The following is a 72,089-nucleotide window of genomic DNA, read 5'->3' as shown; positions in this document are numbered from 1 at the left end:
ATTAAATCTATTTCAAATTTTTTTCTTTAATCTTAAATACAACTCAATTCATTTCATTAGGATTATATTAATAATATATATTATTATATATAATATTATGAAAATTAATCTAAATTTTATAGAATATATATTCCTTTTTACATTATATATTCCTTTTTACATTTATTATATTATTTTATTTTATTTTATGTTATTAGTATATAGTATCTTAAGTACATGTTATTATATAATTAAATTTTATAATTTAGATAATATAAATTTTAAATAATAGTATATTATACAATTAAGAATTTATGAATTTATATTTCTAATTTATTTTAACTTATTTAAGTACAAAATGTTTACTTTATGGCTCAGTTGTTTGGTTGGAATTGATGTCAACCTAGTAGCATTGGTGTTAAAGGATGCATTGGTGTTGGTTGGCATTGATGTCAACTTGGTAGTATGTGATTGTTTATGCACATGGTTGATTGGTTTATGGTCTCTAGTGTGTGTATCTGCGTATGGATGAGCTATTACATGGTTCATTGGTACATAATTGGACTTGTGCTAGTGAGATGGTACTTTGCTTGAACATTGGTTGCATACCTTAGCTTGATGGTTGCAGATGTTAGTGCAAGTTGTTGGTTGGTGTATGGATGCCTTGGAAGGTTGTGGAGCTACTACACCTAGTTGACAGTATTGGAGACTGTCAAATCACGCTTATGGTACTTGGTGTATGTATGGATGGTTTTCAGTTTGTATGATCAGTTGCAAGGTTTGTCATTGATGGTTGCAGATGTTGGAGTAGTTGCGGTGAAGTTCGATGGCTTGAGCGTTGGAGTAGCTGATGGATGGCATTTGAGTCAACCTAGTTTGACTAGTGATGATGATGGAGTTGCTACGGTGGATTGTTGGAGTGTTGAAGAGGATACAGTGGCTACCTAGGTCTTATTGAATATGATGAACTAGTGGAGCATGTTTGGGCGAAATCTGAGAAAAGGAAAATTGTTTTTTAGTATCCTTTGCCACAGTGACATGGAGCCAAGCCTGTGGGAGCAACTAAAAAGTGTTAGGATATTCCAACACATAGGAAATAGTTAAGTATAACTTGGTCTAGTGTAGAGTTAGGTAAAGTGTGTTTCTTTACTATGTACTTTTGTAACTTACAATCTGACGGTCACGATATGTTCTAGACATGAAGTGATCTGACGGTTCAGTCTCTCCTCGGTATTACCGACACTTGATCCGTGGCTTAACACCCGATTGGTCCATGATCTGTAGGAATTTACAGATTAAGTTTCTCAGATACAACACCAAAGGACACCGCTCACAAACAGATCACAAATCAATACACCAGTATTCTTGACGTTGTTAAAACCCTCAAAGAGGGAAACAGTGCATGGCCTGAGCCAACGCGGCCACTTCAGGCAGTTTATTAATAAAAGAATGAAAATTTACATAAGCTTCTCTCATGAACGGTTACCCTACAGATGACCCTCCATGCTCTTTAAATAGATATCATGGACCAATCGGGTGTTAAGCCACAAATCAAGTGTCGGTAATACTGAGGAGAGACTGAACCGTTGGATCACTTCATGTCTAGAACATATCGTGACCATCGGATTGTAAGTTACAAAAGTACATAGTAAAGAAACACACTTTACCTAACTCTACACTAGACCAAGTTATACTATTTCCTATGTGTCAGAATATCCTAACATCCCCCCTTAAGAACAACTTGGGATAGGATTGAAGGATGTACAAATATGACACAATAGGAGAAGGAATGAGGCGTTAGAGCCTATTAAAAGCTCCATTTGCTCGCTAGCATGCCTATGGGAGTGATTGAGGAGTTCCAGTCGCATGGAGCCTGTGTTATGGGAGCAACTAAGGCTTTTCACGAAAATTCCTCCGCATTCCTCGCACTCATCGGGTGTTTATTTGGTTTTTCGACTTGTCTTGTTTAAGACTCATCATGTAAAGGTCAGAAAAAGGTAATTATTCTTCTATATGATGGTTAAAATATAATATTCGTTAGTAAATTAAGTTAGTGGCTTGATTGACTCAAGAAGCAATGAACCAAACCACTTCTAGCATATGAACAGATCTCCACTACAGAAATGGAATTAATTGTTTTAACCATTTCAGAAGATTACAAATAAACAGAGATCATGAGTCTATTTGGTTGGTTCACTTAAGAAGAAAAATGTGATGGTTGTGTGAGCTTGAAAAGTGTGAATATGAGAAGAGTGGTGTGTGCAAGTTATACAGGGATTTATGCAGAATATCTTCCGCAGATTACAGTGGTAGAAGATGGTAGCAGTAGTATGGTAACGAGTAGGAAATATTGTAGATCATTTCCCTCATGCTTTCTTATCATGTTTTCATCATATTATCTTATATGTTCGTTGCATGTATTGTTGATTAGATCGTTGCGGTGATTGAGTGAGTTGTGCATATTGGTTTTCAATGAGTTTTCTATATTGATTTGTGCCTATATTGCTAGAGGTTGTTGTGTTGTTCTGGTTGAGAGATTCAGATTGACTCCATTCTAAAATATTTTCAAACAAGGATCACATAGAAGAGTGGGGTGGGTGCTCCGGAAAAATCAGATAGAGAACAAATTTCTTCTTAAGTCCAATGGGTTTTGGGCAAGGCTTTGTTGATCAAATGGGTGTTTGTATAGTCGTGAGATAAGGCTCATAGTTCTCATTGATAGTAACCATTTATATATATTTTATGTAATTGAATTGCTTCACGATTAATATAATTATTTGAGTAGCACAGTAGCAACAAGGTGTTTTTTTTCCCGGAGAAGAGTTTTCCACTGGAAAATTCTTGTGTTCTCTTGTCACATGTTTCCTTATGGTTCTCATATGTTTTGAATATGATTTAATCTTATAATGGGTCAATGAAGATTATGTTGCAGTAATTGAAAAGGATTTCAAAAAGTAAATATACATTGTCACTACTGATTCACGCCCCCCCCCCCCGCCCCCGCCCCTCCCTTAATTATTTGAGTAGCACAGTAGCAACAAGGTGTTTTTTTTCCCGGAGAAGAGTTTTCCACTGGAAAATTCTTGTGTTCTCTTGTCACATGTTTCCTTATGGTTCTCATATGTTTTGAATATGATTTAATCTTATAATGGGTCAATGAAGATTATGTTGCAGTAATTGAAAAGGATTTCAAGAAGTAAATATACATTGTCACTACTGATTCACGCCCCCCCCCCCCCCCCCCCCCGCCCCTCCCCTCCTCTCAGTAGTGAATACATTTCCAACAATTGGTATTAGAGCGGGGTTCTCTCGGTGAAGCTTGATCGCTTGAGAGAAGATCATGGGATTATGGTGAAGAATAAGAAGAAGCAAACTCAGAAAAAGAAGAGTTGCAAACAATATAAGAGTGTTGCAAAACCCCGAGAACCTATTCTGCTGATAAAAGGTATGGCCAACGATATTTTCAGTCATGGACATTTTCCTTGCCAATCTAGTGATGATGATTTTGGGTTTATTGAAGAAGTTGATGATCAAAGTTTTGAAGTTGATTCCTCAAGAAGTGAGGAAGGTGTATTTCCACTGCAGGAATCTGAAGGTGAAGAGATTAAGAGAATAGTGACCCTTGAAGCTAGAAACAAATCTCAAGCAAGGTTGATTGAAAATCTTAATATGGAGAACAAAGGTTTGAAGAAACTTTTCCAGATCCTTGAAGAGAGAGAGCATGCTTTCAAAGAAGAGATTTTTGAATTGAAAAACCAGTTGGAGAAAGTAAAGAAAATTGAAGAGATTGGTAGTCAGCGCAAAAATCAAATCAGTCACTTTGAAAATCTTCAATCTGAATTAGAAAATAGCATCAAGAAAACAAATGAGGCAGCAGTTGAATATCCCAATGAATAAAGTTTGAGAAGCAATGAAGGAAACCACCATCAAAATCAAGTGCCAAGTCAAGAACCCAAAACTGTGCTAAGAAAAGATTTGGAAAATGTCAAGTGTTTTAGCTATCAAAAATCTGGGCACGTTTTAGAAAATTGCAAGGAAAAAAAGATAAATCATTTCAAGCAAAATAAGCAGCCAAAGAAGGAGGTTCCTCAAAGATTAGTCCCATCAGTTTCCAGGTATAAAAAATTATTTTATGGGTATTGTTTCTTATGTAATGATTTTGGTCATAAAGGTGTTGATTGTAGGACCTATGGAGCAAGGAGTAGAAATCAGATCAACAAAAGATTTGAACATTTTCCTACATTTCTTAGGCACATTAGATGTTATGTTTGTGATAATGTGGGCCATAAGGCCAAATATTGTAAGCTTCCCATGTGTTTCAGGAAATCAAATCAAATGAATAAATTCATGCAAAGTCAATCAATCAAGAAGCCAAATAAGAATATGCATGCCAAAGATCAACCTCACAAAATTTGGAGAAGAAAGGAGAAGCAAAGCACTCCCACTGAAAACTAAGGCCTACATGGTTTCAGGGGGAGTATATGGTTGCATTATGGATTGCATGTCGATCATTAAAAGTGTTTCCATATTGAATGTTTGAATGAGAATTAAGTTGCATGGATTTGTAGCACTGGCACGTGTTTGTTGTAGGAGATTATTTAGAGATGGCACATGTGCAAGGGGAGAATTTCACATGCTTTCATTTTCTATTGGTTTATTGATGGAATTTTAGTCCATGAGAGTGTTTGGAGGAGGTTGCTATGTTTCTAATGATGATATATTTTTATAACATTGGCCATTATAGGCGCTATTAGAGGTTGAGGGGAACTGCCTTGAGTTTATATGCCTTATATGAGTTGCATGCAGTTGATTACTTTCAAATTAATGGTTATATTGAACATTCATGCATTAGTTCAAATGATTGGAAGCCAGAGTACATTTACAGATGAGATAATTGTGATTCGGCTATGTTGGTGGTGTTTATGCTCCATATGCATGCCTATGTATTTTCTATTGATGTTATCATATAGATGTGTTGGTTGATGCATTTTGGATGATGTGAGATGATGGTCATATGTTGTTGCTGCAAGTTCATGAGGTATATTATGTTATTGCTACATATTGGAGTTTTATGCTGCTCAGTTGATGTCATGATTATATGTTATTATTTCTCTCATATCTCATGGTGATCAATTACTATTGTTATCACTTTATTTTCTACTAGATGATGGATCTATCTTATGCACTTGGATGGTTGTATGCATGATGAGATTTATATATTGTTAATCAACTCATCATCTTATTGATTGGCCTAATATTTGTAGTGTTGGTCAAGGAGCTTATTTGAGTATGTCTTGGGGAGAGGCATGAGTTTTTGTTCATGTAACAACCACATGCTTCATTTTGTACTTCATCAGTTACCAATCATGTATTTTGCGTATGAAGCCATGTAATCAAGTGTTTATGTCATTGAGTTTATGTTTTCATGAGTTGGTGATAGGAAGGTTATGAGTCATGACACGTTGGTGTCGTTATGGTTTGTTATAGCCATCTTTGGGGTATTGTACATCATGTCAAAGTCATTTTATAGCCTTGTATCTCATTATACATCTATGTACTACATTGTATTGTATATCATTGGTCATGGTCATGTTGGAGAGAGAGTCTTGATGTCTAGTATTCATTGATGAGGGAAACCATTCATATGGGTTTATGGGTGTTGTTTCAGTCATATTGTATAGTCAATCCCTTGGTCCTTGAGGTGTAGTCTTCAACTAGAAGGAATTGGTTACAGGATTATGATGCTCAGGGGGAGCATACCCAATATTTTTTTGTTGATCAGATATGGTTTGTTGTTACTACCATTACACTATGTTGATACTGGTTGGATGAGAGTGAGGTTGATGTAGTTTGGTGTTGGTGAGCTAAGTGATGTTGTTGTTATTGCTACTTATGATGTGTTGTTGCTCACATTATAATGATGTTGTTGATGGTTATGATCATGTTGTTGTTGAGTTGGGTGTTGTTGTTGCTAGTTGAGAGTGGTGTTCTTGGAGAATTTGTTGTTGTTGCTTCAGGAGAAAGAGAGCCACTGCTACTATTTGTTATCATGCTGCCATGAGAATTGTTGTTGTTCGTTGATGCATTATCATTATGGTCCACACTGTGTTGATGGACATAGTTGTTGCTTCTTGTTGAGACACAGCTAGTGTCCAGGGGTTTAGTGTCCTTTCAGCTATGCATACTTAGATGAGCTCGTCCCTTTTCCATTGATGTCAAAGGGGGATTGAATGAGGATTTTTTCAAAGGAAAATTGGTTGGTTTAGATGGGATTTCCATCAATTCCAAAGGGGAAGATTGTTGGCATTATGGCGCAATTGTTCGGTTGGCATTGATGTCAACCTAGTAGCATTGGTGTTGAAGGATGCATCGGTTTTGGTTGCATTGATGTCACCCTGGAGTATGTGATTGTTTATGTGCATGGTTGATTGGTTTATGGTTTCTGGTGTGTGTGTGTGTGTGTATGGATGAGCTACTACATGGTTGATTGGTACAGGACTGGAATTATTCTAGTGAGATGGTAGTTGGCTTGTACATTGGTTGCAAACCTTAGCTTGATGGTTGCAGATGTTAGTGCAGGTTGTTGGTTGGTGTGTGGATGCCTTGGCAGGTTGTGGAGCTACTACACCTAGTTGACAGTATTGGAGATTGTCAAGTCATGTTTATGGTACTTGGTGTATGTATGGATGGTTTTCAATTTGTATGATCAGTTGCAGGGTCTGTCATTGATGGTTGCAAATGTTGGAGTAGTTGTGGTGAAGTTTGATGGCTTGAGTGTTGGAATAGTTGATGGATGGAATTCAAGTCAACATAGTGATGGAATTGCTATAATGGATTGTTGGAGTATTGAAGAAGCTACAGTGCCTTCCTAAGGACTTACTGATGATGATCAACCAGTGGATAAAGTTTGGGCAGACTCTGAGCAAAGGAATGTTGTTTTTGAGCATCCTCTGCCACAATCGGATGGAACCAAGTCTGTGGGAGCGGCTGAAAAGCTCCAATCACCAACTTGCAGGCCTATGGGAGCCACTGAGGAGCTCCAATCACATGGAACCTATGTTGTGGAAGTGACTAAGGCTTTTCACGAAAATTCCTCTGCATTGCGCTAATTAGGTGTTTACTTGGTTTTTTTGCTTGTCTTGTTCAGGACTGTTGACACCTAATCATCAGGATTGGGTGAACATTATGTAAATAAATAAATAAGTAATGTGAACAGTCATCGGGAGATGAAGTGAACAGTCTCTCCCTCATGTATATAATGAAGACCAACCTGAAGGAATAAACATACGAATCAATTTTGCCTTGAGGAGTTACTGCCTGGCCTAACATGGTATCAGAGCCAGTGCTAATTTTAGTACTCCTGCCCTTGTAACTCCATTTCCTGCCTATGTTCTGCCTATTTTTGCAGAATTCAAGTGTTATATACGTTTTTGAACTGTCCGCCCTCCATTCAGTGTCATATGTGTTTTTATATTCCCCTGAACAGTCCCCTGCTTCAATCGCAGTGACAGCTGTGGGATATGAACGCACACCTTTCACCCTATGCGACTAACACTTCCAATTTTTACATTGAGGGAACAATGCAGTAGCAAGGAATGGATAGTGTGAGGCTCTGCAATGTTGAACGCTACCATATGTGTGGTCAATACGCTGCCTCTAGTTAATACGCTGCCTGGTTAATATGTGTGGTTAATACGTTGTTCATTAACATGTAATACCGCACCTGTCCCCGTTATCCGTGTTGTGGTGGCTCTGAGTCACACTTGGGGGAAGTCTCTACGCCCTCCTCACTGGTCTGTAAGTTATATTTAGTCATATGCTTTGCGGCCATGACTGCTAGTTTATTCTACAGCGTCCTATATATTTAATTAATAAAAACCCCCCTTTTTAAACCTCATAAGTAATAAGATATTTAACTAATAACATAGTTAATTTTAATAAAAAATTTAGTGAATAAATATTGATTATTTAATGAATATAAATTACTAAATTAATTTTAAGAGGTGATCTAGTTTTACCAAATGACCCTTAGGTTTAAATGATAAACAAGAAATTATTAGAAATATATGATATACCAATAACATTGAGTTAGTTTGAGTTAGTTAGTTTTCATATACTATTATTAATAAACATGTACTTTAATTATGGTATTTACTTAATGTAACTATATTCTAAGAATAATAATGCTTTAACTAGAATACTATTTATTTGTTTTTTAATAATATTGGAATTATGAATCATAAATTATTAGGTAAATATAGATTATTTAATAAACATAAATTATTATATAGAACTTAGTATTTTAATTTCGAATGGGCCATTACATTTAAATAATTAATAAAATTGATTTATTTTAAAGAACAAATAGAGAAGATCTAGTTTACCAATGGACCCTTAGATTTAAACAATTATACACAGTTACCTATTGTAACTAAATTCTAAGAATAATAGTAATTTAATACTATTTATTTGTATTTAAATAATTTGGGAATAATAATAAATATAGGTTATTTAATAAATATGAAGATATAATTTATTAATGACCATTATATTTAAACAATAAATCTATTATATTATTCAATTAACTAATAATAATGAATTATATGTTTCTATTAATAATAAAATTAGTGGTTTGACTATGATCATCAAGTCAAAATTAACAGTTGGCATTATAGCCGTTGGAGTCTCTGCACACTCTATTTAATCAAGCTAAGCCAGATTGGTTCTTCAACTTGTCCTGACGATGAACCACACTGGTTGGTTCGAAACGCGTCGACAAAAGATTGATTATGTGATTTTGCCGAAGATTATCTAAACAGCATCTATTTAGTTCATGATTCATTGCCAGTTGATTCATACGATGTTCATCTTAATACCGCGCTGCCTATGTTGTTCTATCCATTGTGGTAATACATAAGCTCAGTCCATATTCCATGCCATATGCTGCCATAAGCTCCATACACTTTGATAATTAGATTCCATACGCTATCCCCCATCCACGCAGTACAACCTACAGAATGTAATAATATCCCGGTGGTTGGGCATCATTGGAGCCTCCCAAAGGTTCAGGTTTCAAGAAATGATTCGTGTGGCATCTGTGTAAGGCAGACAGAGAGAATTGGCAGATTATGAAGCAATATTTTCCATACTTTGGCGCTGATTACTATCTGTTATAACTTGCAAAAAAAAAGGAAAAAATTGATGAGGAAGAGATTTGAAATTTTTTGAGAGTGTATCACTGATCTAAATTTTTTTTGGGAAATGTTTTATAATAATCAATTTTCATTTATTATTGTTGGGTTTCATCCCTAACATTAAAGACAAAGATAGTACAAAGCCCTATATGGAGAGAATGCCCCTTTGAATTGTAATTTGAAAAAAAAAAAAAAAAAATTACCACCCGAAGTACAATTTTACTGTATATTGGTAGAAGTATTTTTCTATCAACAGAAGTATTTTTTACAGTATGCATTCAATCATATCTATTGTGGGAATAATTCTCACTGGCAAGGAGAACTACCCTGAGTGGTCCTGGATGATAAAACACACCCTCATTTTCAATGAGTTGTGGAAAGGAGTGTGTGTCAAAGACGGAGACAAAGAGCCAGAACAGCCTACATCAGACAAAGAGCTCGTCATTTGGGAAAACAAGAACAGCAAAGCTTATGCATTAATCGCAGCATCTGTAAATGAAGAGGTGAGTCGCCATATTTCGCCATCTTCAATTGCTTTTGAAGCCTTACAAAAGCTGAAAGAACTCTATGACTCACATTTTGCACTTGAAGTTGTTCAACTCATGATTAAACTCTTCACTCTTGAACTGCAAAATAATGATCCTCTTACTCTTGCATCTGAAGTAAAGTCTATAATGTATGATATCAAATCCACTAAGGTTGAATTGGATATTCCTCTTATCGCTTTTCTCAAGGCACTTTACCCTGCTTACTCCAATTATCTTGAGTCATTGCAAGCAAATGGAAATCTCAAAGATATCACCTTTGACTCTCTTGTGAAAAAGTTTGCTAAAAGAGAGAAAGCTTTTGGAAAGAAAATAGCCCCTGAATCTTCTGAAGAGCTTGTGTGCCTTGCTCATAAAGAAAAGCATCCTGCTAAAGATTCTTCAAGAAGAAGAGGTGGTCGAAGAGGAAGAGGAAGATATTTCAGAGGCAAGGGGGGCAGACACTCTCAAGGAAAAAAGGCAGATTTTCACTGCATATGCTGCAAGAGAAATGGATCACATGATGCCTCTACATGCAAGTTACCATGGGACAAAATTGAGCAACAAAGAAACCAACAGAAAGGTAAAACTGATGATATAGACAAAGGTAAAGCACCTGAATCCGCTCACTATGTTGTGGAACAATGTAATATTGGAGTAAATGAAGATTTATTTAATGCTTCACTTGCTTCTTGGAAAAATGATTGATTGCTTGATTCGGGGGCAACCTGCCACATGACTCATAGAAAAGATTTTTTTGAAGAATTTAATGACAATGTTGATGGAGCAATATACTTTGCAGACCAATCAAAAATCAAGCCATCAGGGCTTGGCACAATCAGGCTTAAACTGTCTGGTCTTCCAGACTTTCTTCTGCATCATGTTCTATATCTCCCACAGCTCAAGAGAAACTTGTTATCCTTGGTCCACATCCACCAGCAAGGTCACTCCATTCATATGTTTGATGGCAAGCTTGAGGTAAGAAAAGCATCTGACCACTCACTTGTCATGAGGGGAATAGAAGAAGAAAGACTTCTCAAGCTGCAAGAAACCTCTGCTCGTGCACGACATTTCTCATACAATTCTCATTATGAAGAAGGTACACTTCCATCAAGTTTATTATGGCATGCTAGATTTGGACATTTGAACTATGACAACCTCCGCTTGTTGAAGAAAAATGTTGTCGCTGGTTTGCCTACAATTCCTAGAAAACTTAAGCAATGTGATGCTTGCATTCTAGGAAAGCATAGAAAACAGTCTTTTCATGATTCACATTCAAGAGCACATAGAAAACTTGAACTCATCCATTCAGATTTATGTGGTCCAATGCCTATTCCTTCTGCAAATGGAAATAAATATATGATGACATTTATTGATGACTACACCAGAATGTGTTGGGTTTATTTATTGAAAAACAAATCTGATGCTTTTCAAACATTCAAGAACTTTCATAAATGGATTGAAAATGATGCACAATCTCATATTGGGTCTATTCGCACTGGTAATGGAAAGGAATACACATCAAATGAATTTGAAAACTATCTTTGCCAACATGGGATCAAACATCAAACAACTGTACCTTATAATCCCCAACGGAATGGTGTAGCTGAAAGAATGAATAGGACAATCTTAAATATGGTACGATCCATGCTCTTCTTCAAAAATGTAAAGATAATGTTTTGGGTTGATGCTGTTCTATGTGTTGCATATCTAAAGAATAGATGTCCATATAATGTTATTAGAAACAAGACTCCATATGAAATGTGGTATGGACATGTTCCTTCGGTAAAGCATCTCAAGATCTTTGGTTCCACTTGTTTTGCCTTGATACCAAAGGTACATAGAAACAAACTTGGTGCTAGAAGTCGTAAGTGTATCTTCCTAGGGTATTCAAACACCTCCAAAGCATATTGTCTCTATGATGAAGTAAATAAAAAGTTTGTTGTATCTAAAGATGTAATTTTTCTTGAATCATCCAAAACTGACAATGTTGTTGAGCGGCAACTTGATCGCTTGGATAGATTCGCAAAAGCAAAATCATTTCAAGAATTTGATAATCAGATTCCACATCCTGAAGGGGGGATTCCTATACTAGATCAACATGTGGAATGTTCTTCTGAAGAACACTCTCCCCCGCATGAAACTCCAACAACAGATGATGCTTTAAGTGATATGATTGAGAGAATTGGAGACTCAATCTTGATTCAGTCCCAACTCAATCAACGGAGCAGCCTGGACCATCTGAGAAAGGTCCCCCAAAGTGGCTGACAAAGACACTTGAAAGCGTTCATCCTGATGATATTGGAAAGACAGGGACTAGAAATTCAAACCGGCAAAATGAAGGTGATGTAGATGACTCTAATTCACCTGTTGATATGGATGTTTCTTATGATTGTGAATTAAACTTGTCTACAGATTTTGAACCAACTTCCTTCAAAGAAGTTGCTTCTCATGATGAATGGAAAGAAGCAATGCAAAAGGAGTATGATGCCCTCATAAAGAACGACACTTGGAAGCTGGTTGATCCTCCATTAGGAACCAAACCAATTGGATGCAAATAGGTCTACAAGAACAAGTATAACGTTGATAGCTCACTTGACAAGCACAAAGCTAGGCTTGTGGAAAAAGGTTTTGCACAGAAGGAAGGGTTCGATTATGTGGAGACTTTTTCCCCCACAGTAAAATGGGCTACCATCCAGACACTCTTTTCCCTAGCAGCTCAGAACGGTTGGAAAGTCCATCAAATGGATGTAAACACTGCTTTCTTGAATGGAGATCTAAAAGAGAATGTTTTTATGTCCCAGCCTGAAGGATTTGCTGTGAAAGGACATGAACATAAAGTATGCAAATTGTTGAAGTCCTTGTATGGCCTCAAACAAGCACCGCGAACCTGGTATGAAAAACTAACTGGGCATCTTCTGAAACTCAATTTCAAACATTATGATCTTGATGATGCAACTTTATTTGTCAAGAAAGTTGGCAAAATAATTGTATATCTTTTGGTATATGTAGATGATCTTTTAATGACAAGGAACAATGAAAGCTACATTGCATCCATAAAGAAGGAATTAGGGAAAAGTTTTGAAATGACTGATTTGGGCTATGTTCATTACTATCTTGGTATTGAAGTAACCCAACATCTGAATTCCATATTTCTTTCTCAAAAGAAATACATTAGAGATCTGTTGAACAGGTTTGGCATGATAGAATGCAATCATCTTACTACTCCAACGGAACAAAACTTAAAGCTCACATCTATTGAAAGAAAAGAATTTGAGGATGCAACAAAGTATAGACAGCTTGTAGGAAGTCTCAACTACCTAACTACTACCAAACCAGACATTTCGTTTGTTGTTGGAATCCTCTCCAAGTTTATGCAAAAGCCTTGTGAGGGACATTGGTCTGCTGCAAAAAGAGTTCTAAGGTACTTGAAGGGAACTCAAGACTTTGGAATCAAGTATACATAGGTGGACGACTTCAGCTTGATTGGATACTCTGATTCAGACTTCGATGGAGACAAAAAAACTGGGGTATCTACTTCAAGATATGCTATGAGTCTTAGATCAGGAGTTGTCTCCTGGAGATCACGCAAACAATCAGTGCCAGCAAATTCCACAACAGAAGCAGAATACGTGGCAGCATCTGAAGCAACAAAAGAAATTGTGGCTCAGGGAAATTCTTGAAGATTTGCAGGTAAAACAAGTACAATCAACTCCACTCATGATTGACAATACATCTGCAATAAAGTTGGCCAAGAACCCAAAGTTCCATGATCGAACGAAGCACATCAATACTAAATATCATCTGATTTGACATCATGTTGAGGCCAAAACAATCCATCTCCGTCATTGTTCCACTAATGAGCAAATTGCAAACATCTTCACCAAAGCGCTTGGAAGGGAAAAACTTGAACGATTCAGAATGATGCTTGGACTCACCAACATCCCTTCAAATTAAGGGGGGAATGTTGACACCTAATCATCAGAATTGGGTGAACATTATGTAAATAAATAAATAAGTAATGTGAACAGTCATCGGGAGATGAAGTGAACAATTTGTCCCTCATGTATATAATGAAGACCAACCAGAAGGAATAAACATACAAATCAATTTTGCCTTGAGGAGTTACTACCTGGCCTGACAAGGACTCATCATGTAAAGGTCGGAAAAAAAGGTAATTGTGATTCTACATGATGATTAAAAGAGAATATTCATTAGTAAATTAATTTAGTGGCTTGATTGAGTCAAGAAGCAATGAACCAAACCACCTCCAATATATGAACAGAGCTCCACTACATAATTGGAATTAATTGATTTAACCATTTCAGAAGATTACAAATAGACAGAGATCATGAGTCTATTTGGTTGATTCACTTTAGAAGAAAAGTGTGATTGTTGTGTGAGCTTGAAAAGTGTGAATAAGCAAAGAGTGGTGTGTGAAAGTTGTGCAGGGATTTATGCATAATATCTTCAGCAGATTACAGTGGTAGAAGATGGCAGAAGAACTTTGTTTCATCCTAGATCTTATGCAGTAGTATGGTAACGGAGTAGGAAGGATTGTAGATCATTCCCTTCATGCTTGCTTATCATTCTTTCATCAAATTATCTTTTATGTTTTTTGCATGTATTATTGATTTGATTATTGTAGTGATTAATTGAGTTGTGCATATTGGTTTTCAATGAGTTTGCTATATTGATTTGTGCCTATATGCTAGAGGTTGTTGTGTTATTCTGTTTGAGCGATTCAGATTGACTCCAATCTTAAATGTTGTGAAACGAAGGTCACATAGAAGAATTGGGTGGGTGCTCCGGAAAAATCAGATAGAGAACAAATTTCTTCATAAGTTAGGTGTTGGGGAAGGCTTGTTGATAATATGGGTGTCTGTAGAGTCGTGATATGAGGGTCATAGTTCTCACTGATAGTAGTCATTTATATATATTCTATGTAATTGAATTGCTTGACGATTAATATAATTATTTGAGCAGTGTAGCAACAGCAGGGTGGTTTTTTTCCCGGAAAAGGGTTTTCCACTAGAAAATTCGTGTGTTCTCTTGTCATATGTTTCTTTATGGTTCTCATATGTTTTGATATATAATTTAATCTTCTAATGGGTTAATAAAGATTGTGTTGCAATAATTGAAAAGTATTTTAAAAAGTAAATATACACTGTCACTATTGATTCACAACCGCATGACAATGCAATTGAAAGTCTTTATGTATCATGTATGGTCCATAAAGTTTTGGATCTAGTTTATGATTCGTTTTTGCTTTGGCGTAGATTTGTTATAAGATTGTAGTCTCAAAATTACCCAATCACCCTCAAATTGTCTTTCACTTGCATGTTGATATGCTTGTTGCTTCATCTTATTTTTCCATTTGAATGTTTTCTTTAAGAACGATCAAAGTTTCTTTAGTCTTCGCAATATGTGACTCTATTGCCTGTAATTTGGACATGTCTTGCAAAATGTATGAGATGCTAAGATACTAGGAGTTGGATATCAATAAAGGGCCTCAAATGCGGGCATTTTAGTGGATGTGTAATTGGTAGTATTATACCACCATATTTCCAAATGAAGATACTACATCCATTAAGATAGCATGTTTGAATATTACTATTGTGGATAACCCTCTAAACATTTATTAACTATTTCTCTTTAACCATATACTTATGAATGATATGATGAACTCATAGCTAGTATTGTTCCAATCATCTTTCATAATTCTTTCCAAAAAAAATGTACAAAATTTGTATCTCTATCACTTACTAGTACTTTAGGAAAACCATGAAGTCTATGAATTCCCTTCATGAACACTCCTACCACTTGGCTTGTTGTATATGTACTTTGAATTCCACAAAAATGTGCATATGTTATGAGTCTATCAATGACCACATAAATGGCATCCTTACCTTTATATTTTGGTCTTGTATACCCATCCACACTTCACCAAGTCCCATGGTTGATTCCTCGTCAATGAATAGTACTCATCAATAACAAAATTATCTCGTTCAACCAATGTCATCTCATATGTATCAAGATCACATGCCTCTAGCAAATATCCCATTATAGCAACATTACCACACTATTTCTGAGTTCTTGTTTTCCTCAAAGTTATTTACATCTCTTGCATTGGTTATAGCAACTTCCATCATTGTCTTAATCACCCATCCAAGAAGAAAAAACTCTCTTGTTGAAGGAGTTCCTATGAACTGAATAGGGGTCCTAAAGCTTGTGTTCAACTATGTTGTGGAAGGTTCATTGGAAGTTGATTCTAGTAAAGGAGTCAATTATCTAGTTGGCAATCTTATGTAGTTAATGGATCCAAAATTCTACAAAATTTACATTGTGTCACTACTTTGCATGCCAAAAAAGGAATTTAACAAAGTATTACCTAATTTCTTCTCATCAAAGACAACGTCTCTCCTACAAATAATTTCATGTTTGATTGAAACAATATAGGTGCTCCATCAAACAATATCTATTCTACAAGCCATGCAACTATCACTGAAAAATCCTAGAAAAGATGATTGCACTGAGAGGTGCTCTCCAACCCAATATGGAAGAGGTGTTATAATGTCCTATCATGTCTTGTCTTGTCCTGTCTTGTAAACAAAAATAATAAAATAATAAAAATAACCTTACATTAAAATATAAATTAGTTCCAACTAATTAATTTGACTTGGTCAAGTTACCAATGGTTTTTGAACTCAATGTTTATGAGAACCCATGGTATTCATGTTGAATATAACCTATTTAAAGAGGGAAATTAAATCAACAATTCAATAATTATAACCTATGGTATTCATGTGGAATATAGCCTATTTAAAGGGGTAAATTAAATCAACAAATTAATAGTTATAATTATAATTAAACTAGTAAATTAACAATTATACTTATAATTATGCTAATGGAACGTAGAATAGACGGTAATGTGGTGTATTGTTAAAGCGCTCCATGATGTGAAAGTCACCGGTTCAAAACCCATGGACAAAAAATCCAACCATATTAAGTGATCTGAAAATCACCCTATGAGTGATCTCAATTAAAGATTTATTAAATGAAGATATTACAGACTCATGTGCTGGTGTGTATCTATGTTATTTAGGCAACGGATAGATGAGATTGCAAATACACAGACACTTGAAATGGAAAACAACAGAGAAATACAGTAAGCAAATACAAGAACACAAGAATTTAATAAGGAGTTCACCCTATCCTCCAGGGCTACATCTCCGGTCCAGCTCTCAGTGGTGGCCTTCTTTTATTGTGTCTTAAAGCAGAGAATTACAATGAAGGAGCTCAATATGAGTCTCCTGAAACAAAATTTGCTTGGCAAGGTGGTTCTTGGATTCCCAAGCCACTAGAGTGCACAGGCTCTTTTCCTCACCAGCTCTTTGACCTCTCTGGTCTTTAGTGAAAGGAGCTTAATGTGGTGCTCAGTCCTGACAGATCCTCTCAGGGATGGCTTGAATCTCTCAAGCTCTCTGGTGCTCGACACTGCCTTTGGTCAGCTCGGCCCTCTGTCTTCTTTTTGCTTTTTTTTGCTTCACTGTCTTTTCTTCGTTTTCTCTGTCTTCTTTCCTTTCTTCTCTTTCTCCGTCTTCTGTCTTCGGGTGTCTTCTGCTTTGTCTGTTCATGGCTTTAAAGCCATTCGAGCTCATGGCTATTCGATTCCCCTTCCAACTCTGTCGGATCGCCTACTACAGCTTCACTTGGAGTTCCCTGTCTCGGCGTCATCATCAGGCTCACAGGGAGTGGCCACTTGTCCTCCTGTAAACTACGCCAGCTTTTTCCTCGTCGGTTCAATTCTTCGGTTACGTCGTGGAATGCGTCCTCTGCCACCTTGGCGGTCAAATCGGACCTCAGCTTCTTATAGATCGCAGTTTATTCCCCTATCAATTCTGGTTTCCCCATTGGGCGCGAACTCAGTCGTTAGATCTGGGGCCTCCAAATCTGACGCCATTCGCACATTTCGCACAGTTGACTTGCTCAATTGTTAACACACGATGAGCAACGGTTTTCTCTCTCCTCTGCTTGCCACGAGTCGGGCGCTGAGTGGAATCGCTCCGTTTTCTCCAAATCTGCTTACCGCCCAAGGGTGCCCCCGATAAATACTGTCGGGTTTTGGAACGCGGGTCACGCCTTAGCCTTTAGCCTTTTCCCCACGGTTTTCTCGGCTCCCATGCGACCGAGCACTCTAGGCCTCTCCTTCTCGAGGGGTTTTGCCCAGCAATCGCGCATCAAAAACTGCCTCTTGTTCCTAATCCGGGCTTCCCAGGGGCTAGTTTCGCCTCCTGTGCAGTCTCCATGGGCCTCAGTGAACGCACTTTGACCGAGGTTCTCGTCGTTCCACGCTGGCTGCCAACTGCCATTGTTCAAAGGTGCTTCTGATCGCTGCTCTTAATTCTTTGAAGTCTATCCAGATCTGATACAATCACGGTTCTCTGATAACTCTTCAAGTGATTTTGATGGCTCAAATGCCCCTAGGTCTTGGTTTCTCAAGCCAAAGGTTAAGCATGCAGTAATCTCATGACTCACACAACTTAGCAAACAAAAAAAATCATAATTATAATTATAATAATATATTTCTTAATTATAATTAATAATTAAACCAACCTATATCTATCTTAACTCAAGATCTACCAAGCGTTGAGAGGGATCAAATTACTTGAGGTGCAAATCTAAGTGTCATGGTCCTCATTTTCCCTTGAAAATTTTGCAAAAGTAGACCCAAAAAATAAAAATAAAAACCCTTTGGGCCCCAAAAGAGCTCTAACACCATTTGATATGATTATCAACCATTGAATCACAAACAAGATATCAAAAATGTTCAAAACTTCATTTAAATAAATATCCTTAAAGTAAGACAACACCATACAATTAATCCATTTATTCAAAAAAACCCTGTTCAAATTCACTCACCTTTCAAAATAGAGCAATATCTTAATGCGAAACTCAGCAGAACAAAGTTGATAATGATAACCAATTTGACAGGAATAGAGAAGTTTAGGTACCTTCCTTTCCTCAGCAAACTCAAAATGGAATGTAGAATCACCCATGGCAACTTCCTTCCTACAAAGCCTCCACTATCCAAAAGAAGAATGACAAGTGTGCTAGAAAGCACAAAGACTTGAATTACATTCGCCTAGAGAGTCGTTGACAAAACAAAAGAAAACAATATCCAAATCAAGCAACAAAGTGATTCACCGCCTAAATTACCTAGGAGAAACACCAAAAATGAGGGCCAGAGAGTGTAGAACCAAGCACAGTTCAAGGCACAAAGCAAGAAACCCACACCATTTCTGAAATTATCCAAACATCCAAAAATATAGAACACAATAAGCGACATTCAGTTAGTGATCTATAATTATAAACTGAAGATTTTAACAATTTGCGAGTGAAAATTATGTGTTTTGGGTAGAGGACCAATTTACTAAACACATAAAACAAGAGAATTTAACCAAATTTTACAGCCAAACAGAGACAAATAACCATATGTGAAACACATAACATAAATCATGATAAAGGAGTTCACCCCTCTCCTATGCTACATCTCCTAGTCTAGCTTCCAATGCTATGTCTCTTTCTTTAAGTGTTCAAAAGTGTGTTTACATGGCTTTACAATGCTCAAATAGCAGAACTGATGTCTCCAATGGATCCAGAACTGTCAAAAACCCCCATCTGGGTTCTTTTTGCACCTCATTTGGCCAAAAATTGAGTAAGTTATGCCTGTTACAAGTTTTTCCCAAATTCTATGGCTAGTCATCCTATAATTCAACCCAAATCTGGCTTGAGCGCCCCAAACCTAGAACCAGCGCACAAATCTGGCCTACAATCCCGCCCGACGAGTAAAATTATAAGACAGTTAATTCGGCCATTAAGCCCAAGTTCCAAAAAACTTGGTCACGTTGGTGCATGTGACTGCATTGGGGGGCAAGATTCAAGGGCCTATAATGTCAAACCCTATAATTAAAATTAAAAATTAAAAAGTTATATCAAGTAACAAGAAGATTATATGTATATGAACGATTATATATATATATATGAACACTCATTTAATGATCATTAAAATAAACATGGTTGTGCAATTTCTTTTAGAAAATTTGTGTTTGTGTAATTTTTTTGTATTTCAAGATTTGTCTTTTAATGATTGAGACGAGGTTCGAGAGTTTCTAATGTTTGGCGTGTAAGGTCTTCGACAGATTAGTCTTGGAGTCTATTGTCGTTTTTACATTTAAAGTTGTAGTTTTGGATTAAATTGGAGAAAAGTCCACAATTAAGGTTGAACAGTGGAATGTCATTATATAAATCATAATAATCATGAGAAGGCATTTCCTCCCTGCCTCGAAATGATGACAATGCAATTGAAAGGGGGTTGTGGCTTCCACTTTAAAAATGATGACAATGCAATTGAAAAGGTGTTGTGGCTTCCACTTTGTCTGGCGCAATGCATGCACTCTGGTCATGTTAATGGTGGTGGCAAGAAGTTTGTATCGAGGGAGATGCCATTTGAACCTTGTGGAAAGCAAAGGAGAGCACAATAGGTATCAATTGGCAATCAAAGTGACTTATCTCCACACTTAACCATAATTGGAATTGAATTTGGCTCTAAATTCACGACATCATTGTGCAAGCAAGCAGCCCACCATGGAAACTTCCACTAGACAATTAAATCCCTCTCAAGGCTCACGTTGAAATTGAACATCATTGTGCAAGCAAGAAGCCCACCATGGAAACTTCCACTAGACAATTGTATCACTCTCAAGGCTCACGCAAAGTTCAACTCCTCTGGCATTTCAAGCTCCAATCATTTTTTCAATGCCAATCTACCAAGTATAATTACAACTTTTGGTCTCTGAATTATTGACTTGTCGGTGCTCAATTTCTTGGCATTGGCAATAATCAGCATCCCAAATTATGCATTGCTTTAAAAGTTGTTGTGCTTATATATACAAGCTTCTCCTCGTCAACTTCCATCATAGCACTCAAGCTCAGCGTCTTCGTGGAAATCTCTCTGCATTGGTAAGAATACTCTCTATTTGTCCTTGTTTCATCTCTATTTCTTTTTGCAGAGGTCTATTCAGTTGTGGGCTCATTAGATTTTGGGTTCATATCTTTTTCCGGGGCATTACAACGATGCTCCATCTTTTTGTGGCCAACACTCGTTTTTTTTTGTTAAATCGCACCTTCTCTCAGTCCATTATTTACACTCATGTCCTCTTTTCTTTATTTTGTATTTTCTGCCTTTCCCTCCACCTCAAATTTCCTCTTTCGTGGGCTTATCTAGACCTTCATCTAGGGGCCTTCCCTGGACAAGCCTCCAACCATTCTCCCCTATTAGGCTCTCCACATCACTGACCTTAGTCTTTTCAATTGCTCCTTCTAGGTTGTACCCATCTCACTTAGTTCTTCTTCCACCTGGTCATACCCCCACACCTTCCCAAATTCCTATGTTTTGTTCCCTTATCCTTTTGTCCTTACCTTGTTCTTTCATGCAACAATGCCCCACAACAGATCAACAATTAGATGCAAAGGGGGTAGGGAAGGGCACATCTCTGTCTAGATGGACCACCATGTTGCCTCCACCTCCCATCTCCATGCTCAAGCCCAAGCTCATGACTCCGCTACTCGATATCAAAAAATTATTCCAGAATTGGTTCAACAAGATATTGCTTGATTGGAAACCAAAGTGTGCCATGACCGACACTTTATTCTAGACCCCCATGTTGATACTGCCACTCATGACTAGATCCCTAATACAGACACCTCCATTTAGTCTTGATTTTCTTGGTACATGCAAGTGGTCAATGTTCACTGGCATACCAAAATTCTCATGGGGCAAGTACTCATTGATCGAGCAAACACTTAACAAGAAAATTCTATCAGAATGGCAGGGCTGGAAGACAAAATCAACCGTATTGATCACAAAATGACTATTCTGGCTAGGAGATTAGCTAACATCTCCTTTTTCTCAGAGGAGGATGGTGACCACCAGTCACAGATGCCTAGAGGTTGTCACCCATTGTTTTCAAGATGCTCTAGTTAGACAAGGTCTTAGTAACCTCAAAACTCTGGAACCTACGCTACTGGTCTGGTTTCCCTTCAGCCAGACCAGTAGCAAACAATATTGGTTATCTCATATATAATATAGTTATAATTATTCATAAATTATAGTAACTGATCCAGCTATTGCAGTAATTACAAATTTTTAAACCATGGCAGTTGGTCATTGTAGTAAAGAACTTTATACTTTGATTTGTCAATATACTAGCAATTGTCCCAAAAGGTACAAAGAGAGGCCGATAGAATTGTTGAATTTTTCTAGAAGAGATGTTACGCTGGCTAAAAGGTTTCTAATTGTTTTTTATTATGGTAAAATTATATTGATAATTTATTGGTTTTACTTTCAAAAACTTGAAGGAATTTGAAGAGCAGGTATAGAATTGCTTTGTGGGATTTGATCCCAAAATTATTGATTTGTAAATACATACTCGATGAAATGTTAATTGGTTGAAACCCTGCACAAATGTTTGATATAAGCAGATAAGCCGAAAAGTTGAAAGGCTCAATTGGTTTGTGGAAAACCTTGTTTTGTTGGACTGGATCACTGTGCAATTACTTTTTTTAGATATTTTGTTTATATCTATATTACAAGGAACACATTAAATGTCTTATTTCATTTTAGAGTAAGTTAATAAAAAATATATATTATTATTACTAACTCTCATATAAACGCAAATAATTTATAAATTCAAGAATATTTTAACATTTCAAAACATTACCATTAAATTCAAATTAAACATAGGAAAATATTATCTTAAATTATTTATTTTTCACTATTAATTAATCAACTCTATTAAGTTGTCACATTATATGGTATTCTGTATCCATCCCATTGCTCAACTGTATTACGATTAGCTACTTTGATATTATGCTGCACCAAACAATATTGTACTCTCATGAAATCAATCCTTTCAATACGAAGACATCATTCAATTGCTACAGTGATCCTAAAACACTTTATAATTCCATGGAAAGAAATGCAGTAGAAAATGAAACCAGAGAATTTATTAACCATGAGAAAATCCTTATGCATCAATTTTAATACAATTTTAAAATTGTATTATTATCATAATATTATTCTATCGATTAAGCTTACTAATTTATAAGCTGCGCGCGAATTTATCATAAAAGACTTCATCAGAGAACATATGTTTGAATCCTTCAATGCAGTAAAGCTTACGGTGCAGAAATTATATGCCAATTAGAATTTTATCACGATCTAGGCATCATGTATATTGAAATTTCATAGATATAAATCAATGGCATCGATATAAAAGTATTCAAATACTAGAAATTCAATCATACTGAAATGAAAATTACTACAAAACGCCCCAATTCATAAACTCTCTTCATATGAATAAACAATTCTGTCAAATTACTTATTATTAATTAAAAAACCCTTATATCAACCTTCGTCACTTGGAAATCTGCCATCCATTTGTAAAAACTGTTACTAACTTATCGTCTTACTAACTTACTCCAAAACAGTTGATATATGGAAGGAATATGTAATGACATTGGTGTTTACATTTCCCTTCACTCATTGATTTCATCGGAGAATTTTGGTATTGGAGGATGACCATTATGGCCTGGAGAGGGCGCAGAAGGAGCTACAACAGCCTTTAGCAGGCGTACTGAATATCCTACTTCATCAACTACCTCTGTTACAGCAGATGTGGTCCCTGGAACTTCAACTATCACCATTAACATTAAAATCCAAGCTGCTACCATTACTGTTTTATTACCCATCGCTCCTCTCCTCTCCTCAACGTTGCTGCTGCTGCTTGATATGATTAAGCCTGCTTGATGCAATTCGAATACGCTTTACTTGGTGCAGATCATACATCCATCTATCTAATTAAAACGTTTCTCTTTTCCTTACTAGTTTACAACTGAAAAGAAAGAGAGGCCTTAAAAATTAGAGAGCCAGCAGATCACTGATATGTTTAGAATGTTTCTTTCTTCCTTACGCACTAATTTTAAATTGGGTAAAAAAGCCTGCAAAAAGCGAGTGAAATCATATATTCAAAAAGACAGGAAAGCCTTTTGCGAAAAAAAGAAAAAGAAAAAAGTGAAAGCGGGTCATTGCAAAAAACAGGAAAGTCTGCTTAAAAAACCAGTGAAAGCAGATCATCACAGAAAAACAGTCAAATCGAGAGAGTTATTCCAGGATATATTTTTGGGAAGGTGTATTACCTGTTAATAGAATTTAGTGAGTAAATAATTTGTATCGGCAGCATAAACCACATTTCAAATCAACGGTTGAAAGTGTCTCACCTGATCGAACGGAGCAGGGTAAATTGGTTGACGATTGTTAATGCATAGGAAGGCCTATCGGCCTAATTATAATACCTAGTATAACAAGTTGGTCATTGTTGGTCATCGCAGAAAAGACGCTCTGCTTTGTAACGTGACTTGGTAATGGATAAAATGACATTATAGTACCTACGGATCTTTCAAACAATATTGGACATATAGTATCTAAATTCCAACGCCAGCTGATCTAAGACAATTGACTGTGGATGCAGGACTTTAAACTACGTTTTAGCCCTTAGAAATGCATATTCAGTAGAAGACTGCTTGTTGATAGCTTGTGTTTCTCCGCCGATGTAATCAAGCTTCAAGCTGTAACAATAATTTGCATTCAGGTTTTAAACCTTTTGCCACTTTGTTACCCTTCCTAAAAATGGTAGATGACATCGCTGACTTCAAACAGCCATGGACAATTACTCAATATACCGAATACAAACCATCAATAGAGTGAATGGGAAGGATCCCACTTTATCAACAAGCTGTTCTATCATTTTGAAGAACAAATATATATGGGCAGAGAACATTGACATTCCAAAGAACAAGGGTCACACTAGAGGGTTCCTTGGAATTACTTTTCATTTAGAAGGTTCAAAGCAACGCTTCACTTTCAGACACTGTTCGTTCTAATCAAACAAGCTACAAAATCAAAACCAAATTATGCCCATTGCTTTTTCATGTCAAGTGAAAAACTGTAGAGGCCATTCTCTAAGTATATGCCCATTCAAGGACATCTCGTGAAATTAAACCACTATGTATTACTGTTTAACATGCTACATGGAAACGATAATTAACATAGTCGATTAGGACCAGCGCTCTGTTATGCGCTCTGCTAGGTCTGCGTTCAGCTGCCGCCGCCATGGCTGCTCCAGGGGGTGCGGAGCCCTCTCCCACCCCTCCGCTTTCTCCAGCAGAAGCCTTCAGGAACATACTATCGCAGAGAGGAAAAAAACGAATGCAGCCTGAAGTCCCGAAGTTTGTCAAAAAACTAGAAGAAATCCCAGAAATTGCTCTGCCAGAAGACCAAACAATCAAAATCGCCCTTGCCTTGGCTGACAGAGGTTTAGTAGGGCAGTTTATGGGTCGGTGGCCAACAACAAAATCGACTGATGAATGGGTGCAACGAAACTGGAGACCCCTGCTTCCAAACAATGTGATCAGCTACGCGGTTGGAAGGGGCTTTTTCATCTTCGAATTCACTACCAAGGAAGACCGAGATCTGGTGTTCAGAAATGGCCCATACTTCATGGGAAACCAAGGTCTATTTCTGAATAAATGGACACCCGACTTTGACCCCTCAGTCGATGTCCCAAAGGAGGTCCCTGTTTGGGTTCGGCTCCCCAATCTGCCAATACACTGCTGGAGCTATCAAGCACTGCAAAAGATAGGAAATGGACTGGGCAGATTCATCGACAAAGCTGATAACAAGGGCCAATACACCTGCGCCAGAATATGCGTGGAAGTTGATCTAGAAGCTGGACTACCGGAAGCCATCAAGCTGTCAGTGGGAGATTGGCACCACTTCCAGAAGCTGGACTACGAGCAACTTCCATTTAAATGCAGAATCTGCCATGAACACGGCCATTTTCAACGAAACTGCCCCAAAGCACCATCAGGGGACAAAGAGGAAGAAGAAGGATGGAAGGAAATAAAAAAGGGAAAGGTAGTCTCAAAGCCAAACGAGAAGAAGCAGACAGGACCAAAGGGGAATCCCCAGCCCAATGACAAGACCAAACCAGTCTCAAATGAAGGCCCATCCACAGCTGAAAAGGGGGAGGCCTCAGAGAAAAATGAAGAAACTGAAGGTCAGCCGAAGAAAAGGAAAGATTCCGAAGAAGAAGCAAATGCTCAACTAGCCAAGGCAGATCAAGGGGAAAAAGCAGGCAACGACGAGCACATTAGCCTTGCCTCTGACTCAGGAGAAGAATCAGAAGAAAGAGAATCCGAATCAGACAGCTCACAAATCTCCCCTATCAAATCGACCAGGGGCCGAAAATCCAAGAAGAAACAGAGAGAGGAGAAAACCTACATGGATGTTCTCCAAGGTTCCCAGAAAACTCTCAAGGGAATGATGAATACCAGATCCGGGCGCAAGAATAACAAGGCTCCAAAAGGAGCCACTCCCCCCCACTCCAGTAAATAATGAAATACGTCTCCTGGAATTGCAGAGGATTAGGTAGCAGGCTGAAAGAAGAGGCCCTGAAAGACATTGTAAGGTTGCATATGCCTGAAATCTTTCTCATCCAGGAGACAAAGATGGAGGACACTCTTCTCCTCCAAACCAGCAAAACATTCTGGCGCAAAGGCCCTGGTAGAGCTGTCAGTGCTAGAGGTGCCTCTGGTGGGATCGCCTCCTTCTGGGACAGCTCCAAATACGACTTGATTCAAGAAGAAAGTTGCCAGCACTGGATTTTCACTCAGCTCCTTCACAAAGACTCTGGTCAACAAGTAAGTATATTTAACCTGTATGCTCCGGTCTTACCATCGGAGAAAAAAATTTGCTGGGACTCGCTCCAGTCCTTTCTTGTTTTGCACAATCCAGAAAATATCATTATTGCAGGGGATCTGAACGTAACTCTAGCTGCTGAAGAGAAAAAAGGTGGATCACCTGTAAGGGACCCTGCCAGAGAATGGGTAGAAGACATCATGATCGGCTGGGATTTGGAGGACATCAAACCTTCAGCTGGGAAATACACTTGGTCTAATAAAAGATTAGGCCCCAGCCATATAGCTGCTCGCTTGGACAGATTCCTTGTCCAAACCTCCTTCCTTACTAGCGGGCTAATGGCATCATCCAAAATTCTGCCCAACTGCACCTCCGATCATAAACCCATAAGTCTCGAGCTCTCCATGGATGGTTTTCTTGGGCCCATTCCATTTAGATTTAGTCCATTATGGATTCAGCAAGAGGGGTTCAATGAGGTGGTTGCTGAAGTCTGGAACCGGAAAATTCAGGGATCCCCTTTCTTCGTGTGGGAAGAAAAGTTGCGGGCTCTTAAGAGAAGGCTCAAGGAGTGGGCTAAAGCTTTGAAAACACCTGCTGCCAAGAGAAAAGAGTCTATAGAAAACCTTGCTGCCCTCCAATCTTCAATGGAGAATTCAGTTATTACCCAAAGTCTGCTCCAAGAAGTTGAGTTGCAAAAAGCCCTTCATAAAGCTAGTAGGGACGAAGAGGAGTATTGGAGACAAAAATCTAGAAATTTATGGTTACAGGCCGGCGACAAAAATACTAGTTTTTTCCACAAGCATGCCGAAGCTCGAAAGCAATTCAAAAATGTTTCAGAAATCCGATTCCAAGATACAGTGGTTAATGATTTTGAAGGCATCAAGAGAGCAGCATTCTCCTTTTTTAAAGATCTCTATTCAGCACCTGATGACCAGCCTATAGATCCTCAAGCATATCCGTATAATCTAATCCCCTCCTGTGTGCATGACCCTGTCAATAATATGCTGACTGCCCCGATCAGCATGGACGAGCTCAAGAAAGCCTTGGATTGCATGGAACCGGATAAAGCGCCAGGGCCTGATGGGTTCACTGCTAGGTTCTTTCAGTCTTGCTGGTCAATTATCAACAAAGACCTTCTGAGAATGGTAAGGAAGTCCCAATTATGCGCAAAGATAGGAGGCAGCACCAATTCAGCCTTCCTGGCATTGCTTCCGAAAGAAAAAGGAGCTTCAGATTTCAGTAGATTTCGTCCCATTTCGTTGTGCAATACTAGCTATAAACTGATTACCAAAATAATATCCATTCGCCTCAAGAATATTTTGCCGGACATCATACCGGAGAACCAAGGAGGCTTCATCAAAGGGAGAAAGATACTGGATAATATTGTGCTGGTTCAAGAGGCAGTTCATTCAAGTGGCCAGAGAAAAGAGAAAGGAATGGTAATAAAACTCGATTTGGCTAATGCCTTTGATAGGGTGAGGCATGACTTCCTGTTTGCTGTTATGACAAAAATGGGCTTCTCAACAAACTTCACAAATTGGGTGAAAGCCTGCATTGCCTCTCCTTGGATTGCACCGTTGGTAAATGGAAGATCGACTGAATTTTTTACAGCCTCCAGGGGATTAAGACAAGGCTGTCCGCTGTCCCCGCTTCTCTATGCTATACAAGCCTCTGTGCTTAGTTTCCAGCTCGACTTCTGTCAGCAAATCCAAATTCTACCAGGCCTTAGAATGGTGCAAAATGTCAAAGAAATAAACCATGCCCAATTTGCCGACGACACACTGCTTCTAGGTGGAGCGAGCATTAATTCGGCCAGTTCTTTCAAAAAGGAACTGGACATCTATAAGGAAGCATCCGGCAGCAAGATTAACTATTCAAAAAGTACAATCTATGGCTGGAATTGCTCAGCTAAAAATCTTGCTGACATAGCTAGGCTACTTGAAATGAAAATCTGTCAAGACTGGGAATCATTCAAATATCTTGGGATCCCAATTTTCAGATCCATCCCTAAAGTTTCCCATTGGATGCCCCTTTTGGACAAGCTTAAGCTCAGAATACATGCCTGGGGAGCCTCCTGGCTGAACACTGCTGGGAAAATTATCCTTATAAAATCTGTCTTAACAAGCATGCCTCTTTTTCAGCACTCCATTCTCCTTGCCCCCAAAACCTTTCTCAGTAAAATGGATGGTATGCTGAGGAGATTCCTGTGGGAAGGGGGGAAAAACAATGAAAGAAGGCTTCATTTAGTAAATTGGGATACCATTAAGAGACCATTCATAGAAGGAGGTCTGCAAATGAGAGACTTGGCTGCCCAAAATCTCGCTCTAGGCTCAAAAATTTTGTGGAATATTGTGGCAGGGAAAATAAGCTGGAGCAAGAAAGTACTGTGGAAGAAATACTTTCAAGGTCAACGTTTGAGATGTCTGGACCTTCCTCCAAAAAACTCCAAAGGTTCCCCAATATCCAAGCTTTGTATTGCGGCTCTGGACAACTTCAGCCCCAACCTCTACTGGATCCCAGGTAATGGGAAAAAAATAAGAATTTGGAAAGATCAGATTCTTGGAGACCAGCCACTACATCATATAAAAGACCTGGCAAATATTAAACTATGGCTGCATTCCAACAATAAGGAAACACTTTGGGACATATCCAACTGGACGGAGGATGCTGACAGAAGATGGGACAGCTGGAATCTTGGAGAGGTACCACACCATTTGCAATCTGAAGCTTCTTTACTTTTAGACAAACTGCAAGGAAAATCCCCATTGTCAGCAACAGCCAAGGACAAAAGAGGGTGGGGCTCCCATACTGGTTCCTTCTCGGTTGCTGAAGGATACAAAAGTTTAATTGCTGTCCCGAATGTTCCTCCAGACCCAACGCAATGGAAATTCATATGGAGCTTTCCTTCTCTCCCAAAAATAGACTTCTTCTGCTGGACGCTCGCTCATAACAGTATTCTCACAGGAGACAACCTGAGAAAACGGGGAATGGAAGGGCCTTCCAGATGCCCATTATGTATATCAGAGGAAGAAACAGCTGATCACCTGTTGTTGCTGTGCCCCTTTGCCAAGGCAGTCTGGAAGGGGGTTCTGAGTTCAAGGGCGGACAAGATTGAGCTACCAAGAAATGTGCCAACCCTGCTTCACGAGTGGGCCAAGCTATCATCATTCTGCCTCAATAAAAAAAACCTTCTTAAGACTGCTTGGATGTGGACCCCTAAATACATCTGCTGGAAGTTATGGCTGGAAAGGAATAACAGAATTTTCAGAGGAGAAATCTGCACTTCAAACAACGTTATATCCAAAATTAAAGCTATCTTGGGAGAGACATTGGAAGCTAAGCCAGCCTTAAGGAATGAAGCAAAGCTGGACAATGAGGAGGAGCTGTGGCTGAAAGATATTGTTCCGAATAATCAATCCATCCCTTCTACTCCAGCCTCTTGCCATGCTATGTGGGAAATTCGCCTGGAAGAACAGGAATTTCTAAAGTGGAGATCGGCACTAGATGACCATTGTCTATTCTTCGACGGGGCCTCTAAAGGCAATCCAGGAGCTGCGGGTGGAGGTGGAGTTCTGCTGAATCCCGATGGTTCTACTTTACTCAGGTATCATTGGGGTCTGGGAATCGAATCAAACAATAGAGCTGAGGCTCTAGCTTTGTGGCAGGGGCTGACTCTGGCTCTTAAACGGAATATTCAATCACTGACGGTCTTCGGAGACTCTAGGCTCATCATTCAAGCAATGAACTCTTCCTCGAATCCGTTGCAGATCCACTTAGGCCGAATTCTCAAGAAAATTAGACCCATGCTGGCTAAGTTTCGGAAAATCTCCTTTTTCCATATAATGAGGCAGCTAAATTCTCAAGCTGATTCGGAAGCCAATCTTGGCTCAGCTAGAAGCCAAAGAACCCTCTCAGTCAACTTTGAGGAATCCCTCTGCATCATCCCTTAATAGGCTTAACCAGGAAATCTGTTATTTAAGATGTATTGGGGATCAGCTACTGAACCAGCTATCTCGGATACCCTTCAGGCTTTAGCTGTTCTTCCAGGAATCAGTTACACCAAGCTCCAAGGGCAGGCAACCAAGAAAAGTTAGATGCATTGGATTCTCTGTTTCTGGCTGGCCCTATACACTCTGTTCCAAACAGGATCTGACTTGAGCATTGTGGGTTTGATTGGATGATTGCACTGTACAGGTGTGCTCCAGGTAGAAATAAAAGAGTTTTCACTGGTTCCCCAATCACATTTCTGAAGAAAACCAAGAAGGGCAGCAATAAGTCTGGACCTTTTTCCGTCTTTTAACTCTTAAGCTTGTTGAGACTGGTAGCAGCATAACCCTTTCTAGGCTTTTCGATTAACTGCAGAAAGATGATCTTGTGTCAGGCTACTCCTTTTCCATCGGTTCCATCGACTCGCCTCCTACAAAGGGAAATATGAAATTAGCATTAGCGCAAAACAGGGTATCAATTTACAGACTTACAGTCCATCAGCCGCGCAGACAAGCAAGTCAGTTGCTTGTAGTAATTCTCTCTGTCATTTAAAAAATGAATGCTCCAACTTAGTGATCAATGCCCATACAGCGTTCAATATCTCTCTGCATTTACATCCACTGCAGGAACTTTAGTGGAGGATAGGTTGAGATTGAAGATCAGAGATGGAAGACGCCATTTCAAAGCTCAGATCCGGAATGTCCCTCTGGCAACAGAGATAGAGGACGGCATTTCATTTTCCAGGTTGAAGCAAGTCAAACTCAGAACTCTTCCAGAGGCAACAGGTAACAACCAAGGATTGTATGGACAAAAGATCCGTTAATGAAGTTCAGATCCTTTAGGCAGAGACTCTGCGAACCTTCTCCACAAAAGGCGACTCTGTGACAAAGAATGCCCATGGACTCACTGTGTAACAAGAACTCAGAGAGAAAAGAAAAATGAGGAATTTATTCCATTGTAAAAAGCATGCGGTAGCTGTTTTGCCGCCCTTCAAAAAACTAACCGTTAAAGTCAAAAAAAAAAAACATGCTGCATGGAAACAAATCAGGAGACAATTTCCAGAATGGCCCTGTAACCATGAAGATGCAGGATTTCCCCTTGGGTTCCATGGACACCCATTTGTCCAGTTCTTGTGATTGAGCTCATCGCATCCATGCAGAATGAAGTTGTAGTTTCTGTAGTGCTTAAGAAGAGCTAAAAGACCATGTCAGTGAACATGGTGTCACCGTCCATCCACCAGATGATTCCACCTCCAGATGGGTTAGCACAATCTACTGTGGTGATGAAAGATTTGAAAAGGCACCATTAATTTGACCAGCAGTTGATGTGTCTGCAAACAACCAAGCTGGGTAAATGGACAATGACAAATTGCAGGTTTCAACGGACGGTAGACAAAAATAATTTTCCGAACCTAGGGCACCACAGAGCTTCGTCAAAGCATCCTACAAGTAATCCAGTGGGCGAATCCTGCAAGCAGATACAATTTACTGACAGTTATCATGCAAGTGTGGTAAACCACGGGTGGCACCCACTAATTAAAAGCCAATAAATTAATTACTGATGGGGTTTGGTTGACTGCCATTCTACAAAAGCTTTCCCCAACATATGCCTTTGGCATAAAGATATATTGTTATTAAATTTTTCAATATTTTAAATATTTCTAGGTCAATAAATTTTGTTTTTGGAATTTTTACCATTTCCAAACTAGTTTCAGTTCCAATTTTTCAGATCAACCAATTCAATTACCAGTCCAATCCCGATAACACTGGAAAGATATCATTGGAAAAGAGTGATGTGATCAGAAATTTCAAATGTGAAAAACACTCGTTATTAGATGATCACGGAACATTATGATTGGGGTAGAAGTAATGTAAAATACTCTCATTATTAAAGAATTATGAGGCATTGTCATTGGGGCAGAAGTAATTTCTAGTGAAGCAGATAGAGGATACATTAGTGAAGGATAATAAAGCATTGGCCATAACTAGCATTTCAATTGCTAATGAAGTTATATCTCGTCTTATTGATGTATGACGCTAATGACACTAGGGTTTTGCGTTTGAGAAGCTAGCTGTACTGTTTGAGGCTATCTGAAGGTAGCTAAGATTGGTGAGTGCATGACAGTGATTGAAAAAACAAAAAGGAATATTTGAATGTTGTAGGAGAGACGATAAGAAAAAGAAATCACAGTAACCATCTTATTATACAGCGTGCCAAGACAATTCAAGATTTTTCATAACAAACTTGAGCTTATCTGCAAGGAAACAAAATTCAACATTAGAAGATTTATGAGGCATTGTCATTGGGGCAGAAGTAATTTCTAGTGAAGCAGATAGAGGATACATTAGTTAAGGATAATAAAGCATTGGCCATAACTAGCATTTCAATTGCTAATAAAGTTATATCTCGTCTTATTGATGTATGACGCTAATGACACTAGGGTTTTGCGTTTGAGAATCTAGCTGTACTATTTGAGGCTATCTGAAGGTAGCTAAGATTGGTGAGTGCATGACAGTGATTGAAAAAACAAAAAGGAATATTTGAATGTTGTAGGAGAGACAATAAGAAAAAGAAATCACAGTAACCATCTTATTATACAGCGTGCCAAGACAATTCAAGATTTTTCATAACAAACTTGAGCTTATCTGCAAGGAAACAAAATTCAACGTTAGAAGATTTAAATAACCTTTAGTTTATAAGAACAAAGAGAGAAAATGCATGAAGATGAAAGCTCCATAGAACACATGAAAGATTAAGTCAAAGCACAAAGAAACAACCTTGTAGAAAAGAGGACAATGTCAAAAAGCCCATGGACAAGCAATAACAAAATATGAATCGGTAATTCTGGTACTAAATTAATTTTTTAACAAACATGGTCAGATAAAAAAAGGATGTCTTAAATTGCAAAATATGAATACAGAATTGAATTTAATAATGTTGTGTAAGGAACAAAGAAAACGTTTTGAATTTAATAATGTTGTGTAAGCAATAAAGAAAACAATTTTTTATTGCTATAGGAGTTCAAGAAAATGGCATCCACCATAGTTGCAGGTCTTTAAGCAATTAGCACAACTGACAACCAAAAAAGACATTGTCTAACTATTCTATGTTTCAGAGCTTTTGGCCAAAATCCAGCCATACAATTCTGGGTAAAATTGTGATCTTTGGCTGTTTAAGATGTGTTTTTGATTGCATAAATGGATTCAACACCCTCAAAAACCACTGGAGCACCTGGATTGTGCAAATTACACCTGGATATTTGTCTGGCCTAAAACAAATCCAAATTAAGGGATGAAAGATTTGACATTGAAGAGATCAAAACCTCATGTTGATAAGTTAAATATAGTATATGATCTACCATTCATAAGTAATTTTGTTGTGGCTCGCATGAAAGCACCATAAAATCCTATTTGAGACTAACACTGCATGGAGAGTTAAACAAAGACAACAAAGGCAAAAAACATAGATTCAAACTTAAAATGGAAAAATGTAAAAATGTCATTAAAAAAATTTGGGTTGCAATAACTAATACCACTATTTAATTATAAAATTAAATTAAATTAAATTTAAAAAAATATATATCAAAAATATAAAACCTGAAGAGGCCTAGTTCAGTAAAATGGTAATGGGCTTTTAGTAATGGTGGCCTAGTGTATAAACAACTAGGTGTTTTTTAGCAATAACAGCCAAGCATATAACGAAGAATTTTCCACACTGGCAAAGGGATCTTCCATATTATACAATGTCGGACAGGTGGGAGATGATATCTTTCAATGGCAGGTCCTGATTATACATCCAGTGGGCAGCCCATATTCCAAAGAATTATCCTTCATCGTCATTCATTTTCCTCTTGATTCTATCAGCGTAAGGGTTTTGCAGGTTCAGTTAGAGATACTGGACGATTTGTATTTGAGCAGATCCATAGATGAGAGGGACCATCACGCTGAGGCTCTCACCCATGTTGTTATGTGCTCTTGCAGTGAAAATGAACTTTTGGCTTTTGGCAGTCATGACCCTAGACGTGATGAGAGAAGTCAATGTTCCTTGAGGGAAATGGTTCGAATTGCTGTGTTTGAAATATAGAACCTCTCGGACAGTGCAGGTATCTGGAATTAGCTGCCAGCATATCAAAGGGTGCATGCCAAGTGTTTGAACTTTGAAGAAGTTTCTGTTCAACAAGTGTTTGCTGAAACTTCTATTACAAGGGCCAGGTTTCAGATTACAGTTATGGTAAAGTCTTTTCTTGGGTATACCATACGTTTGTGAGTGGGATTATGGGGATGGGTTAAAAAAGAAATGGGAGCTTTTACAAGGAATTCCTACGGACCAATAGCAACGCCTTTTATAGGGTAAGCAAATAGAAGACCAATCTAAACTGTTAAACTATGGCTTACGCATAGAATCAACCATCAATTTTGTACTATGATTAATCATTACATGGAGAAGTGGGCCCTAGGGTGTCTTCAACTTCAAAGCCTGTTACCTTCAAGCAATGTTCCACCAAGGTTCCAGGACGAGGGGGCGAGGGGGCGCGGGAGCGGCCTATGCAAAAGCTCCCTACCATTTTTTAGTAAACGTGGGGGAGCGTTAGGGTCTTAAAAATTTTAAATTTATAAATATAAAATATAATTTATTAATTGAGTCCACTATGACAATTTGGTTTGAATTGAAAAGCTGCAAAGCATGATCATTGATATGAATATCATTTGACATTATCCAAATTTATAATATCATATAAAATAATAAATTTAAAATTCTAATTTATAATCATACATTATGATTAAAGTTTAAAGTTTAAACCATATTGATGTTCCACTTCCTACTATGAAGTTGAACATATTCAATATTAACATAAAATTATAAAAGTAAAGTTTGATACATCATACATCAAGAGTCCAAATTTTATAGAATTATAAAAGATTAAAGTCAAGTCTGATACATCAAGAGTCAAAATTTTATAGAGTGAGAATCTGAATAACTGATAACACAAATGATAAGAACTGAGAACATCAACATATCAAAAGATAAACAAGCATAATGCAAAATATGCCTCAAGGTAATGCCCCACTAGTCTCTGCATCCAGCTGCTGCATGAATAAATCAGGATCAACCATATCACCATCTGAATCTGAATCACTAGCATTCTCAAACATGCTAAGTGGCACACCAACCAACCCCATCTGTCTCTCATCAAGTCTCTCCTCCATATCTACCTGTGCATCATCCTCTGGATCAACATCCCATCGTGTTGTTGGTCCCTTCAAATACTCAGGTGTCTTCCTATGCTCAAGACGTAGGGCACTATGCACAGCGACTAACTTCTCCACTCTTCTAGAGGTAAGCTTGTTCCTCTTGATAGAGTGGATGAAGCTATATGTGGACCAATTCCTCTCTGCTGCAGAGGAACTAGCAATCTGAGACAACAAACACATGGCTAGATCTTTGAGCTCTGGAGCACCATCCCCATGCATCCTCCACCAACCAATCGGGTCATCTTAGGCTAGATCTACGCGATCTGCCCGAGCACCACGTGTGTTGAAAGGCCCACTAAGAGATGCAAATTGAACAAACTGTCTTCAAAATTTTGACCCCTCCTCCTCACTGTACATCTTTGCAATTGCATCTAGGAAGCCTTTCTTTACCTCTGGATCATCAATAGGAGGCACCCTCCCAGGTCTCTCAACATACCATTTTGGGTTTAATGCATATGCTGCCATGTGCAAAGGTGTGTTCATGCGATCCCACCTACGCTGAATGATGAGTCGAACCTGGGAAGTATAGAACTCTAATGAGGGCTCCCTCTGCTGAATGGCTACCTTCACACGACCCAACATGCTATCAAAGGTCTCATAAATTTCTCCAAGACTAGGAGCATCTGAATCAGTGTAACGAATGACCTCTGCTGAATGGCTACCTTCACACGACCCAACATGCTATCAAAGGTCTCATAAATTTCTCCAAGACTAGGAGCATCTGAATCAGTGTAACGAATGACCTCCACAATAGTGCCTAAGAATGACACCAAATAAGAACAATCTGCCCACCAATCATTGTCCAACACCTGGAGCCTGACCTTCTTCCCACTGTCTGTCTTTGATTTTGACCACCTTCCCCACTCTGAACTCACAACCAAGGATTGTAGAGGTGCTTGTACCTCTATCATCCTCTCCAATAAGAGAAAATAGCTAGCATATCTAGTATCAGTGGGCTTGAGGAATTCCTTCCTCGTGTGAGCGTTGTACATAGCCAAAGAGGTGTGGTGGTTGCAGATAAACATCTGCACATCTCTTGCCGCTGACACCAAGTCTGATATCCACTGAATCTTGCCAATGTCCTTCAGTGCATTATTGGGTGCATGCACACAACAAGGAGTCCAAAAAATGTGTTGATACTTGTTTTGAATCAATAACCCACCTGATCTACAAACTGCAGCTGCATCTGTCACAACCTGCACCACACTATCAGGCCCAACATTCTCTATAGCTTCTCAAAGAATCTCAAATTGGAAAGATGCATCCTTGCGCTTCCCAAAACAATCAACAGAGTTAAGAAAGAATGGACCTTCTGAAGATGTCACTATGATGTTGATTAGTGGGCGCTTTCGGATGTCAGTCCATCCATCCATAACAATAGAGCAACCAAACCTCAACCATGTTTGTCTCATTCTCTCTTTCTGTACATTAATTTTGGACACTTGTCTATCCAAAATTGTTGTTCGTAGTTTATGTTCTCTAGGTGGTACATATGAAGGCCCTATTTTTGCAATTGCTTGGACCATTTCCTTGTAATAGGGAGAACGAACAACATGGAAGGGAATCCCATTAGCAAAAAGAAATTTTCCAATTGCATCATCTGTGTCATCTCAATCTAGAATGTTGTACATCCCAGACACTGTAACAGTACCACCCATTGCAGAAGAACGAGATGCACCAGTGGAAAGCTTTGTCTTTTTGATGAAGCACTGGATAGAGGAATATTTGTAGCTAGATCAATATGTCTACTAGAGAACAATCCTTTTCCAGTAGATGCCCTTTCTAGCCTCCAAAGTTGCTCTCTCAGAGCTGAATCCAGGTTCTTTGAGGGACACATATTCACTCCTTTACCTGTAATAGCCAAAATGTGTTGCTTCACCCTGGTATAGCTGCCAACAAAGTGATGCCCACAAATATTGCAGACCCAATCACGTGAGCCACCACCAACTTTTGGATTCTTTTTCGGCAGTCTAGTTGCATAGATTAGAAGTGGTTTTAGAGGATTAAATGTCCCCTTTGCAAATTTTTCCAGCTCTCTTGGCGGGCCTCCAGAATCTACACCATGCCTATTCTGGTGTCTTGCCCCCTTGTGACCACTTTGAACTTCTTCTTGTGCATCATGTGGCTCACTACAGTGGTAGCTACTGTCACTGTTCTCACTGTTCCCAGAAGAAGTTTGACTTTGACTCATAGTTGTAACTTGTAACTTTGTAAGTTGCAAGTTGAATGACAAGTCAAAATGTAAGTTGCAGCCTGTAGGTTGCAACCTGAAATGAAAAATAAAATAAAAAAATTAGAAACATTACAGCCATAGCAGTGTAGCACATGCCACACACATTGAAGTTTTCAAGTTTTGAACACTGATTTTTTTTTAATTCACATAATGATAATATATTATTTCCGGCCATTAATTTACATAAATTATAATTCATTAAGATTCAAAAATCCATAGAATTTGGTGGCTGGAAATTTAGTGTACTAACTTGTTCACTAAGCTGGAAATTTTCTGAATTGATTACAAGTGATTTTGTTAGAAAGTGTAACACTTCTTGCTGCCCATAGTATTTTCATTTTGCTACAAAGAAGAGGAATTAGAATCCTTCCACACTAGAAAACTGAGTAAACATAATGCAAACTTAACACTGAACTAACTATATACTGAACAATAACACAGAGATAAGAAATACAACTATGTTATGAGCCTATTCAATAGTTTTCTATCAGTATTTGTCATTAATTGGAATGTGAATCACTAATACAGAATCTGCAACTAAGATAGCATTTTCAAATACAATACAAACGAACACTGAACTAACTATTTTCAAAACTCTCCTTTAAAGGAAATCCCAACCAAAATGTGTCCCCTTACTGTCAAAAGTTAAAACTTTGCTGCTGCTGTCTAGACTCTAGAAGTTGTCGCTGTCAAAATGAAGATGACCAAATGAAGTGAAAAAGGGCCTCAGCAATTGTTTGCCAACACCAATTTTTTGAACAATGAGATTCTGAATATCAATAATCTGCATGAAAGATCCTTTTTTTCAGGCTTCCTGCCATTCTCTTTTAGACTTTAGTTATTCAAAGTAACATATAATATTATAAAGTATAATGGTCCAATCTTTTTGGGGTAGGCTCCTACAGATCACTGCTTCAAAAGACTAAAGCAGCCATTGTATTTTAATTTTATTAGAAAGGTTTAATTTAAACAGACTCAGCTACAGGCGTACAAAAAGGAACAGTTGATGAAATATGACAAAAACTGACTGCAGAATAAAAGATTCAAAGAATGGCAAATGTGGATGAATATTATTAGGATGTAGTTCAACACAGCGCTGCTGAGAATTGACTCCTCAATGTCCTCATAAGCAGATTTGTGTTTGTGTATGGATCACTCACGGATCACTACCAGAGCTGAGTTTGAAATGACAACATGTGGCCAGATATTTATTATTGCTAAGATTTAGTTCATTTTATTGATCTTGGATCATTCCCAGGGCCGACATTGTGATTGTGATTTACTAATTTAGTTTAGCACAACGCAGAAGTGGTGTAGTGTGTACAGAAGACGGTGGATTTTATCATTTTACTGAACCATAGTTCAAGCTAAACAAGATAGTATTATTCGGTCCAGTATATCTGAAACCCCCCTCTCTCAATTTTTAATTTTTTCCCCTCTATTCCATTTTAGGGCCTGAAGGCCATTGCAGAGGCCACCAACCCCTTTTACTGCTTTAGTTTTATTATCTAGAAAAACTTAAAGCCTTTTACGGTTTACCTTTTAATCTTTATAACAGAACACAGAACTAAGTTTCTGCTATATAGTTATATTAAATGACGTGATAAGAATCAAAGAAGCCATAACTAATAGTAATAACTAATGATTATTTCGTTTCAAAGACTCGTCATCAGGAAAAACAGAAAGAAAGGTTAGGATTGTTTAAAATTTCAACTATGGAAATGTCCATTGCCCCTTGATTGATTGAGCGGTAAGTTGGGAGTAGTTTCACGGTTAAAAAGACTCAGCGTCAACCAATTTGAATTTCCATCCCAATTTCTGATCGGTGATAACGGCCAAGAAACAGTTGAAACAATGAAAAGTTTGCAGAAAGTTATAATTTATTCTTTGCCTGCCACTCCAGTTATCTCCCCACTGTACAGTGTAATCCAGCGATCACTTGAGAAAAATTTAAAAAAGAGAAGTTTTAAAAGGGAAAATTCATGTACGTGAGGGGATTCGAAAGAGAGGGCGTGCTGCGTCGGCGTAAGAGAAAAAATAACCGTGAAGAAATTTATCATTATGAATATGTATCCGCATAGAAGTTTTATTGGACTGTCGAAGATATCAATCAAAACTTACTCCGAGATTCTTGACAAAACCATATGAAACGAAACGCTCTTCAACCCAAACAAAGGCACAAAAAATTATTGAACTGTTAGTCTGGAATCTGTTACTAACCCGTTAAGTTGGCGGCTGTAGCAGTCCGCTCCTCAACACGCAGCGCTGCTCAGGGAGGTGTTGCTCGAACGATGGGTGCTGCTCGACCAGACAGAGGGCGGAGTTCTCAGTTCTGGAATGATAAATCGTGAAATCCAAACAGTGAAACACGCTCAGCAAAGACGGAAATCCAAACAGTGAAACACGCTCAGCAAACTCGCAAAGGCTGTGTTGTTCATGGTGCAGGGTGCGTGCCTTTTTTATAACATGAAACCAATCTGCCATTTCCCGCCATTTTCCCCTAAACCCTAAACGTTAATTAAGTTATTAACCCCTTATTAAAGATTAAATTCAGCTTTTAATTAATAAAAATGGTTCTTAATGCATTAACGCCCCCCCACGCTCCCTCTCGCCCCCCCTCGTCCCCCTACGCCCCCTCACGTCCCCCCCCCCACGCTCCCTCTCGCCCCCCCTCGTCCCCCCCCCCCCCCACATCCCCTTTTTCGGAAACGACTCCTCAGGGAAGGGAAACGTTTCCCTGGCACGTCCCCCTGAGTTTCCTCCATTTTGGGAGCATGGTGAAATGTCCCCTACTCGTCCCCAAGTCCCCGGAGCGCGAGGAAACTAGACCCCTGGGAGGGGGGGGGGGGGGGGGGGCGAGTCCCCGTGGAACACTGCCTTCAAGGATGTTATAAAAAGCAAACCTTCTAATTCTGCTTCCCTGAGTTCTCATCTATCCAGAGTGTATATTGTGGATAAATCTGAAGCAGTGCCAAAGTTGGAGATCTTTGGGCCAGATGTCAAAGCCTTACTTTCATTTTACCAATCCCCTTTAGTAATACCCAAATTCAATGGTTTCTAACCTTCTACCTCCAGTTTGTACCAATGAAGTTATTCGAGCTGGACAAAGGATTTTGCAAGTTATATCTACTTGACGAATTTCCAATCCTGTTGACTATAAAAAAAAAAAATATTATAGGAGGCAGAGCAGGTCGTTTTGTTACCTCATGGTTTCCCTCATTAGATCCTACTACTATGTCTATAACAAAAATGCAAGTTTGGGTTAATCTCCCAAATTTGCCTCTTCATTTTTGGCACTTTTCAGGTTTTAAAAATATCAACAATACTTTGGCCATTTACATCAAGACGGATCTAGAACAGGTTCACCTGGGTTTGTACATATATGCTAGAATATGTGTTGAGATAACAAAAATGCAAGTTTGGGTTAACCTCCCAAATTTGCCTCTTCATTTTTGGCACTTTTCAGGTTTTAAAGATATCAACAATACTTTGGCCATTTACATCAATACAGATCTAGAACAGGTTCACCTGGGCAAGAATGAGAATTACTTTTTTGAAGGGACAGAAACAAAATGTACGTCCCACCTTCTGCAATACAGTTATTCACCCATGGCCCATGGGGGAGGCACAAGGTTAAAAAGGAGGAATGAGAAAATAGGTGAGAATATTTTCTAAAGGGACAGAATGGCATGAGGTTAAAAGTAAGGAAAGACAAAATGGGCAAGAATGAGAATTATTCTTTTTGAAGGGACAGAAATGAAATGTAAATTATGTATGTAATTTAAATTTTACTCTTGTGAGTGCACTATGAATATGAACAGTGTAATTTCCATTCAATTTTGGAATAGAAATGGCAATTTTTCATTGCAAATTACCAACAACAAAAAAAAAATAATAATAATAATAATAGAAAGGCTCAAGTGACTGCATGTTCAAAAATACAGGAATATAAAAGAAAATAAACTGAAGTATGCAATCATCGGCATTCAGAAAAATAAAACTAAATTAAACCGCAGTTTGCAATCATTCATTTTCACAGAAACTACAACCGCTGACAAAGAGACATACCTCAATCTTCCAGCAGAACTTCTATACATCTTCACCGTATTCAACAAATACCAACTGGTAGTACAACTGTTGACAAAGAGACATACCTCAATCTTCCAGTAGAACTTGTATACATCGTCACCGTATTCAACAACTACCAACTGGTAGTCAAGGTCTCCATATATATCTTCAACATACCCAACACCTGCCAACTGGTTTTGAAGTTTCAATCATCAACGCCTAGAAGAACGGTGTTGAAGTCCCAACATATATCCTGAAATACACATTGCGTTATCAATCCTCTTCACCCCAATAAGACAATACATAAACACAAAGCTATCTTAACGCTATTAAAGCTGCCGAGTAATTGGGTGGGAAAGTGAGCACCTTTGATTTGTGCGTATTCAGGAATTGAACTGATTGTAAACAAAACAGATCTCGCTTCGACCTCCTAGAGTTGCAGTAAGTGAGTGATTACAGAGATACAAGTGCACAAGATGGGGGATTAAAGACAGACCTCGCTTCGACACCTAGCATTGCAGTGGATGATTGTGCTCTAGATTTCCTTGCTGAGAGTTGGCTAGGTGTTTTTAATACCCAATCTTATGCACTTGAATCTCTGTTACCGCTGATGGAAATTGCAGTATCATCCCGTGTAAGCGCTGGAAATTTTTAGCCTTCCTTCTGACTACGCCTCTGTTTGTTTCTTCGGACTACCTCAGCCCTCACAACAAATCCCTCTGCTTGGGATTGCTCGAGTCAAAATGAAGAAGATAAAAAGCGTGAGAACCCCTGCTTGGGATTGCTGGAATCAAAATGAAAGATAAAAAGAGTGACTTCCCCTGCTTGGGCTCCCAAAAGGTAGAGAAAGTAATAAGATTCTGGAACAAAAGAAAAGCAACAAACTAAACATGCCCAGAAAAATAGAATACTAGACAGGAAGGTTGAGAAAACAGGTAGAGGTTTTACGTGGTTGTTAGTTCAATTCCCATTAAGGTTGTTCTTTAAAAACCCTAGACCCTGTTCAGCAGTTCTTCTGGAAAACAATATTTCAGGTTGCTACATTGTATGTTTTGTTAAATTCACCTGAGTACTAGGACAGACACCATTGTTGGCGTTGACATGCAAACTTACTACAGACCTCCTGAAACAGTAGCCAGACCCCAAGTTGAGGACAGGACATTTGAAGCACAGACCACCAAATAGAACAACAAAAAAATCGCAAAAACAGAGACCCAACCGTATAAAGACAAGACTAGTTTCAAGGGATTGTTTTGCTATGTATGAACTAATAAATAACATTGCAAGACTATTCAGAGCTCCCACCAGATTGACAATGTCTCTTAAGGCCCTCCTATTGTCGATGTTGGCTAGCAGTACCTTCTGGTTTCGTGCTTCCATTCTAGGGCCGGCCATTTTGCATGCATCGCTCTGAGAAAACACAACCCAGAAAATCTAATCTGAGATACCCATTGTAAGTTTTTAAGATACCAACTTGCCATTTGCTGCTGCGGCTAGGTCAGAAACCATGCGACCTTTCTTGATCTAGGAGATGGTTTGTTCCCGCACTCAAAAGCACCCAAAACAAAATCCCAAACATAATAATAATGCCTATTATTACAGATTTGAAAGGGAGCCCAGCAGATCCAACGAAGAGCGACAAAGAAAATACCCGTGCCTTGGAAAGCAAATTCGTTCTGGGTGTGCTGAAATTTGGCAAGTCCGAACTGTTTCAGAAGACGAGAAAGCAGATGCAACAGACTAAACCTGGCATCACCGATAACAGAGATTCTGCCAAAACTTCTCTTCGCATATGTGACTACAGAATAAAAGTTGTAGGGTTTATATTGAACTTCCTGTCAAATTAATTAGACGTAAAATGCGCAAATTACGGAAAACACAAGTTCCGAATCAATACCCGTTTGCCCAAACTCCAATTCCAGCGAGGACCTTGCAACGTTTTAGGCTGGACTCCATTATACATAGGAATTTGCGCTAGAGTAAAATATGCAATTTGTAGTTTTATCCTCTTCGGAAATACAATTTCCTTTAACTTTCATTTTTCAAGGTTGAAGTAACATTGTGATGTTTGGTGTATAAAAATTATTAAAAGTGAATACGTCATCGGTTGAATTTGAATTTTAGGAATAAAATAATATTTTTATTTTAACTATTTGGGTTGAATCAAATTTATAATATAAATTATATTTATTATTAATATAAATTGGAGTCTATTGAGATTGCAACAAGATGATGGAGCTTAGTGAAAAGAGTCACCTTCACTAAGTGGACCCGCAGGCTATTTTTGGCGCAAGTCTATTTTTAGACATATGGATCATGTCTATGGATTGCAGGTTGCTGTTTATGGATGATTGATCAAGTTGGAAAAAATAGATGGACTTCTATTTTTTATGAAAGTGTGAGTGATCAAAGTCTATTTTTAGACTGGCTGTCAAAAATAGAAAAGTCAAATATTATTATCTCACAATAATATTTGGACTATAAACTTAATCTTATTCTCTTGGAGCACTTCAGTTTGAGCTACAGAGGTGGCACATGCAGCTGTCATAAGGAAATATGTTTTTCTTATGAGTCAGTTGAGTTGTTGCATGCATGACTTCAGTTAGAACTCAATCAGTTGAGTTTGGTGGAGTTGATTGTGGAGTTGATGGAGTTGTGTTCAGTTTAGCTTTGTTAAACTGGTTGTATTTAGTCTAACTGGCAAATAGACTAGAGATGAGTTGGGTGAATTAGTTATTAATTAATTCACAAGTTATTAACTCATAATACAACTAATGAATACATCAGTTAACTCAGTTACATGTCAGTGCATGTTCAGTTCAACAGGGACGGGTGGTAGAGAATCAGATTGCTATCAGTGGTGACTATAGTTGTGCACCAGATCTTGCACAATCAAGGGATTGAGTATGCCAATGAGTTTGCTCACGTATTTGCCCACATTATAGCTTGTGCTCACGTCCAACAAAGAGTGAGTGACTATTTTGCAGGTGAAAAACGAGTTTGGTGAGCCATTCTCATCAGTTCTTGAGCAGGTATTGAGCAGTGGAGGCAGGCAAGCAGTGGAAGAGATTTGGAGATCAGATCTGAGCTGTATTGTGTGTAACAGAGGTGGAGATACTTGTGAGAAATATTATGTTGTGTAATGTTACATGACTCAATCATTAATATACAGATAGTTGGGGTTTTTAGCGAGATGCTTTCCCCGGGTTACATACTGTGTTAATGTGTGAATGCTCTTGATGTTTTATTGTTATTGATGATCAACGTAGAGGAGCTTATGTATTGTGTATGTATTCCGCAATAGTACATGATCAGGATAATCTCTGTTGAATATGTGTTAAATTATTCAAAATATCTACATGGTATCAGAGCAAGCTAGATAATTGTAGAAAAAGTTTCTACATGGTATCGGAGCTGTTGATCATCAGATCTACTATTCAGGAAGTGTTTACATTCTATTTCTCTAGACAGAGCCTGTAATCGGGCCAGGTAGCCTCTGGATTCATCCTTCCTTTGGAAGGTGAAATATCCGGTAAAAGCCCATACAGTCAATCTCCGTACGAGAAATATTTTGTTCTCACGAATTCTAGATCGGAAGCAGTTGAGTTGGTTGCTGGTGGAATTCGAATTTGCAGCAGTGTTTTCTTGGTGACAACGCGGCAATGTCTTTCAACGGATTGTGATTGGAGTATGCTCTTGAGAGCAGCTCAAACTATATTGTATGGAAGGACAGGATGGAGGCAGTATTGGATGATAATGGGCTGAAGGAGTTCATAGATACGGATATCCCAAAGCCTACTGATGCTGCTGAGGCGGAAGTTTGGCAAAAGAAGACCACAAAATGTCGAAGGATTCTGTTGGAGGGCGTGAAGGATCACATTGTGTCCAGCCTCCATGGAAAGGCTACTCCATATTTGATGTGGAAATCATTAACAGAATTATTCCAAAGCAAGAGCGATCAGAGGAAGCTGGCGCTCAAAGATAAACTCATAAACATCAAATGCAAGAAGGGTAACAGTATTCCCAAGTATCTCACGAAGTTCACTCAGTGTCGAGATGAGCTGGGAAGTGTGGGGGTTACTGTCGATGATGAGGACTTGGTGAGCTTGGCTCTCCTTGGTCTTCCGAAGAGTTGGCATTCATATCAGGACTCTGTCAATGGTCGGGAGAAGTTGTCAGGATGGGAAAGACTATGGTCAGATCTTGTGCAGGAGGAGATCAGGCGGAGTACCAGGGACGGATCTTCGTCAAAGGGAGATGATGAAGAGAATTGTGCTTTGGCTGCCAAAGCAAAGAAAGGGAAGAGCAAGCTGCTGGATCTGCAGGGGGAGAGGCCTTAGCTTCTCAGTTTGAGCTTGATTTTTCATTGATCGCATGCTTGGTTTCAAGTGTGATGGGATTAGTGTGGTTCTTGGACAGTGGTGCGTCTTTTCACATGACGGGAGATAGAGATTTGTTCTCTGATCTGGAGGACAAAGATCTTGGAGTGCACATCGAGATGGGCGATGATGGTAGATACAGTGCGACCGGTATCGGTACCATTTCCTTTGAGAGGGAGTCTGGTAAACCCTTTGTATTGAAGGAAGTCATGCATGTTCCAGGATTGAAGAAGAATCTCATCTCAGTGGCGATGTTAGAAGACAAGGGGTATGATGTTGTTTTCAGCGAGGGAAAGGCCTTCCTGCGCAGCAAGACAACTGGTGAGACCCGGAAGATAGGGGTTCGAGTGAGGAACCTTTATCAGTTGCATGTAGATGGATGCGCAACAATGGCAGGCAAGGCAGAAGGATTGGTGAGTCGGGATGATGGCGAGTTGTGGCACAGGAGATTGGGTCACCTTCACCATGGAACCTTGAAGATACTGCAGCAGATCACTACAGGGCTTCCTAAAGGCACACTTGCGCAGTCAGATCAGTGCAAGGGGTGTACTTTGGGGAAGTTTGTGAAAGCCACCTTTCGCGAGAAGGATAGTCGCGCCACGACGATCCTTGAGAGAATTCACACAGACGTGTGTGGACCTTTCTCAGTTGCTTCGACAGCAAAACACAGGTATTATGTGATTTTTGTTGATGATTTCTCTCGTAAGTGCTGGATCTTCTTCATGCAGAAGAAGAGCGAGACATATTCAAAGTTCTGTGAATTCAAAGCACTGGTCGAGAAGGAGTCGGTGAAGAAGGTGAAGGCTCTTAGGAGCGATAATGGTGGTGAATACATCTCGGACGAGTTCAAGGATTTCTGCAAGACAGAAGGGATTCGTAGAGAGCTCATAGCTCCCCATAACCCACAGCAGAACGGGGTAGCTGAGCGGAAGAACAGAACGATTGTGGGTGCTGCACGGGCAATGTTGCATGATCAGGGCCTACCCCTTCACTTGTGAGCGGAAGCATGCAATACAGCAGTTTATGTGCAGAATCGTTGTCCTCATAGGATACTTGGCATGAGTACACCTGAAGAGACTTATTTTGGTAAGAAGCCTGATCTTTCTCATTTGAGGATTTTTGGTGCTAACGTTTACATGCATGTGACGAAGGATGCCAGGAAGAAGTTGGAGCCGACCGCAGAGGTTGGGATATTTGTGGGGTACACTGATACGCCCCACAACTATCGTGTGTATTTGCCAAACAGTGGTAAAACTGTTGTGCGACGGGATATAAAATTTCAGGAGGAGAAAGCCATGAAGTGTTCGCTTGAGAGGGAGCTACACTTGCATGCAGATGAGGAGCTATTAGTTCCTAAGGATGAGCTTCAGGACGTGGATCAGCCACAGGACGAGTTTCATGGAGTGGAAGAGACCACTCATGCAGCGCCAACCATCAGAGGGCGAAAGCGCTTGACAGAAGCTAAGCGACTGGCTCAAGATGCAGAGAAAGTTGTAGGACCACCTACAGCCCAACGCAGGCAGAGACAGTCACCTGATCGGTACACTGGATACATGGCTCTTATGAGCAAGTGTGTTGTGACTGAGCCATCCTCTTTCGAGGAAGTTGTGGAGGATCCCGCATGGGTAGACGCCATGGTGGAAGAGTATGATTCTATTGTCAGAAACATTGCATGGAAGATTGTTCCTAGACCGGAAGGGAAATCAGTGGTGGGTTCGAGATGGATCTACAAAGTTAAGCAGGCAGCTGACGGGAGTGTGGAGAAGTAAGGTAAGATTTGTTACCCGAGGCTTTTCACAGATTGAGGGGATCGATTATGCGGAGACCTTTGCACCTGTTGCAAGGTATTCTTCCATACGGACGATTCTTGCTCTCTTAGCGCAGATGGGATGGCACATTCATCAGATGGATGTGAAGACTGCGTTCCTCAACGGAGTCATTGAGGAGGAGGTGTACATTGAGCAACCCGAAGGCTTTGAAGTCTTCAGCAGCGAGTTGCATGTGTGCAAGCTCAAGAGAGCGTTGTATGGGTTGAAGCAAGCACCACGTGCTTGGTACACACGGATAGACAACTATTTCACAGGACTTGGATTCTCCAAGAGCGAGGCGGATCCGAACCTATACCAGATTGTGGTGGAGGGTAAGTTGCTTATCATTGTACTGTATGTTGATGATTTGATTCTAACGGGTGATGAGCTGTTGATATTGTCATGTAAGAAGGATCTTGCTACAGAGTTTGAGATGAAGGATTTGGGCCTCCTTCACTATTTCCTGGGATTGGAAATATGGCAGCGCAGTGGTGGACTGTTTGTTTCTCAGGGCAAGTATGCTCGGGAGATACTGGAGAAGTTCAACATGCATGGCTGCAAGCCTGTTGATACTCCTCTTCCTGGAGGTTGGAGGAAGGAGGATGCCACTTCGGGAGAAGAAGTGGATGCCACTGTTTATCGACAGTTGGTGGGGTCGCTAATGCATTTGGTCAATACACGACCTGATATATACTATGCAGTTAACCAGCTTTCACAAGCTATGGTTAAACCTACCAAGCTCTTCTGGAAGGCGGGCAAGCATGTATTGCGCTACTTGAGAGGCACATCGGGATATGGTTTGTGGTACAGACAGGAGGATGAGGTGAAGCTATGTGGCTTCACGGATGCAGATTGGGCAGGAAGCCCAACAGACAGAAAGAGCACATCAGGAGGGGTCTTCAGTATTGGATCGACAGCAGTTTCTTGGTACAGCAGGAAACAGAGATCCGTGGCACTCAGTTCAGCGGAGGCCGAGTATATGGCCGCAAGTTTGGCTGCATGCGAGGCTATATAGATGAGGAAGATCCTAGTTGGTTTGTTCGGTTCTCATTTGGATCCTACTATGATTTACTGTGATAACCAGAGTTGCATTAAACTCTTGGCTAATCCTGTATTTCATGATAGATCTAAACATATTGACATCAGGTACCATCATATCAGAGATTGTGTGCAGCGGAGGATCATGTTACTTTCGTACATTCCAACGGAGGATCAGGATGCTGATATTCTGACGAAGGCTCTCACCAGGAGCAAATTCGAGTACCACCAAGGCAGGATATGGGTTGCTGATAATCCATATCTTGTCGAGAGGGAGTGTTGAGATTGCAACAAGATGATGGAGCTTAGTGAAAAGAGTCGCCTTCACTAAGTGGGCCCGCAGGCTATTTTTGGCGCAAGTCTATTTTTAGACTATGTCTATTTTTAGACATATGGATCATGTCTATGGATTGCAGGTTGTTGTTTATGGATGATTGATCAAGTTGGAAAAAATAGATGGACTTCTATTTTTTATGAAAGTGTGAGTGATCACAGTGTGAGTGTTCAAAGTCTATTTTTAGACTGGCTGTCAAAAATAGAAAAGTCAAATATTATTATCTCACAATAATATTTGGACTATAAACTTAATCTTATTCTCTTGGAGCACTTCAGTTTGAGCTACAGAGGTGGCACATGTAGCTGTCAGAAGGAAATACGTTTTTCTTATGAGTCAGTTGAGTTGTTGCATGCATGACTTCAGTTAGAACTCAGTCAGTTGAGTTTGGTGGAGTTGATTGTGGAGTTGATGGAGTTGTGTTCAGTTTAGCTTTGTTAAACTGGTTGTATTTAGTCTAACTGGCAAATAGACTAGAGATGAGTTGGGTGAATTAGTTATTAATTAATTCACAAGTTATTAACTCATAATACAACTAATGAATACATCAGTTAACTCAGTTTCATGTCAGTGCATGTTCAGTTCAACAAGGACAGGTGGTAGAGAATCAGATTGCTATCAGTTGTGACTATAGTTGTGCACCAGATCTTGCACAATCAAGGGATTGAGTATGCCAATGAGTTTGCTCACGTATTTGCCCACATTATAGCTTGTGCTCACGTCCAAAAAAGAGTGAGTGACTATTTTGCAGGTGAAAAACGAGTTTGGTGAGCCATTCTCATCAGTTCTTGAGCAGGTATTGAGCAGTGGAGGCAGGCAAGCAGTGGAAGAGATTTGGAGATCAGATCTGAGCTATATTGTGTGTAACAGAGGTGGAGATACTTGTGAGAAGTATTATGTTGTGTAATGTTACATGACTCAATCATTAATATACAGATAGTTGGGGTTTTTAGCGAGATGCTTTCCCCGGGTTACATACTGTGTTAATGTGTGAATGCTCTTGATGTTTTATTGTTATTGATGTTGCTATATTGATGATCAACGTAGAGGAGCTTATGTATTGTGTATGTATTCCGCAATAGTACATGATCAGGATAATCTCTGTTGAATATGTGTTAAATTATTCAAAATTTCTACAGAGTCGTCTATCGAGGCAGAGGAATTGCCCACGTGGTTAAAAGTGGCTGGAATCCGAGCAAAATCATTTCAAAAACTCTTGTAGAGGCAATGTTTGAATCATGTTTTTGATAGTGGAAATGGATTCAGCACCATCAAAAACATCTAAGACACCTAAAATTTTGAAGTTTAACAACTATAACTTGGATTTACAAAAATCCTTGCCAGATTTTCTCTGAATATGATCGGAATTTCCATAACTTTCCGGGCAATTCCTCCGACTAGTTAGACTACAGCATATAAATTTGTTAGGTGATAGAAGTAGTGAAGCCCCTAGAACTCTCGGATGGATTTAGGAACCCTAAGACCGCAACAAGCTTGCCACTGAGCTTATCAGTGTCCTTGGTGAGGTTGACGGTTCTTTGCACAATCCGTCATCTCACTGATGGTGTTTTAAAGATTTGGCATATGTTTCAGAGTAAAGAAAACACAGAGGTGGTAAAGAAGTTTTATCGGCTGAGGTGAAACGGAATATTGCTTCGTCTTGGAAATCACATGGTTTAGTGGCTGGAGCATACCTGAAACAGGCTTGGGAACAACAATGTCGCTAGGCAGTAAGGAACAAGATAAGCCTGCTTGCGATTAAAGTGTAGAATACTATGAAAGTTAAGGGTATGGACAAGGAAAATTGAATTAGGATTTTTTTTAACTGTTTTTTTATAGTTAATAAGGATGAAAACTTGTGCCGTAAGGAAATTCTAGATTAAGTTAAGTAAAATCTTATAAAATCTCTTCAGTAGTTCCCCCATTAACTGGTTTTTGTAGTATGTCTCTAGTTTGAACAGTATTATAAGGTTTATCCCAATTTTCCCTCTCAACCAGTGGTTTTTGGAAAGGCCATTACCAGTTATACAGCTTCCACTCTTCTTGAAGTCCGAATGTTAGCATGCAAGTATCCTTTTGCCCTATCATGTCCCTCTTTTACACAGTTAGTTTCCTCATGTTTATAGTCTCCCTTCCTGGACGAATGGTGGTGTGAGTGGAGTAATTTCTTCTTGGTATCTCGCCCCTGTAAAAGTGTTTCCATTAAGATAGGATACAAATGGTGGTTTTGCCAGGGGTGGTATTGCATATGCTATTGTGAGGGTCCTGAGTCCTAAACAAACTCAAAAGTGGTTTCGGGACTTACTAGTTTTTTCAGGTAGGGTTGATACCGGATTTCGTTTATACGAAATTTCTAGGGTTTTTCAAATCCTTTAATTTTATAATTATTCTGATTCCATATGCTGGCACCGGTTGGAGGTGACGAGTATCCATATCCCTACACTTAGCATGCTCCTCCTGACGTCTGCCCTTGTACCTCATACGTGTAACTTTATTGTTTTAGGACAGTCTTGTTACCGAGGTGATTTCCAAATCAGGCGTTAGATCCAGCGGCATTGACATTCCTTTGGGTGGCGAGGTCCAGGTAAGTCGAGGCGTGGGAACTGACAAGTCTGCAAGAGGTTAGGTGGTATTTATTGTTTGTCGTGACCTATCCTGCAGTTAGCACGATAAAAATTCCATAGGAATGTACCTGTCCTGACATTGTTCATACTTGGCGATGTAGACATTCTCTCGGGTGGTGATTCCCAGGTGGGTTGGGACATGGGAACCGTTTTGATTGCAATCGGTTTCCTTGGTAGGTGGGAAGTCTTTAAGCCCTGGAATGACATCATAGTACTACATATATTCTGATGGACTCCTTTGAGTCAAACACGTCATTACATGAAGCTTTTATCCAAGCCACATTGGTGGCTGAGTCCCAATTCCATGCAAACCTGAACACGATGTGGAATGTGGTACACTCCCCTCGGCTGACAACCCTGGGTGATGGACGTGACATGTGGAAAGATGTTGGTTTCCTGCCTCATAACAATTTGGAGAGTAAAAAAGGTGGCAAAAGGCGGGGTGGTAGAAAACAACGTCCTATTAAGATTACAGCTCCAGCGCCTATCCTCTCTTTTGGTCACGACGTGCTCCTTGATCGAGTTACGAGTCTCCAGAAGCGGGCATTAGTAGGAAGGTGGTATTTTACAGAGATAGAAGAAGCTGAGATGCGACAGTGGTTGGCAAAAAAAATGGAAAATCCTACTGGGGTATGTCCCCACAGTGGTGAGACTCATGGGAGGATGGTATAGTTTTCATTTTTTGAGTGAAGAGGACCTCAGGAAAATTGTTGCAATGCCATGGGTCAAGGATGGGGTTTTTTGGCAATGTATGCATGGTACGTAGGCTTTAATCCTTTGAAGCAAATGCCCAAAAATAAACTCATATGGGTTAAATTGCCCGGATTACCATTAGAATTTTGGACGAAGGAAGTATTTATTGATATCGGTAATGCCATTGGAAAATTCATATACGTAGATCCACGGTGTCTGGGAGCTAGGGATAAAAGGATTGCTTGGGTCCTTATAGAAAAAGACTTTGGTGAGGCTTTTCCGGATCACATAGAATTAAGGTGGGAAAACATTAATCTCACACAGCGCTTGGATTTCTGGGGAATTCCATTCTGGTGCCTCAACTATCACCAAACTGGACATTTAATTGCTAATTGTCCCAAAACAAGAGGAGGGTGGCGGCCTTCGAGGGAGTGTAAATGGATTCACCAAAGGATACAGAAGGAGAACAAGTCGGAGTGCCTCTCTCCACATCATGGTTATGTCAGCAAGCACAATGGAAATACTTCGGGTTTAGGTAATTCTATTCACACTAACCAGATCTTTTCTGAACCTTCTCCCCGTTTTATAAAAAAGGTCTCTGCTCCTATTCCTATTCAAGTTCACTCCTCATCCCCGACGTCTAAACAGTCTGGTTCCCATATCGTTGTTGACTCTCCATATCGGGAACATCCCCAGCTTTTTTCCTCTCCAGTCTTACCTCTGCCGCTGCTACTGTCACAGCACACTATGGCAGATATCCCATCTACCTCATATGCCACATACACTCAAGCCCGAAGGCTCCATTCTCCAACTACTCAACCAAATTCTCCCAAAGATAAAGCACCTGCTCAATTTTCTCCGGTATCTTCACCAAATAACTCTGTCGACAACGACCTCGATTTCCTCCTACAAAGGAAAACCCTTGATCTCAAGTCGCTTACTATCCATAAGCCGAAGGGGTCCGATTCTCCTGTAATAAGTCCATCCTCTGTAGGGAATATTACTGTGAGGCATAAAAACAACAGAGGCAACAAACACTTTAGAGGTCACCCGCGCCAAACCCATACTACCTTAACAAATTTGCCATCTCTCATTGATATACCTATTTCCTCTCCCATCTCTCCCAAGGCACTTAGAGCATGTATGCCCCCTAATAGGCTCAAATGAATTCCATCCTTTCACTGAATATAAGGGGTTTGGGGGCCCATCCAAAATTCCTCGCACTAAGAGACCTATTTATCTCATCTAAGTCCAGCATAATTCTCATCCAAGAATCAATGCACTCTGCATCTCAAACTGTTGATTATTTTAGGAGGATGTTTCCCATGTGGTATATTGTGGCAATTGATGCCATAGGCAGATCTGGTGGTCTTGTTGTTTTCTGGGACCCAAGGTGGGCAAAATTGAAGGCATTTTCATGCTCAGTGGGTATTTTTCTGGTTGGTTACATCAGAGGTATCCCGGGAAGATCGCATATCCTCAATTTGTATGCTCCATACAAAGAATGGGAAGGTTTTTGGGATACAATGGAGGTATCTGGGATCCTTAACTCACCCTCTCTGATTTTGGCTGGGGATCTTAATTGTACCTTAGGCATAGAAGAGTTGTGGGGACAATCTAGGGTGGTAGACAAGATGACACAGAAGCTAAGAGAAATTATTTTCTCCCACAGCTTAATAGATGTTTGCCCACCTAAAAATGCTCCCACTTGGGATAATGGAAGAAGTGGAAACAAATATATAGCAAAGAGACTTGATAGATTTCTCGTCCAAGAAAATATGATAGATAAGATGGGAGATGTTAGATCTTTTATTATTGAAAACTATGTATCAGACCATCGTCCAATCACTCTTTTCTGGTGCAACACTGATACAAGAGTTGGATTGCCTTTCAAGTTCAATAGAGTTTGGCTAGAAGACTTAAATTTTGATTCTCTTATCCGATTATTCTGGAAGGAAAGAAGAAATACAAAGGAAGGCCTCTCGTGTACTGAAAGCTTTATGAATAGGCTTCGAGTTCTTAAAGCAGAGGTAAAAAAATGGGAATGGAAGAAGGAGGAGGAACTGAGAAGGGAGTTGTCAGTTATTGAGGAGGAATTAAAATCCTTGCATAATCAAATGGCCACCCATTCCCTTCCTGCCAAAGTAAGGGAGAGAATCCATGCTCTAGAACTAGAAAAAAGGAAATTCTTCAAGTTAGAGAGATGACTTGGAGATTGAAAAGCAGAGCTTTATGGATTAAGGAAGGAGATAAAAATACCAAGTTCTTTCATCGCTTTGCCAATTGCAGAAGGAAACAAAATACAATTTGGCAGATGAATGATGGTGAAGGAAACTATTATAACAAGCAATCGGAAATTACAGCCTTGGCGGTTTCATATTTTAAAAAAGCATATAATAGACTGGAAGTGGAGGATGCAGAATCACAGATATGGGCAGTTGATGAATATCCTATAATGTTTAATGATGAGGACAATGTGGAGTTGTTTAAGGAGGTTAAGGAGGAAGAACTGAACCAGGCTATTAAATCAATGAAAGGAGACAAAAGCCCGGGTCCAGATGGATGGACTATAGAATTTTTTGCTCACTTCATAGACATCTTCCAGGAGGACCTGTTACAGATTATTGAGGAATCAAGGATGAAAGGCTTCATACATCCTCATATAAACTCAACATATATCTCCCTTATTCCAAATAAATCAGAGGTGGAAACCTTTGCTGATTATCGCCCAATATCACTGTGCAATCTAACATACAAGATTATCTCTAAGATAATTGCCAACAGATTACAAGTATCCTTATCTAAATTCATCTCACTTGAGTAATATGGTTTTCAAAATAATAGAATAATCCATGATGCAGTGGTTGTTGCACAAGAATGCATGCACAATGTTAAGTCAAAAAAGATGAATGCATCAGTAATGAAGGTAGATCTAAAAAAAGCTTATGATTGCTTAGATTGGGGTTACCTGAGACTGGTATTGTACAAAGTTGGAATAAACTCAAATATGGCTGAATGGCTCATGGGTTGTGTGTCTACAGTTTGTTATGCAATAATAATCAATGGATACCCATCCAGGTTCTTTACAGCGGGTAGGGGACTTAGACAAGGATGTGCCTTATCCCCCCTTCTTTTTATCCTGGCGATGGATGGACTAAGTTTAAAAATTAAAAAAGTTGTGACCACTAGTGAATTTGAAGCGCTAAAAATCAACAGTCGTGTCACTGTTTCTCATAGCTTTTTTGTTGATGATATCTTGCTGATGGGTATGATAAACAGACTCAAATGGTATTCACTATCATTAATCATAAAAAAGTTTTGGAATGCCACGAGTCTTGTACAAAATGAACAAAAATTCATCATTTTATATGGATCATGTAACCAGGATGATATCAGATATATCCAGAGGTGTTTTGGGGTAAATGCAGAAAATTTAGATAATGGTATGAAATATCTGGGGTATCGCCTAAAACTAGGATGCTATAAAAATGCTGATTGGTTGTGGTTGGTGGAAAGATTCTACTCCAAGATTAAGGGATGGGAATATAGATGTTTATCAATGGGAGGACGTATCATCCTCACACAGTCAGTTCTTACACAGTTGGGGATTTATTGGGCAAACTTGTTCCGCATTCCACAAATGATTATAAATCTAATGAACCGAGTAATGGAAAGCTATATTTGGTCTAGTGCTAGAAGGAGCTGTAAATATCATTTGGTTAAGCTGGAGAAGATCACTAGACCAAAAATTTTGGGTGGATGGGGTGTTCTAAATCTAATTTTTTTTGGATGGGCACTAATTTTAAAATCTTTATGGAGGGGCATCAACAGTAAAGGCATATGGGGAAAGGTGATCCGGTTCAAATACATGAAGAATAAGGATTTTTCCTTCTGGTTGAGACAAGGAGCAATTGGGAAAAAATGTGGTTCACAGATATGGAACAGTTTTATCAGGGTCAAGAACATCCTCTTCCAGAACATCTCATGGTTTTTTGGATTAGGTAATAGTATTATGTTGGGAAAAGACTGCATTATAGGAGCAGGTGAGGTGCCACTTGGGACAATGGAACTAATAAACCATCTAAATAGAAGAGGCATTTTTATCCTCAGCCAGCTGATCAGTGACTGGAATGGTAGCATTCCAATTTGGCTTGAATCCACCCAACTGAACCTTACTGGTCAGTACAAATTGGATTGGCTACAACTTGTTAAATCACTAAAAGAGGCAGGGATATGTTATGATAGCAAAGGGGATTGCATAACATGGGCTAGTAAAAAGAAGAAAACAGGAGAGATCGAGGTGGCAGACTGCTATCTCAAATTATGCCTGAAGGAACTACAGAATGTGGAATATTGTTGGTTTCACAAGTTTTGGCAAATTAATATTCCTATAAAAATTATCATTTTCCTTTGGCTAACTTGGCAGAATAAGAATCTCACATGGGCAAACTTACAAAAGAAGAATCATCATGGTCCTGGGATATGTCATTTGTGTAGGAACAATGATGAGGATAATGGGCATTTATTCTTACATTGTCCTAGATCTGTTAGTATCTGGAAACACTTCACCACCAAGTTGCAGATTCCATTCATACAGTTTAATACAATTGAGGAATGTTTAAAATGGTGGAGTACTCAAAGCAAAAGTAGGCGACTGCTCACTTTGGTTGTTTTCTGGGAAATCTGGAAAGGTCGAAATCAATTGATTTTTGGTTCCAATAGATGGGGAGAAAATGTAATCTATGAACTCATAGAACAGTGGGTTATATCAGATCAGAACGACGACATTAAGCAAAAAAGGAAGGCAAAAAAGGGGAGGGTTCAGGTCACCAATTACCTGGTGGGGTTTTTCGATGGGGCAGCTCAAGGAGGGAGATGTGGGTGCGGAATCTGGATAAAGCTATCAGAAGAACAAGAGTTCCGGATTCACTGGAATGCGGGAGAGGGAACAAGTATGAAAGCAGAAGCTATAGCTTTATGGGGATTACTATGGTTTATCAAATATTTGGATATCCCTCAAATACAAATTTATGGGGATTCCAAATGTATGATAGATCATATTAAGGGGAAGAATAACATCCAACAAAATTCCCTACAAGGCTGGCTGAGGCGTATACAAAGCATATGGAATACTCTTCATCATCCTTCCATTCAGCATATTAGCAGGGCACACAATAAGATCGCGAATGAATTGTCAAAGAAAGGATTACTAGCCATAGAAGAAGGTATGCATATCCTGATAAAAATAGGATCAGATGAGACAGAAGTAGAAAATGTCAAGCTGTCGGGATAGACTACTGAAGATCATCACAAAAAAGTAGAACATCAATGCAGATAAGTTCCTTGAAAATCTTTGTATCTTTTTTGTTAAAGTTTTGTACAATTTTTGTATTTGGTTTTGTATAGAAAAGAAAGAGGAATGACTACTTTAATGTAGTTATATATAGAACATGTAAATGATCTGAGATACGTTCTAGTCCTATAGATTCCCATAGTGTGAATCTATGATATATTGTGGATGGGGTAGAGCATATTTCATAGTCTCTGTTTTATATTAGCACACAGTTTCAGATGTTTGTATGTAGAGTATTTACTCCTCCATGTAGTCAAAGTGTGGATATCGCAAGATTTATGAGAACGATCTATCCATCATATATATGTACTGTTTTAATCATAATATAAACCAGACGATTTTTTCTTGCTTAAAAAAATTAAAATAAATAAATAAATATCTATATATATATAGTTAGATATAAATTTTTAAATATTTAAAAAAATTAAATTTATAGTAATTACTGGTATATATCTTTTATTAAAATAAAAAAATTGTTTGTTTATTTCCATTATTTATATGATTTAATTACTATAAACATTATATTTAATGAGTATATAGTAAGAAAAGCACACAAAACTTGAAGCATATAACAATTTCTTAACACTATATTATAAAGATTGGTATAAAACATTATATTTAATAAGTTTATAATGAGACAAACAAATAGACCGCGAAGGTTATAACAATTTCTTTAATGCTATATTTGGAGTTAAGTGCTTCTTAATTGGGAAAGTTAATGATATTTAAGGTTATTATGTTGAAATTTTTAAATAGGAGGGTATATTCTCATTTCTCCCCTATAAAGGTTTTTTATAATTTTTCAATTTGGTACTGAAGTAAGGTTTTTCTAAGTTTTGGATACAAAACCTTATCATATATATTTTTAAAAGTGGGGATAAAAGCATTCTCTCTAATTATAAGACCATTTTGATATGCTTCATTTTAATTACATTATACAAGATTATTTTGAAAAAGAAGATTAGCCTATGACTAGAAAGCCATGATAAATAAGTTAAAGACCAAATTGAATTTAGGTGATATCATTCATCTATGGACCACCTTATAACTCTCAGGATCATTACCAAGAAGTGGTACAATAATAAAATTGTTCTCTTTTATTGTTTTGTTGACTTTAGAAAATCTTTTGACACCATTCCTAAGACAAATATTTGGTAGAAACTGGAAGAGATAAAGGTTCCTCTTGAGTTGAGAGTTGTTGTGACAAGATTGTAAGGGAAAGTTATTGGTAAGCTTAGGACCATTAAGGGTTGGTCAAAATAAATTAACTATAATATCATAGTCAAGCAAGGGTGTCCTTTGTCCCCTACCTCTTTTGGCATATACATTAATAAGTTAGAATATTTTTTGGAAGAAGTGGGTTGTATTGGCCCCATGATCTAGGTGGTTATCAGTGGTCACTCACCTATTCCACTAACTCACAACATAGTGTTCTATTTTGACAATTTTCTATGGTTTGTAGGTCCTAAACTTTTGAAGTTGTTTTGAGGCCCTAAACGGTGTTTTTTGGTGAAATAGGTTGATGGCACTCTTAGGTTGCCATTCGTAGTCGGAAAATGTAATTCTCGAATAGACCTTTCCAACAAGCTATCATGCATGTTAAAAGAAGATTGTATGCCAAAGTTATGACCCCATGAAGTTGACATTCCAACTTACCCCATCAGGGCCCAAAATTCTTTGGCGCTTCATCTCCTAAGGTTAGGTTTTCATATGTTTAGGGTTTCTCATTACTTCTTTATGATGAAAAGGCCTTTGAGCCTCATTGTAACATAGTTCGACAAAGGTGTGTAGCCGTCACATCTCTTCTCAGATATAGCTACCACCATTTGAGCTAGTTTGTTTTCATTTTGCATTTATATAGTTTCAACATTTTCCATTTATTAATAGAAGTCAAGTTTCATTGTATCTATGTGTTTTGGTTCTAAATTTGTATGTCATTTCATTCCCTTCATAAACTCGGAGCACCCCACCCTCACTAGCATAGTCATCACTCTTCTTCTTTATGTTGATAATAATGTTCTCTTAGCAAGGAATCATTACAATCTTAGCGAGCAACCAAGAATCTTCAAGAGTTGGGGACTAGCTCACTTGGTAAAGCATGTAAACGTGTTATGTAAAATATCAAAAGGTCCTTGATTCGATCCCCCTAATTAACTGATGTCCACATTAGGGGTAAATTTGGTGCAACTAATGGCTATAGTGTTAGCATATGGAATTGACCCCATGTCACATGAGTACGAGACTTCCTAGTTGTCAATTCCACTGATCACCAAAAAAAGGAAAAAACAAAGAATCCTTCAAGATTTATGTTCTAAGATGGGTATAATTGTCAATACTAACAAAACAAAATCCATCCAAAAAAAATCACATATGATACTTTCACATATGACAACAACAACTTTGAGAAGTTTCTTCATATAAATATCTTGGAAACATTATTTTTCACAAGCTCAACTAGAATTATAGCATTGAGAAAAGGATAAATGGAGGATGGAAAGTTTATTATGGATTTGAAAACAATTGTAAGTCAACACATCTTGTAACGTGGGATTTAAAAAAAAAAATCCTCTTTAAGACTCTTGTCACCCTCGTTATGAGGTTTGGGGATGCAATATCTTTGGAGAGTCGTGGAGGAAGATTGAACAAACCCAAAAGCAATTTATAACCTATAATCTCATGATTAAAGAAAATACACCCTATCATATGCTCTTCAACAAATCAAGTCTTTCTTTTATTGGAAGAATGACTATGACTAGGTATCTACTATACAAGTAGATGTAAACAACACAAAAGATAAGAGATTTACTAAAATTGTTGTTAACCCTAGCCAAAACCACCTTTAGCTCAAGTGGGGATGACATAAGGATGCCAAGTCTTCACTAGACCATTGAGGGTTAAAGGAGGAGATCACTTTGTAAAATAAGAACAATATTAAAAATATTATTACATCGAAATTTGAGGAGAAATTACCAGGTGATGAAGAGCTAGAGGGAAAAAGGAAACTATGATAGTATAAGGAGTTGACTAATCCAAATCTTGAAAATGAAAAGAATCTCTTTGTTTTGACTAGTATAAAGAACAAAATACAAATTGTTAAAATAAAACCAAATTATCATGAGCTTTATAGTGAAACTAAGCATTGGTCAATTCCAAAAACACTATGGGATGAAACAATGAGTTACATTTGTGACACTAAGAGGGTTGAAGATGAAAAACACTTTCTCTTAAATTGCTTAGCTTATTCTCATATTAGATCTAGATTTCAAAATATTTATCATACTATCAACCTTCTTGACCTTTACTTCAACAAAAAAATAATAATCATATAACGCTTCTCTTAATATTTTTCAAACATAAAAATAAAATTCTAAAACATTTCAAGTAATCTCTTATCTTCTTAAAAAAAACATTAATTATCATTATCATAATTCCCCTCACATCCATGAAAAAAAACTCATTAAATTTCTGGTTTATTAAAACATATAATGAAACCATGACAATGTTATTCGAGTCGAACAAATTACACTCAAGAAGACTTCCAGGTTTTTCTGTTTAAATCTTTTCGTTGTGATTTTTATTTAACCATCATTCAGTTGTGTTTTTCATATCAGAACTGTAAATCAAATGAGGAACTTGAATACATAGGAATTTGCATTATCGTAAAATATGGAATTTGTATTTTGTCCCTATGTGGAATACAATTTGCTCCACTTTCAATTCCAAGTTCATAAGAAAGATTATGATGTTTAGGGTATAAAAATATCAAAGGTGAATATGTTATGTTATAAGTTGAATTTGAATTTTGGTAGATAAAATAATATTTTTATTTTAACTATTTTTGTTATATCATTGTACAATGTCGACAATTTTTCTATAAGAAGTATAAGATCACATATGTCGAATAAAATAGAAGAGACATGTAGAAAAAAACTTAGTTTTTTATCTAGGAAAACATGTATATTTATCTTTTATGAATATAAAGCATTTTTTTATTATGAAAAAAATATATATTTGAATTATATTAAATTAAATATATATTTTAGTATTTGTTGAATATTGTGTTGTTATTGATTTCAAAGTTAGAGGTAAATCGAGAATGTCAAAGTTAGAGGGAGATTGTTGGAAATATTGATGTTGTTGATGTCAAAGACAAGGGGAGACTATAAATGTCCAAGATAGAGATTGCAAAATGAATATTGTTGAAATATTGTTTGGATACCCAATTTTTTCTTGATGCTCGGTTTGGATACTCAATCTTTGAAGGAATTTTTACTCTAAATACCTAGCTCAAATGAGAGCATAGAATATATGGTTGAAATACTTATTATGAGACCTTTCAATGATATAAGATGTTCCCTCTAACTCCATAAGAACGAGGAGATATGAAATATTTTTCTAGGTCAACCCATTCAGAAAGTACAAGTTAGTCTAGCAAGTTTTACAAGTTAGCGCCATAAGTGAACGTAGGAACACTATAAATAAAGGATAGATGAGTGTAATTGAAGACCATCCAAGAAAAAGGAGATACCAGGTGAGCAACAAAAGCTAGGGAATACTCTTGGGGTCTTAAAGGTAGAGCAAAAATGTGATTTGTGGAGCGAACGAGGGCTTTTTCACTATAACTTTTCTTCTAGGATGTTTCAAACCGTGAAACTTGGAGGAGATATAGGGGAGATATTTATGTACTTGTGGTAGAAATTTTAGACTTCAGTTCGTTGTAATTTTGGAGATATGTTCAAAGGAATTTATGGTTCTTGAATGCTCTTGAAATATGTTTGAAACAAGTCAGCTTGGCATTTTGGCTATAACTTTTCTTCTAAGATGTTTTATATCATGAAACTTGGAGGATATAGAGGGGAGATCTTCATGTACTAGTGATAGAAATTTTAGACTTTGCATCACTGTAATTTTGGAGATATGCTATGAGGAAGTTAGGGTTGTTGAATGTTTTCGAAATCTACTTCAAACAGGTCAGCTTGACATTTTTGTTGTAATTTTTCTTCTAGGATGTTTTAGACCATGAAACTTGGAGGAGATAGAGGGGATATCTTCATGTACCTGTAGTACAAATTTTAGAATTTGGTTTTATATCATTTCTTAGATATGTTATGAGGAAGTTATGGTTACTGAATAATATTGAAATCAACTTCAAACATGTTAGTCTAGAATTTTTGCTATAACTTATTTTCTAGGACTTTTTAGAATGTAAAAAATTTAGAGACCTAAGGAGACATACAGAGGTACCTCAGGTAAAAAATTTAGAATCAAATTTGCAAAATTGGATACATGGCATGTTGTGCAAGATTGTTCTTGGGAAGAGGCCAAAAATAAGAAGTTTTCGAAGAAGCATACCCAATGAATGCCGGAAGCAACAAGCAGACTTAGTGAAGGTAGAAGGAGCAAGCGAACCTAGTGAAGGAAGAAACAACTAAAAGACCATGTGAAGGCAAAAGTAGCAAGCAGACTCAATGAAGTAGGTTGGCACCTATGAGTATTTGCAGTAGAGGGGATTGGTGTCTCTTTTAGATTGATACCTACAAATCTTGCAACAAAGGGGATTGTTGTCTCTTATAATTTGATGCCTATAAATATTGTTGTAAGGAGGATTGATGTACATTGTAGGTTAATGTCTAAAATTTTTGTAACAACAAGTTGGTGTCCACAAAGTTTGCTTCAGTGGGTTGGTACCTACAAAGATATGTTATAAAGAAATTAATGTTTATAGTTTGTGTTCTATGTGTGAAATTGTTTGATTATTGATTTGTGAATGCTTAAATAAGTAAGAAATTGTTTTATATTGATTCACCACCCCCTCCCAACCCTTTAACATAAGTGTGAATCCAATAGTATTAATATAAATTTATTTTAAATTCATATTTATTAAATATTAAGAAGGATTAGAAAATTTAAGATATAAATTTTAAAATGTTGAAAAAACCTTGAATTGAATTAATACCAATGTATTTAGATAAATGAGATATTAATCATATATATGTATGTGTGTATCTATGTATGTATGCAAAGTTAATTGCCTCAAATTTTATTTATTTTTATGTCTATAGTCTATATTATTTAATTACTATAAAGATTTGTAGAAAACAATATATTTAACGAGCATACAATGAGATAAACAAATACAATATGAAGGTTATAAAAATCTCTTTAACACTATGTTTGGGGTGAAGCTTCTCGCGATTGAGAAAGCTAAGGACATTGAAGGCTATCAAGTTAAATTTTTTTAAATAAGAGGGTCTATCCTCATCCCTCACATACACAAGTTCTTTAATTTGGCAAGGAAGCAAGGTTTCCTTAAGCCTTAAACACAAAGCCTCATCGTACCTGTCTTTAAAAGTGGGGATAAAAACATTCTCTCTAATTATAAAACCATTTTGATTATCCTTATTTTAGTAAGGTTGGATGAGGTTATCTTAGAAAAGAAGATTAGCTTGTGTCTAGAAAGCCATGATAAATGAGTGAAAGTCCAAGTTGGGTTTAGGATATATCATTCAACCTTGAACCACCTTACACTTAGGATCATTACAGTGTCGCAATAATGAAATTTATCTCCTTTGTTATTTCATTGACTTAAAAAAAGTTTGACACCATTTTGAAGACAAACGTTTGGTAGACATTGGAAGAGATAAAGGTTCATCTCGAGACGAGAGTTGTTGTGACCAAGCTTGAGGGTTGGTCAGAAGAAATTAACTGCAATATCAAATTCAAGTAAGTTTGACAATTTTTCCCCTACCCTTTTAAGCATATACACACTAATGAGTTGGAACAGTCTTTAGAAGAAATAGGTTGTGTTGGCCCTACTCTCACTAGTACAGTCATCACTCTTCTTCTTTATGTCGATAATATTGTTCTTTTGGAAAGAAAGCCCTTACGATATTCGCAAGCAACTAAGAACCGTCCAAGATTTATGTTCCATACGGGTATAATTGTTAATATCGTCAAAATGAAAACCATGATAATTGAATCCGAAAAGATCACATATGATATTTTCATGTACGACAACAACTTGGAGAAGTTCATACAAAATTTTTGGAAATGATATTCATCACAAGCTTAATTGGAATTATAACATTGAGAAACGGATAAATGGAGGATTTTAATGTCACATACGTTATGCAATATCAAATTTTCTCTTCTTTTTTTTTGTATTTAACTCAAAAATCCCTTTCTAAGATCGTCATCACCTTCTGCTCGTCGAGAGCTTTTCAACATTATAAACTTTATTAAAATATGAATATGAAACATCAAGATATAGTTATTTGAATATTTTCACCCTTAACATCATGTAAATGTTATTGAACAACATCCATGTGATAGAAGATGTGGCACCCTAATCCACATGCCACACCAAATGGGGTGTTGAGCCAACATTAAGACCACCTAGATCTACCATATCATTTGTTATCTCTAATCAATTTAATCCATTGATTCGACACAAATATATCTCACCATATTTAAATAAAAATTAAATCCCACATGAAAATAAAAACTCGTGTGTGAGCAAAGTCCACATACAAATTTACAAAGTTTAAAGGCTTCATCGATCATTGAGAGAATTCCACAAGTTGCCCAAAGTGTAACCCAGAAAGATTTATTGGATCGCTGACAAGGTAAAACTCCAAAATTTTCACCAACCTTGATGAGGTCAAATGCCAAACATTTTCCCATCCTTCGATGAGGTCAAACCCCAAACTTTTTGCTAATGGCTAATGGAGTAAATAATTCAAAAAAAATTGTTGACCACCGGTGACATCATTGTCCATTAGTAAAATTCAATGTATTCACGTTTTGAAAACTTTATTCAACATGCTGGTCATAGATGACATTTTTGGCCTTCAGAGAAATTTAATGTGTTCGCCTGTTGAAAAATATATTCAACCTGTGGATCATCGATAACATTTTTGGGCATTAGTGAAATTTATTGGGTGCATCTTTTGAAAACTTTATCAAACCTACCCATAACTTTTTCGCCCATTGGTGAAATGTGACGTGTTTATGTAAATACTTGTTATTTCAATGTTTTTTTTCAGAGAGAAAAAACTTCATGATTTATATTAAGAGAATATAAAAGTCGAGATACATGAGAAGACAAAATACCTTAGGCGCAGATATTCAAAAATCAGATACTGTCATAGGATCATAGGATTAGAACCGCATGGATGTCAAGAAAGATCAAAACATTGAGCGCATAGCGCCACAAGATCTCCAGGGGAGATATCCAACAAAAGCAAGATATAAAAAGATCTGGATACAACAATAATGCCACATGGGAAGGAAACATATGATGCCAGGACAGATATTAATCCACAGGAGGCATATAGCCCGAAATTTTGATCAAGATGGAGTCAAGGGGCAAACAGGAATTTTGGAAGATGTGTTCATTCCTCCACTTCCAAAGGAACCAGCAAGAAATAACGAAATGAGAACGCTCTCTTCATTGTTTCAGGAGGCTCTTAGAGTACATGTCTGAATGATAATGGAATAATTTATAATTATATAGATTATATTTTAATTTTTGCAGAGTTTGATTTGATTAAGTAATTTAATTTATTTCTTTTGCATATTTATAGTAGAATGATTTCTTTTAATTAGCTTAATTAAATTAATAAATTTGTGTTTTTAATTTAGCGAATTTTGATATAGAAAATTTTAACGCTTTGTTCCATGAAGGCATAGTTAACTTCAATAGAACAAAGTGTGTAGTTTAGATAACTTATTTAATTTCTTATTGCATAATTTAATTATGTAATTCTCTACTCATGTAGGTTTTCTTTTATTTATTTCCATAACTAATTTCTTGCTATGTGATTCAATTTGTTCATGTAATTAGATCACTCATATGAGATTGTGTTTATTTATTTATGCAATTGACTATTCACGTCAAATTTCATTTATTTATTTATTTATTTCTAAAGCTTGTATTTTAGATTGGTTTGCATTCCTTTATGCTTTTCAAATCAATGAGCTTAACCAGAATGATTGCATTTGTTAGTCTGAGTAGAAACAATAAACATCTTGGCAATGATTAGGCAACAATCTCCACAGTTGGTTGAGAGTAAGAGTCGTGAGAAGCCACCCACTACTTTTTTGCAAGTGTGTTTATTTTTTTACAAGAGTGCTTACTTTTATGCAAGTGTGTTTCCTTTCCTGAAGTGTCTACCTTCCTAGAAGGTGTGCTCTACTTTTTGCAATTTAGATTAGATATCCTCTCATTTTATATATTGTGCTCCCATTACGATCCTCATAGATGGTTGAGAGCAAGGAACAGGCATAATCCACCCACTTCTTTAGTGTGTTTTCAATTTTGTAATACAATATGCTTACTTTAGGCAACAATCTCCACAAGTAGTTGAGAGCAGGGGTCATCACAAGCCACCCACAAATATTTAATATTTTCTTTTCTAACATGTTTGTTTCCTTTCAACATGAGTGAATTTTATTTCCCGTGAGTAGCTTTAGTCACATTACTTTTGAATGTGTAGCATCTTATCAAGCTTGTGAACTATCTATACCGCCTCTGCAAAATTAATCATTGATATTATAACTACAAACCAAATCAATGGAAGTAGAAAGTGTATTTGCACATACAGTACTTGGTAACTCACAAGTTCCATATGAGCCTTGAATTGATAATTAAATGCACAGTCTTTTGGTTTTCTTTCTAAAGCAATTTAGAGGGTGATTAAAAGACCCATCATTTTTGGCATTATTGTCAAGGAGTTACTAAAGGCATATTGTCATTCTTACATTGGTTTGATTTCATAGTTTTGCATGCATAAGATATTGTTTTCTTTTGTTGCTTTTGAGCACATGATATATGTCATTTAGACACATTTATTGAATACTTTTGTGGTGCAATAAGAGTTTGCAAGAAGCTTGGTAGGATGAAAGAAAATTGTCTATGAATAAAGAGGATCCAAGGGGATGTCAAAGCCTTGAAGCTTGAGTATGGATTGATTATCAAGGTATGTGATGCATTATCAATTTCATGGACTTGACAGCTTCACAAATCACAATTTTGATGTTGGAAATTCCCTATATTCTTCTCTCTTAACATTGTTCTTTCTCATTCTTCCCCCTCCTCCCTCCCCTATTCCTTTTTCCATCTACTAACCCATGGTTTTTTTCTACAACACACTTAGTCTTGTTGTTTTTGGGAGAATGTACACTAAATAATGAATCAATGTTTAAGAAGTCAATGGTTGGCAATAATATTTGAGTTTGCTTGGTAGAATGTGGTTATATGTCCCCATATCCACTGTTTCATTGGTGAAATATTGTTGCACTATAAGGTGTCTTGGTAGATGGGAAGGTGTCAACAGGATAACTAATGGCTCAGTCCTTACATCAAGGTTAATATTTGGCCCTACAGTACGACAAATTCCAATCAACCTGTACCAATGTTTGGCCCAAAGATATGGTCAGTTCCCAACTGGTATTCTCATAATCTTTCAAGTGAATAGACTCGGCATCATCACCTTAGGAGGAAAAACACATAGTGATCCTTCTGGGACTCTAGTCTTCCACGAGGGAAACCAAACCAAGATGGCCCTTTTTGATTAAGTAAACAATATGTCTAATGTCTTACAATTGTATAAACAAAAAAAATTCAAAAGTCTATAAATCCATTAACATATTGAATCCTATAGTATCCTAAAAGTGCATCCTTGTCGCTTCTAGTCTACAAAACAAAAATTATAAGAAAAAAACATTTAGTTAGACGGGGAATCCACTTGTATTACATCAAGCAATACTATGGTCTCCTAAAATATGGAGAATTCTAGATCAACTATATTCTTAGCTAGAGTTGAGACTTTTCCATTGAGATTCCTTAGGTGCATTTTCACTTCATTGATAATATGCAAGATTTCTTGTTATGCTTCCCATAAGAACTTTACCCATTATGGTCTTGATCTGCTAGTATAGATCTATCGTCTACATGTACCTGGTTTGCCTAAAACATGTATTACCTCTTTTAGAAATCCAATTTATACCAACCTCTTCCTCCACTTCTGCATATGAAAGGAATTTGTGTTGTACTCTAGCTTCCTGTTCTAAATTTTTAATATCCCTTCTTATTCCCATCAGAGTGTTGGCCACATACAATGTTGTAAACCTTTCAACCATATGTTGATCTTTCAAACGAGGAGGATGCATGTTTCCACATTTTCCTCTTAATTGGCACATTAACTCTTGGCACCGTGGAACATGGGAGGAGATACTCGAACAAGATACGAGGTAAGGAAGCAAAGAGAGACATCAACACCTACCTCTCATGCATGTCATGGTCACAACGAGAAATAAATGAGGAATAAAGGGAGGGAAAGGCCACATGAATTCTAAGAAAGATGAGTGAGGAACATAAGAAGGCCTAACAAAGGTTAAGAATCCTGCTAGAAAGCACCGATAAAAGGGTAAATTTTTTATCTAAATCCCTTTTGGAAATAAAGACAAAGTGAATTGTCTAAGAGCCCATGGGGGATCACTCAATTGGTGATTGCCTTGTTATGAAGTACTGTGTAAACAATGAGATTCAATATTCAAATTCCCCATGGGTCAAGCCAACACACAAAAAAATCCCACAGGGGTAGTTCAATTGGCGATCGTTGTGTTATGAAATAATATGTAAAGCATGAGATTCAAATTTCAAATACTCTTGGGTCAAGCCAAAAAAAATTAAATTGATTTTTACAAGGAGAGTAACAACAATTGCGGACTACAATATAGAGCCATTAACCCAAAGAGAAACTATATGTGCAACCTTTCAAGAATAGGTTCAATTCTAGAAGAGAATATAGGTAAAGGGAAGATAATAGAGACACTACCATAAGCTAAGAGGAAAACAATTTTAAGTTGTAAACAAAAAATAATTTTAAGTTCTAAAAAGGAACTAAGACAATGAAATTAAACTAAAGAATGTCACTTCAACTAAGAAAGAGTCGAAGGACACTCTCCTTACTACCAATTAGGAAAAGGCTTAAGATGTTTGTACTTGAAGAAACAAAATTGTAGAAAAGCCAGGGAAGCTAATTGTTAGAAGAACAGTAATGAAAAACCACCAAGTATTATTTTACCATTCTTTTAAACTTGCAAACTTCCAAAACGTATTCCCCATTCTCTACCACAAGAGTTGATCGTTGTGCTTGAAGCATGTGCTATGATGCCACCAATCCAAGGTAGAGGTCATCAATCCAATTTTTGGAAAAAAACCAAGATTTTCTAACCATAAGCTTTCATGCATGATATTTTTATTGGGCTTGTAGCCAAGTGGGTGGATAATTCTTATTAGACACATGTGGTGGGGATACTATAGTGTTGCAGTAGCTACAATAGCCCCAATAATTAATCCTTTTCAAAAAAAATTGAAGACCCCATAATGAATTTCCTTTCAACCTTCACCTATGGTATCTTAGGGTTTTCACTCTATTTACATCTCAGGGTTTCCCTAGAAATTAGGAGGATCCTAGCCTAAAGGACCTAAATATAAGTTTTCCTCTTAGTCGCTAGCCGCATTTACACAATTTAATATGCACCCTAAAATCATGACTTGTGAATTGCCCTTTGGTTTCATTGTTAAATTGCAAAGTCACATTTTATAACATAATCGTGATTGTCCCTGTCAACTTCTATTGCAACTTGCCACCTATATTTTGTCAACCGAATGCAACCTTGGTATCGCACACCAGCTAGCCCTACAAGTCACAAAGTTAAAGTTTTCATACGCATGCATTGTGCAAGCACCAACTCCAATGCGATCTTGCTACCTTTCTCAAATCCAATTACATGCAACTACTTTCTCTATGCAAATCCACCTCACGATCTCCCCTTGGCAAGTTGTATGTGAGCCCTAGATTTTCGTAATTCCACCTTATGACCTCTTAGGGCCAGTCACATTTGACCCCTCTCTTCGCACATTTCTCCAAGGCGACTACCCCTCACATGTGTGGAAGGTTTTATATATTACCATCGCTCCCCAATAGTATTTCATTGTTTCTTACCACCTAGTGAGTGAAATTTTCTCCAGTGACTGAAGACGTCATGTGGCCTTATCATGTATGTGATGATTTTCCTCCCTAGTAATCATTTACTCTATGACCAATGACATGTGTCCCACGCCTCTATGGTGTGACCCTACATCTTCCTAGCTCAAGTTTCAAAACCCTTTGTCATGATTTTTACCCTTCACCTTATGCTCGCTTCCTCAGCATTCCATGAATATACGCTACATAATCCTTCACCCTAGCTCCATGAGCCATTGTCGTTCCAACACTCCATCACTTTGTTTGAATCGACACCATTTTCTGTCCCTACTATCCTACCCTGTGCCCTACCACCATGACATAACATTTTCGGTTTAAGGGAAAATGTGTACCCTGCTTAAGGTTATCTTCCCCAAACTCTATGCATGCTCTTTTGAGGTTTTTTAAACCCTCTATGCACCACAAAAATCACCTCAGGACCTCGAGTTTCCCATGCCATCTCTTCGAAATGCGAACCGTCCTTATTCTCAAAGCTTTATTGAATACTTAAATGCTCAGCCTTATTCGCATTGCATTTCCCAATAAGCAATGAGTTTAATATCGGTGGCATTGTCCTAAAATGGGACAAAGCCCATGAGAATAAAGGTAAACATACAAAATTCCAAGCCCTGTGGATTGGACCTTTTTAGGTTAAACAGAAACTTGGTCAGCATACATATCGCTATCACCTCCAAACCCTAGATGGGAAGACTGAACCTCTTCCTATAAATGACCAAGATCTTAAGTTCTATTTCACCTAGCAGCTCTCG

At 38.0% G+C, this 72,089-nt stretch overlaps 1 protein-coding gene across 10 annotated transcripts; it reads right to left on the bottom strand.

Moving 5' to 3' along the window:
• Positions 1-23,131: 23,131 nt before the first annotated feature.
• Positions 23,132-44,037, bottom strand: LOC149156600 (uncharacterized). Of its 10 annotated transcripts, none has more exons than XR_016262291.1 (5): positions 43,362-44,037; positions 42,423-42,840; positions 40,866-42,309; positions 31,915-34,986; positions 30,488-31,833 (listed from the first exon to the last, which is right to left on the bottom strand). XR_016262291.1 is itself a non-coding variant. In XM_089438328.1 (4 exons), the coding sequence occupies exons 3-4, from the start codon at positions 42,169-42,171 to the stop codon at positions 37,371-37,373; spliced, it is 681 nt and encodes a 226-aa protein (XP_089294454.1). In that variant the 5' UTR covers positions 42,172-42,309; positions 42,423-42,840; positions 43,362-44,036; the 3' UTR covers positions 36,126-37,370. The 10 variants fall into 10 exon arrangements, 4 of the variants coding, with proteins under 4 accessions (XP_089294454.1, XP_089294456.1, XP_089294457.1 ...); XR_016262293.1 differs by having other exon boundaries at positions 31,915-31,970; positions 42,143-42,309; positions 43,362-44,027; XR_016262294.1 differs by lacking the exons at positions 30,488-31,833; positions 31,915-34,986 and adding an exon at positions 23,132-23,652 and having other exon boundaries at positions 42,143-42,309; positions 43,362-44,026.
• Between the last annotated feature and the right edge of the window lie 28,052 nt (positions 44,038-72,089).

This window comes from Pinus tabuliformis, chromosome 9, assembly GCF_031772625.1.
Source record: "Pinus tabuliformis cultivar Carrire ecotype Pingquan chromosome 9, CPIR1, whole genome shotgun sequence".
Lineage (NCBI taxonomy): Eukaryota > Viridiplantae > Streptophyta > Pinopsida > Pinales > Pinaceae > Pinus > Pinus tabuliformis.
Note: the sequence above shows the minus strand (reverse complement) of the source record. Positions and strands in the feature narration are given on the sequence as shown.

What these genes read in the sequence shown, in the direction of transcription:
- LOC149156600 (XM_089438328.1), bottom strand. Translation starts at nt 42,171, where the DNA reads ATGTATACAAGTTCTACTGGAAGATTGAG. An exon ending in AGTTCTACTGGAAGATTGAG is followed by an intron (nt 38,023 to 42,142) that starts GTATGTCTCTTT and finishes TTTTCATTTCAG; the next exon opens with GTTGCAACCTACAGGCTGCA.